Raw genomic sequence first — 72,089 nt, 5'->3', positions numbered from 1 at the left:
CCAGCCATTGGAAAAGAGTTGTTGGGGACATTTTCGTTTAGCTTTCCGAGCCGTCCCATTTGGACGGGCACGTCTGCCTTCCTTCTGCCATAAAAGCTTTCTTATCTTTATGGGGCCATGTGTTTAAACACATGGCCCCATAAAGATAAGCTCCGGAGCGATCCTCTTTCATTTGTTTCGTTTTTCGGGAGGGACGCGCTTGTTGGAAATGAGTCCGACTATAATTTCTCGACGTTCCTAGAAGCTAACATATGTAGCGCACTTCCGGGCGTAAACTTAGTGATGAGTTTTTGCTCTCCTCTCCCTTAAATAAACCTACCACATATATCAGTTGGGGTGGCAAGTATGCTGGTGGTCCCCTGTTAACTGGATCTTAGACTTTGCAAACAATTTCTCTTGAGAACCAGGATACACTTTTGTGAGTTGGGAATCCAAATTGACTTCTAACTTTACAAATTCACATTTGGGTGATGGGTATTTAGACATTGTTGGTAGAATATCGTCATCCTGGACTAAACCACTGCGATGCCTTACTGGCTAATGAATACTAAGAAAATTAGCTGAACATGAGTATCACTCTATCACATACTTTATGTTACGGAGTAACGCTGCCCATAGCAAAGAACGTGGACCAGAATTTGCAAGAATTTAACTTGAAATCTCGAGTACAGCACTGACTTTATACTCCCATATTACTCTACTTATTTTGGCTTACCGCATAAGCGACAATATACTGTTTTGGTGTCCTGAGAAAGTTTCGTTCTGCTGACCATTTTGTACAGAAAACATCCATTTGGCTGCGTGAATGAAAATTATTAAAGGGAAGTTTGTCATTTCGTCACTACTTACAAGAACTATCCATAAAAATCAGCCAAATACCAGCTGTCCGTTGTTGATCTCTGATGAACTGCATTTGTACTTCCGGAACACAAACAGCTTATCCCATGGCCAAATACAGCGTGGAAGTTACCTGGCAGTGGGAGGGATTCCAATGTGTAAAGTGGCCTTGGATTGGAGTATTGTCGGCACGCCCGCCGGCGCCAATCCTAGCGCGCTGCACACTATTTCAACTTGCTAACTAGCTGTGGTGTCTGAATTTGATTCTGGCAAAAGCTATCCCAGAGGGTTTCTACACAATTTGGAGCCTGCTGGAGTTTGCTGGTATTGGTTGTATGCGAGAGTGAGTCAGTCACAGACCAGCAAAATTAGAACCGACTGGCGAGTGATGGTCGCCGGCTTGGCAGGCTCTGCCGCTGCCTTTTACTACTCTATAAAACAAGAGGGGGGAGTAGAGGATTTGTGCTGGACTAGTTGTTGGGAGAGAGACTGACTCGGTATGTTAATCTAATGAGAGGGCAGACCGCGGGTGGATCGAATGAGTGATGGTCGGACGCAAGTGACAGATGGCAATCTGATTCTGCCCAATGACGGACGGGTCAATTCATGACTGATGGACAGTCCTGTGACGGACAGGTTAATTCATAACGGACACTGCCCGGGTTGGCCGTGCTGAATGGTGTATCCAGTGCTGCTCACTTTTCTTTCTCTCGGGCCAGATCAGGTATTGACGTTTGTGTAGTGGTCATGTTTCACTTATCAGGTCGCAGAACACTGTGCAGGCAGACACATCAAAAGACGTTTGATGGGGTGTGGGGGCAATTATGAGCCGCAAGCGTCTAACAGAGAGCTTCTTTAAGTTTACTTCCATAATCCCCTCTTCTAAATCAGGCCCTCCTGAAAGATATCAATTTGCCGTTTATTGCGCGTATCGAGTCTGATTACTGTGTTACAGTATATTTGGGTTCCAAACCTTTTATTGCTGCAGGGGTGCAATCAATAAATTAATACTTAGTGCCGAGCCAGAGATGAACCATGGTTCTGACTTGGCTCTAAGAGCATATGCACCACTCGACCTTTGACAATGTTTGGCTTGCAAATAGTCCAACAAACATATGTTAAAGTAAAAGCTGGAAAATACTCCTGGAGACCGTAAATTAAGGTTCAAGATGAGGCAGAGGGAAGAGTTTGGAATCATGAGTTAGTTACATCCGTACTTTGTTTATCTCCCGACAATACACTATTAACATATGTCTACAAGTTTGGATGATATGTGATTTTTACACCTTATAATCCATATTGTCTTATGTAACATTTCTTGTACATTGATTTACACACTTGTATGATTTATTGTGCCTTTGCGTGTAATGTAAAGTGCTCTGACACCCTACACTGGGATGAGTAGCGCTATAAATGAATTAAATAAACAAGCATTAAAAATGCAATAGGTCTCGCCTTTCATTAAGTTAAAGCCATTTGTTTTGCTATACAATACCATCAGCAAAGCAAATGGCTTTAACTTAATCAAAGGCGAGACCTATTGCATTTTCAATGCTTGTTTAATATGGTCGTTCCGTTGTACATAATGCCTTCTTGGTCATATATAAGGTAACAAAAATGCTTCTGACACTTTTTTATTCAAACTTTTCAGCATGCTGCACAGCAGCCACACTTCTCTACAGCACAGCTTAAAGACATTGGCAAAGTCAATAGCTCTGGCTAAACACTTCTAGGGCCACAAAGGCGAGACCTATTGTCTATGCCAATGCTTGTTGTGCTCAGCCATGGATTCCAGGATTTCTCCTAGCACCACACATAGAACATTACTTCAATCTTCTTTTTTTGGTAATGTGAGTTATTGGCTCCAAAAATCTTAAGCATGAGTGTATTTCGACGTTCACATATTTAGAAAGGAAGTGTATGACTCCCCCCCCCCCCCAGCAGGTTAGCTGAATACTCTGCCTGCAATACTCCAAACCCATCAACAACTCAGGAGATCCTTAACCTGGGAGGTGGAGATTTGCTGAGCCTATTCAGATGCAGGTCAGCCACTGAAGTCCCACAAACACAAAGTGAAGCAGCTTCCCTGCAGAATATTGAGCAGGGCCCTGAGTCTCTCACATTTCACAGATATTCATTGGCATTGGGCTCAAAAGGGGCCCATTGAAGGGCTGACGGGCCCCTGAAGGGTTAGGGCCCCCCTCCCATGAAGCAGGGGTTGCAGGGACCTGCCTTACGCCTCTGCACCAGGGCATGAGTCAGGGGTACACGGTGGTGGACGGCGTCCGTCTACTATTTTCACATGTTGGACGCCGTCCACCCTGGCAAGAAGTTGAGCCCCACTGAAAAATATTTGAATGCGTCCCGGTGTAATTTGCAAACGCCGGGACAAATTTACAGCACCTGGACGTTGTTGTCTGCTTTCGAACGCAACACTGTTCAGGCGGGGAGGGAGCTTTCTTAGTTCAGACTAGTGCTGGGCCCATAACAAAGGCCCAATTTGAGGGGCCATCAGACCTCCTTTTGTTCGAGTCTCCTAGCTGGGAGCAGTCAGTAGCCTCACACCTGATGCAAATGAAGTGGAGGGGAAACAAAGGCTCACACCTTGTTAGCACTTCACACATACTTAAGAGAAGCAGCTTTTCATGTTTAGGAGATATGTAAGAACTGTAAGAATGTCAGGTATGTTGGTCTTTCCCTGTATTTACACAAAATAAATGTAATTTATATCGTGCTTACTACCCCTGAGGAGGAGTTGAAATAGTTTAGGTACCACTATTTTTTCTTGTAGAGCACTATGGGTAGAGGATGTTTACACTGACAAAAGGCAAGATTATTTTATGTGTAGCTTTCAAAAGTGTGAATCTTCTGCCTAAATCAGGAGGGTATCCCTGTGTACTCAAGATCTGATGTCACTTCTTATGATGCCACTTCCTGTGATGTCACGCGCCGCAATGTCACTAACCGTGATGTCACGTGCCGTGATGCCACTTGCATTCTGATTAACTAGGTTAATCCCCCCACTTCTTTTTTAAGGGCTTGTGCCCTTCTCTGCACAGACAAGATAAAGTCAGCGTGTGGTGGCGGTGTGGGTATAGTGCTTGGAAATCTTTGTGCTATCTACCTCTCTTGGAAGGAAAAATGGCTATAATCACTGCACAAATTACCATTTCATGCCAGAGCGTTTAAATCAATGTCTGATTTAAAAGTGTGGAGTCCATTGTGAGTAATTTGAATCCTGAATTGTGCGTGGCGTTCTGGTGCTTGCAGGTTTACGTTTTAAAATAATAAACACAGGACAAGAACCAGCCTAGAGAGTGTTCACCTAGGGACAGGAATGAGTGATTAACTCTGTAAAATCTCAGATTGTAGTGTTCTGTAGGCACTGAGCATTGTATAGGGGAACAACAATCAAGTACAGGCATAGGTGAGGCACAGTCAGCCCGATTACAGTTGGCAGGTGACTGACAGGTGACCGACTACGTCTGCGTCAGCACTTCCGGCGGCTCCGGCCTTTTGCAGACACTGGCACACCGGATTTCTCCCCTTTCCCCTACAGACCTAGAGCCAGTGGGTTGAATCTTTCTTCGCCAGCTCTACCAGCCTTGTAGGAGCTCCAGTCTCTAGTAACTCTCTTTTAGGAGCAGTCATGTTGCTCTGTCTGTGTGATTCTCCGGGAACCAGCCCATGGTTAACCGCTGAAGGGAGTCGAGGGCAGTACAATAGACAGCCTTCTTCCAGCAAACAGGTATTTCAGTAAGAATTCCACGAATTTGGACAGGAAGATCTGTGTCAGCCAGACTCAGACAGCAATGACTTTATGCAGGGCTTTAAGTGGGATGAAAAACTTGGGGGTCTCACAAAGGGACGTGGCCAATGTAATTAAGGGCGTGGCTTAAAACACATAAGCTAAAAGTCTGTTCTTAGCACACAGTATGCCGCCTGACTTGTATTTTGCTGTTTCTATCATTGCATCCAGATATATGATACAAGTAACATCATACCTATAACAAGTCAGGACTATTGGCTTTGTCGATGGTTGTTGCATAAGATGAATAAGCAGCAACTACGGTTTGTATATAATGAATATATGTCGTTACTACGCATTCCGTTGCAACGCATGCCTTTACCACGCATGCGTTACAACGGAATGATTTTTCTACGCATATCCTTTAGCTCGATTATTACTTTACCACACATTTTTTTTGGGGGGTGGAGAACCCCCAAGCCCCTTTTTTTCGCCTTTTTCTCACGTCTTCGCCGACACTAAAAAAGGACTGAATCGGATGAGGAAGAAGACGTTCCGTGAAGACGTTGCTTGCGTGGTAAAGACGGTCGTGGAAGCAATACGCGTTGTAAAGACGTTTACGAGGTAAGTGTACCGTTGTAAACGTAACGCGTAGAAAAGCCTTTGTGGTAAAGGCTGTTTCCCGTATATAATATTGAAAAAGCTTCCACTTATAGCCCTGGTGACACCACGTAAATGTTGCTGCTCCTGCGTTTCAAACAGAGAAGAAAAATCCAGAGAGAAAATGACTCTCTTAAAAGGATTTCCCTTCCCCTACAACGCTCACCTGACATGATGTCATGTCGTAACTTCTCCACTAGTGAGAAGTGAGCAGTGTGAGCACACGCACATGCATGTGCCTGCTGTCACTGCAGTCCGGAAAAACGGACTGCCTGTGATAGAGACCCGTTTCGAGGCCCCCTTTAAAAAACTGCCGGTGCTCAGCACCGGTGAGACCCGGCCCACTAAAAGCCCTGACTTTATGATATGAATAGACCATGGTCTCCAAAGATGCTTAGGCCCTCGTTAAGAGGGCCCGGTAATTCCACAGAGCCCGGTGGCAGCAGTTACCGAAACCATCAGAATCACAAATGGAGATGTTCACACTGATATTTCGAGTGCTGAAAGCAGCAGAAATCTCCTCGTGGGCCACGGAATTAAAATCTACGCGCATTATTACGGGAACACTGATTTCTGCATGTTATTCCTCAAAATCGTGTAATCTCTGTTATGTTCCCACCCTCCCCACGATTACTAGGATCGCTAGTGATACCGCGCCAGGTTAACCAGAAGGTGCGTAACTGGTAAAATCAAATGTAATGGAAGTAGGAAGGAAATGTGCACGGAAATGGCCCTTGATTTAGAAAAATCATGGGGAACTGAACACTGTTTCTCAGGCCCCGTTTGTTTCAGATTGAGGGGGAAAACTTGTGATGCCCCATAACTGGGGGGAGAGACAGGGCAGAATCATTTTCTCCAGCAACACATCTCCTCTCGCATTGCCAAGCATCACAGAAAGATGGTTAAAGATGGCAGGTATGGCATCATATCTTGCAAGGCCTGAAGAAGGAGCAGGCTTTAAATGCGCAATGCGCAGCAGACACGTGGTAAAGACAACAAGCTGACACTTGATGACCAGGATGAACCCAAAACCCAGGGACTCGTTCTACGTGGGCGTGGAACAGCACCCGTGGTAACTACTCAGACCGCCTAGTGGGGTATTTACTCACTCGCCCATTCTCAGTTGCACGCACACCCATTCTACCCATTCTCAGCTATGCACCTTGGAACGCAATACTCGAAATATGCATTATTTTCTCAGCACAGATTCCATCGATGGAAAAGTGCAGCAGGACTGTAACCGCTTTAAATCATGATTCAGGTGCACAAATTTGGGCCTAATATTCTTCGAGGTGCACTTGATAAAGGATGATGCAGCGTCTGAAAAAAGTGCTCAATACTGAATAAAGTATGCCTGGAGTGACATTCTATAGGATGCAGGAGCTTTGGCTCAGGGGATGCCAGTTTTCATCATTTTCTCTGTACTGATTTTTATGGCAGACTTCAGGTCTTTCAAGATGCAGAGAATTGTTTTCCCCTGGAGCAGTGGCCTCTCTTCAAGGTAATTTGAGCGGTAGTAGTGAGACAACGATGTCTGTGAAAATGAATCAAAGGTTATTACAAACTCGTTAACAGCTCACTCAGCTTGTACGAATGGCTGGAAGGATGCTGGATGTAGCCTACCCTATGTTTGAAATGTTGCTTGAGCTCTCTGAGGTTTAAGAAGAGCTCCCAACATGGTGCAGCATGCATTGCAGTCCTTAAGTGTGTAATGTAGAGAACATGGGCCATATGTAGGTGGCCTAACATTTACCACTTCATAAATACCGAATTTTACCGATTCGGTATTTATGAAGTGGTAAATGCTATGTAGGTAATCTATCGGTAATATTTACCGATTCGGAATGGGTCGGTATTTTAGAATCGGTATTTACCGATTCGGTAATGGTAACTGGCTTCCCATTGATTCCATGAGGAGGCCCATAGGAATCAATGGGAAGCCAGTTACCATTACCGAATCGGTAAATACCGATTCGGTAATGGGGGAGCACAATCAAGGGTGGCAGGGTGTCACAGTGACACCCTGTTGCACCCCTGATTCCTGCATGTGTGCACATGTGGCACACATACATGCCCTAAGGGCATGTATGTCTGACACATTGCACACTTCTAAGTGCAAAAAAATGCTTTTTCACAGCCATTTGTCATTTACCACCAACTTTTAGTTGGTGGTAAATAACGAATCCCCACAATACCCACACACTCCCCCTACATCTCATTTCAGGATTCGGTATTTACCGAATTGGTAAAATTACCGAATCGGTAAATTACCGAATCCTGAAATGTGCCCCCTACATACCAAAAGCCTGAATACCGGTCGGTAACGGGATTTTTACCGAAAATCGGCCGTTACCGACCGGTATTGGGCTTCCTACATATGGCCCCATGTGTGATGAAAGAGGCAGCAGTCCATACCTACTTTCCAATTCTGTTTGTTTAGACCATGCTTTGAATCGTTTCAGTATAGTGCTGGAAACAGCCATGTTCTTAATGCTTTCCAGAATTGAAGAAAGTGCTGAATTCTTCCTAACTGAGCAAGTAATGAGCTCCAAAGATTGACTAACTGAATGGAGAAGGAAGTTCTACTGGTTCGCGACTTTTTAAATACAGGACAAACAGTAATGGGGCAAACTTTGAGTGCAGTGGTCTGGCTTCATGGTAAATACTGAAAAACAACTAGAAAATGACGCAGAGCGGCACTGCAAGCCACCTCCCTGCGCCAAGCTGCGTCTTTAGGAAAGTACAGGGATGCGTCGTATTTACAGCAATATGAGGCATCCCTGTGCTTTACTCTGCTCTGGCGCACAATTGGCTACCTAGAGCCAACGCAGGTACCCTTGCACCACCCTTGCACCATGCTGCAAGGGTGCCTGCATTGAAGGGATGATTGTTTTTATGCAGAAAGGGACACCTTCCTGTACAAAAACAATAATTGGTGGCGTTTTCCTCCTTTTATGTGTGCTGCAGAAAGAGAAAAAAACGAGGAGAAATAAAGGTATTTCTCCTCGCTGTGCCACTTTAAAGCCTCCCCTTGAGAGGTGTTAGAATCGGACGCATTTCCAGGTTTATGAAAAATTATACATCTAGGAATGTGTCAGAATTCATGGGTGTTGCATGGGAGCACCCACAGCAACACCTCGGAATGCCCCTTTCACGCAGAGTAATGCGTGAAAGGGGGCCATATTTACAAGGCCATGAAAAGCCACGCAGGATGGCTTTGTGTGGCCTTGTAAATATGGCTCAGCTTTGTGTGACACCAAAGCATCAAAAAAGTGAAACTCCGTTTGCGCAGGGGCCTTGTAAATATGCCCCCCAGTTTTGGCTTAAAGAAGCTGGGTCCAGTTCCTTATATTGCCCCATGGCCACTTATTGAGCTATGCATGACTCTTTAAAGATGATTCTTATGGCCACTGGGAGTCAGCATAGTATAAATGAGAGATTACTAGCTTGATGGCGGTCCTGACCTTCTGTGGAAACCTGAAGTATGGGAAAATTCAGCAAAGGCACCTCATCTTGTGGAAGCATCATTTGGCAACTCGATTTACTGGTGATTTAAGAGAGAGTCAGGAATCTATGATCACCTCAAGTTTCTAACTTGGGCTGAAGCACGGTTGTTGAGATACTAGGTTTCAGGGTGAGACACCACATGAAAGTGTCAGGAAAAGTACCACATGAAGAAGATGGAAGACTCGGAAGTGGAGGCTATAATTATGGAAGACAATAGCTTCCTGGGTTGAGTATAAAACATACTGCCCCAGCCACCTGAGGACTGGTAGTTGATTTCCAGGTCAGAGAGGGCAGATCCCTCTAAAGTGTCAGTGGGTGCGGAAGACCTTGTCCGGCAACATTGGTTGTTTGGACTCTTCTGGTTGATGCTATAGTTCACATCTATGATTCCATTCTATCATCTTAGTTGTTTTTCCCCTTTGTCAGTTCTCTCAGATTCCCTCCTCCTGTTTTGTCTTGGATTGACCTTGGTATTTGACTTGACTATTGTTTTTGTATCTTCTCCCTTTATGCCTCATGATTAGGCTTTGGTGACTAAGAACCAGTTTTTTTGAGTTTTTAGTTTGGCGTATATGATTCTACCTTCTGGTAGAGAGGTGCACAAGCCATCCTTGGTTCTCAGGCAAGTTTCCAGGTTTGCCTGGGGACTAGTTACTGTGATGCCCCCTCTCACACCAGATAAACTGCATCGAAGTTACCTGTTGTAGAACTCTTATTTTGTAATCCTATATTCACTGTCTTCTGTTTCCTCTCTTGACAGTAGGTCATTCTGTCCCTCTGCAATGCTGTGCCATCCTGTACTTCAGGGAGTCCAGTCCAGGTTTTCTAACAAACATTCTGCTGGAAACGACTGTCACATTATCTCTCTCTCTCTCTCTCTAATCCCTCACCCATTCTCCATCTTCTTCTCACAAGTTCTTCATACTCTAGTCTGATACAGGGTGTGGGACCATCTATTTGGGGGAAAGGTGGATTCACCTCGCTGTCCTTTGAGAACACTCCAAGGGTTATGTCTGAAGGTCCTCGGGCCTGATTTAAAGATTGGCAGACAGAGTTTACTCTGTTTGGATGGCAGAGAACAATACCTCCACCATCCAAAAGGACCTCCGTCTGCCAAATGTAGAGTTGTTCCCCGGCCCTGGGGACAATCCTCTAAACTGACAAGAGCCGCCATCATGGCTCTGTCGCTGAATTCATGGTTTTGTTTCAGAACCACCTCTCCTGGGCGAGTCGTTTTCAGTGAATTCATAAGTAAGTGTGTACCATGGGTGCATGGTGCTTGGATTCTTCTTTGTGGTTTCCCCTCTCTTAAAATTATTTCTACATCCTTTTATGAATGGTACTGAATCTGCGGTCATCGCCCCACATTAGGAATGCATTTCTTCAAAACACTGTATGTGTTGTTCCTCACGTGTCCACTGCCATTGTGCCGTTCAACTCTTGTGGACTCATGCTCACCCGTGCAATGTATCTTCTCTTCTTTTTAGGTATTAACTACCAATAACAGAAATATGTAGATATTCTTTCACCCTTCAACTATGTAGTATTTTCCCAATACGTCTCTTGTTCTTTAAAAAGTCAACATGAAATACTGGATGTGATAATTTAATCTTGATCATAATGGTGACCTGCTACGTTCTTTAAAAGTCTAAACCTTGTTAACACCAAAGTGGCAACACAGACTACTTGTGGAATATCACTTTGTCTGAAGAGTAGCTTTTACTAAATCAGATTTCCTCACTCACCAGTTCACTTTCTCTTTTCAATGTTAACATATATGCATGCATTTTTTGATGTACATTAGACATATGCCAGACAATTTTTGACATGTAAAGGTCTCTTTCAGTTTACATGGCCCTTTATTTTTCTCTTTATTATTCGATACGTTTTTCCGTCCAGTGTATGTTGTGGTAGATCAGTTGTATCACCCAATGCTGGCGTTACTTTCTTTCAGAATAACACCAGGCTGGATCCTGTTGTTATTACTACAGCTCCCCATGTCCACCCAAGGACTATGCATTGCTCCTGTAATTTGTTCCTATTGGCACAGGGTTTGGTTATAGCGGCAGAGATTAAAGAATGAATTATGCTTGATGGTGGGCTAAGGTAGATGGGGGGCAGCGTTTGAACCCGGGGGGAGACAAGCTGTGGGTTTCATTGGTTCAGTGGAGAAGGGAGGAGGTGAAGTGGTGCGAATCCTGTCCATACTGTAAAGTAATCCATTTCAGGCGGATCCCCTACGTTGTGAAGTCTCTTTGGGAGTGTAAGGTGATGAACCAAGTCGAAAGCCAAATATTGATCAAATAGGAGGGTGGTCCTCATTTAGGGCCTCATGTAGGTAGCATACCAGTTACCACTTCTAAAATACCGAACGATACCGAATCGGTATTTTAGAAGTGGTAACTGGTATGTAGGTAATGAGTCGGTATTTTTTACCGAATCGTTACTAGTCGGTAATTACCGAATCGGTATTTACCGATTCGGTAATGAGGCATACCTTCCCATTGATGGGAAGGTATGCCTCATTACCGAATCGGTAAATACCGATTCGGTAATGGGGGGAACACATACAAGGGTGGCAGGGTGTCACATTGACACCCTGTTGCACCCCTGATTCGGCCATGTGTGCACATGTGGCACACATACATGCCCTAAGGGCATGTATGTATGCCACATTGCACACTGCTACGCGCGTAAAAATGCATTTACACATACATTCATTATTTACCACCAACTATAAGTTGGTGGTAAATACCGACTCATAAACACACACACACACTCCCCCTACATCTCGATTTTGCTTTCGGAATTTACCGAATCGGTAAAATTACCGATTCGGAAAAGTTACCGATTCGGTAACATTACCGATTCGGTATTATTACCGAATCGGTAATTTTACCGATTCGGTAAATTCCGAAAGCAAAATATGTCCCCCTACATACCAATGGCCAAAATACCGGTCGGTAACGGTATAATTACCGAAAATCGGCCGTTACCGACCGGTATTTGGCTACCTACATGAGGCCCTTAGACTCTATAGTTATTCTGATGTCATCTCACACTGCAGTCAGTGATACCTCAATGCTACACCCAGGACAGAATGCATGTTGATAGCCCAAAAGCAGGATGCTATAGTCATTCGAATGCAGGTATTTCAATCAGTTTGCCTACATTTGAACATTGGCTATGGGTGGCTAGTTATTTGGGCCAGTGGGACCCTGTCGGCATCTTTTAATATTGGTTTGCAATGTGGCATTTTGGGCTGACGTGAGAGGGTTCCTGTTGCAAAGGAGAATTGATTATGTCCCAGACAATGATGGCTGCAGAGCTTTCAACCAGGTTATATGGGCTGTGCAGTGACCCACTTGAGCCACATTCAGCTGTGGGGTTTGTGAATTTTCAGGGGCTTGAATCAGAGTGATTTCACTCCATGATCTAGATTGCTGGCACTTGGGAGTTTTATGTGGACGAATAATTGTTTTCCTTCTGAAGGTAGAGTTTAAGGTCTTTTTTTTGGGGGGGGGGGAGGAACAGATTTGCCAGAGTTGCCTAGATAAGAAAGAATAAGAGCACAAGGCCACTGCATCACTGTTAGTTGCTGAAAAAAGACCGCCTGGCCCCACACAGGTCAAAGCAACTGCGCAACATTAGTGGTTCGAAGAGAAAACACACACTCTGCTAACAGCACGAAACTAAACAGTCTTGCAAAGAAAACAATGAAAAGTTATACTTTAAATATTTAAAATATATGAGCGTCAAAGGTTTGGGAAATACATTGAAACAGAAACCACTGGGGCTGCTCCTTGTTGCTGGCTCTCCGTTCGGGGAACCTTTCGGTCCGAGCCGCTGCCTCTGTCCCAGTTCGGGTTGGACTGTTCCCATTGGGCACAGGGTCAAGACTGATTTGCATATGGCTGGGTCCAAACTGGAATGGCATGGTGAGCAAAAAAACGATGGATTTAGGCCCAGATATCTGTACTGGGGTGAATGTATGACATTGTTCTGCATTCTGTCCATCAATAGTTCTTTTTGCATTTGTCACCCCGAGTGGGGCGGGTATGCCCAGACGTGAGTCCCGTGCTCTCCATACCACTGGAATCAAGCTATCCTGGCTTTAGAGGGGTGAAACCCCGAAACCGGTCCTAGGACGCTTGTTTCCAGTCCAGGGAGGGCCTGGCCTGGCAGTTCGGGCTGGACTGTTCCCATTGGGCACAGGGTCAAGACTGATTTGCATATGGCTGGGTCCAAACTGGAATGGCATGGTGAGCAGCCGCAGCCCGTGGAGGGAGTTCCGTGGGGCGGAAAGGCGGGGCGGGGGAGGGGCAGCGTCGGAGGTACTAAAAACCGGAATATGGATAATTGGAGTTAAGTAAACAAATAATAAAATAAATAAAACTAATTTTGTAGCGCGCGCTGCATCGCAATTTGCGATGCAGGGCGCGCTGTGGAACCTGTTTGCCTTGGTGGGGCCCTTACATCTGGAGAGGATTCATCGCGCTTTTCACGCCAAAAAACATGGCAATGTACCTGGGGATCGGCGGCAACGGTGTCGGATGGCACTGAGGCGAGCAACATCATCCAGAAGTAGCCAGACGGCAGCCGATTAGCAGAGGATCGGGACTCGGCAGACACGGCCGGTGACCCGTACAAGCCCTAAAAAGGTCAAATCCGTGATCCGGAGACCTAGCAGCCAGGCACCCACTAAAAAAAGACCCACACTCGGAGCTGTCCTCTACCAGTGGAAGGTGAGCAGCAGGATTAGCTCCACGCTCCGGTGAGTGTGACAAGCGTGATACTGGACGAGTGAGAGACGCCATTTCCCCATCGTGCGCCACCCAACGGGGTTTGATGAATAACCCCAGTGAAAGCCGTGAAACAGCTTCCCAGCGGCAGCAGTAAACTCCGCAATGCCCGGTACTTATGGGGGGGGCCTTTCCATATAATAAACCATACCCAAAATAGAGGTTGTGCCTCTGCACGCATACAGCCGACATTCTACTGCCCTCCGCCCACCCTTGGTACAGTGGCTACGTCCCCCCCACGACCCCACTAGACGGCATTCTGCTCTCTTGGTTCTTTTTGTGATTATGCCTTGTATGTATCCTGCCATTTTGAGATACCCACCATCCGCCATCTTGTTGAACTTTGTCCTTCTTCGTTCCACTGGACTCCATCCTGTCGACCTTCAAACATTTCTCTTTTGCTGGACTGCATTAACTCTAACTCCCCATCAGGTCCCCCTTTCTCCGCTCACCTATCTCAGCTTCTGACTCTGGTCCCCCCCGGCTCTCTCTACCCCTTTTGTTGTTTTAGTTCTCCGTTCCCGCCACCTACTAATAATGCTTTCTTCTGTGATAATTAAGCTTTCATCCGTTCCCTGTGTTCCTGTTCCATGGTTTCTCACCCCCCGCGCTACTCTGACACTCCCTCAGCACACCTGTGCACTATCTTGATAGCGGAGTCCGAGCATTATGTCCGACGCCCGGTGGAGCTGCTTGGTTCAGCTATTGAGGAGATCGGCCCTGGTCCATCACCTCGGCCGTCACCTACCCAGCCGGACATTGGGCACAGTTTCTCCCCGTCCCCCTGTTTCTCCCTTCCCTACCCCTCCCATGACGAATTTCCTGTAACTCTGCCCTTTTTCTTTGGTTACTAAGTTTTGATTGCTTTCGATTGCTTTTAAGAAATGTAACATGTTAGCCTGTAACTCTGATCCTCATTGCGTAACTTATGTATTAATGTGTAACTTGCAACTCGCTGTTCCTTATGTTAAGCGCTCTGTTACCTACGGGTCTAGCCAGCGCTATATAAAACTCAAGATAAAGAAAGAAAGAAGGAAAGGTAATATAAGCTTTACCATATGATAATTATCAATTCAATCCTAAATTACCTTTGATATTACAGGAAATTAACAGAACTGATGCACCACCCACTTTAGGTCTGGCGTAACACAGCTTTAACTCTCTGATGCTAGCCAACTTTTATGAATATATTTTAAAGGACTCTGAATTGTTGTTCACACTTTGGTACAAATCTCCACCAGAAACGTGTACATTGTTTACAAGGCAGCTTTAAACGTGAATACAATAGTTAGGAGTGGAGACAGAACCTGGCTTTGATAGAAAGGCCAGCATCCAGCAGCTAAGGGCCAGTTTCTGTCATTTATAATGTTTCACACATTTACAAGCAAAACATTTGATTAAAAGTGTGCTGGAGGACGGTTGTATGCTAAAGAGAAATGTACTTCCTGCCTGCTGGAACACTCTCTTTAGTCTGTAGCTCTGCCTTTTCTCAAAGTCAATCACTACTATAGCATTTGTAAACATTATTCTCATCATTATAATCATACAATGCCTCTTGGCAGGAAAAGTAACAAGATGCTTGATTGTTAGTTGCTACAGGTTGCAAACACAACATCCGTAACAATGCAGGTCTCCCCCCTAAAAAAACAACACTTTGGGCAATCAAAAGGGGACCGAGATTAAACATTCGCGCAACCTCTTCAACAGTACTGCTTAAAACACCTCTACTTCATAATCACAACCCGACGCCAACAAAACACAATGGGGCAGATTTACAAGCCCCTTGCGCCTCATTTACGCCGCCGTTGCGTCACTTTTGTGATGCAGCGGCGGCACAAATCCTGCGCCATGGTGTGGGGTACTTACAACGTGACGCATCTGGGAGATGCGTCATGTTGTAAAGCCCTGCGCCACATGTAGGCGTTCCTGCGCAGGGGGGGGTTCTGGTGCAGGAACGCCTCCTAAAAGTGGCTGAGTGAAATCTACAAGATTTCACTCAGTCACTTTTAGGCCCATGCTGCGTCAAAACCCTGCGCCATCCTGAAGCAGGCGTAAGGATTGACGCAGCATTAGCAAGATAGGGCCCCCCAGACCATTGCTGGAGCTGCGTCACGCTTGCGACACACATCCAGCAATGCGCCACTTTTATGGCACAGATGCGTCACGCATCTGTGCCGTTTTTGCCCCATGGTGCGCCGCATTGTAAATGCGGCGCATCCATGGTGGTGGAGCTGTGGCGCACAATAACTGACGCATCCCTGCTGATATGCAGGGATGCGCCAGTTATTGTAAATATGCCCTAATGTCTTACTACAAAAATAAAGCCTGGCCTATTGACTTTGTCCATGCTTGTTCTAACGTAGCCCCTATAGATAGCTGATAAGTGTAGATGTTCTGCTGTCTTTAACAGAACCATTTCCTATACGCTCACCACGAATATTGTCTTTTGTTTTTCTTGTAAGATGTAGAGTCATACATGCAATGGCTGCCAAATCGTTCGAAAAGCGGAAGTAACATCCTCATGACTATGTAACAGCAAAAATGATATATACATATGCCTTGAGTGAGAGAACAAACGCTTCACAAACTAAGGAAAGTAAATGCTTTCAGTATGTGCTCTGTGTGAACAGGTTTTTCTGCTCTAATTGCACCTTTGGTGCATTCAGAGGCTGAGGGTTGGCAGCAATGTCATGGTATGCAGCTCTTGTGTGTAAAAGATGTGAAGAGAATGGTGGGGGTGGATATTCTTAGAGCCCCATAGGACTCTATGGGGCAGATTTACAAGCCCCTTGCGCCTCTTTTACACCGCCTTTGCGTCACTTTTGTGATGCAGCGGCGGCGCAAAACCAGCGCCATGCTGCGGGGTATTTACAACGTGACGCATCTGGGAGATGCGTCACGTTGTAAAGCCCTGTGCCAGAAGTAGGTGTTCCTGTGCAGGGGGGGGCGTTCCGTCGCAGTAACGCCTCTTAAAAGTGGCTGAGTGAAATCCACAAGATTTCACTCAGTCACTTTTGAGCCCATGCTGTGTCAAAACCCTGCGCCTGCTTGATGCAGGCGTAAAGATTGACGCAGCATTGTGGAGATAGGGCACCCAAGAGCCTTGCTGGAGCTGTGTCCGGCTTGCGACGCAACTCCAGCAAAGCGCTGCCTTTACGGCACAGATGCGTCACGCATCTGTATGTATTTTGCCCCATGGTGCGCCGCATTGTAAATGCGGCGCATCCATGGTGGCGGAGCAGTGACGCACAATAACTGGCGCATCCCTGCTGATATGCAGGGATGCGTCAGTTATTGTAAATCTGCCCCTATGTGTTTTTTAATCATTTCTAGCAAAGGTCTGTTTGTATTTTTATTGGTTCATGTGCTATGTGCAGCAGTGTATTTGTAGCTATGAATGTATTTTGGTTTGATATTGAGAGACATGAAGTTGATCGTTAAGCTCACAAAAAAGTAGCATGTTTTAGTGATGTTTTGTTTAAACTTAAACTATTGTCGTTATACTGTTACAAATTAAATGAAAAAATTAACTAAAGAGCATTGCATAAACATGCCACAAAAGGGAGCCTACAGTCTTTCACTTTAATACACCGCAAAAATCAAATACAACTAGATTGGTGATTGACATTGATTTGTAAAAAATGAAGACTACGGTAGAAGTTATGCAAACTGAACACTACATGATCCCGATAGTTGGAACCAAGGCGAGATGCTCCCTCTTGACTCAAATGGTCCAGTTCCACAACCTGTTGAATCACCAAACATCAGGCCTGATTTAGAGTTTGGTGGATAAGGTATTCCACCCCAAACATACAGAGTACCCTGCCTAGCAAAAGTGACGATCCATCCACTCTCTCGAGTGTCGAGTAGCGGCCATGTGTCTAACTGCTGGCTCCATCATCGGTAATCCTACACCAGCGGGCCTACAAGTTGAGGCTGTCCGTGTAGGTACATGAGACCATTTGCCCTATTTGGAATGGGTGGTGTGATGTACTTTTTGTTTTAAAAACCCTGGTGGTCCAGGACAGAAAAAATAGACAAATGACCTTCAAACTCAGGAAGATAATTGCCAGTGTGTCAGTCATTTATTTTTATTTTTTCTACAACAAAACCAAATCTGGGAGTCTGTTTTTGGAAGACAGAAAAGTTTGGTGAGCAGCTGCCTGAAACCTGGCAGCCACTCACTAAGCTTTCAGTGCCTTCAAAGGGGCAGCTCCTTATCAACCTGCCTTTCTTCTCCCTTTCCATCACCACCACCTCTTGGCCTACTTCCTTCCACCTCTGGTACCCTCGCATTTCCCCTCCTGCACTTACTATCATTATTCAGCATCACTTCACTTTGCCTTTTCCTTTCCGCTTCCTCTCTCACATCTGCTCTCACACAATCTCATCCTTTGTCATTTATGACCGCTCTCCTGTTTTTTGTCCATTCCTCAAATCCACGTAATTATCCCATCCCTTTTACCCAATCTTCCTTCATTCTTCTTCCCATTGCTGATAAGTCCCCTCTAGATTGCTTTCAATGCTTCATTCAGCCAACCTCGTATCAAGTTTATGGGGCAGATTTACAAATATTTGTGACACAAACTGGTGCAAAATGTTTATTTGGGATTTACTTTCCAACATAAAACATTTACGGATGTGATTAATCTGTTCATGTATAGTCAATGAAACATTTGGTTTCAATAAGCTGCATTCTGATCCTACAGTGGCACAAACTCCACCCTCCGCAGCCATTTGGTTTTGCAACAAGACAGTTCCTGGGGTTCTAATTGATCATACATTCATCTTAACATCATGTCGGTGGAAATGACTATGTCTTCTAAAGCCTTAGCTGCAGTTTGAATTTCATGGACTGATACTCCTGCTCATACCTTTAGAACAGGATGAAAAAGAAACAGGCAGGTTTTGATATTTTTCTGGATAGTCATTTCCAGGGTGGGGGTTAGCAAGATTCGTGTGGCATGGTGGGTATGAGATAAGCGGGATAGAAAGACTGAGGCCAGTCTTTGGTTAGCCAGATATAGGCTTGTTTTTCACAAGCAAAAAAGTACCAGGTTGCTCTTGAGAGTGACTGCAGGGATAAAGGGCCCTTGAGGAAATGAAAAAGCTTAAGTTGGAAATCTGATCGGGCTGCAAGAAACAAATAACAATCATTGTGGACCCCACAGATGCTGCCATTTAGGGTTCTACAAGACATTCCATGGTCAGTGTCGGCAAGGTGAATAGCATGCAGCATTATGTTTTCGTTAGGAAAACAGAAGTAATTGACCCTTAAGGAGATACAAATGCCATAATTTTAATTTCATCTCCATCAAAGGGAATGGGGCCCATTGGAACATCCATGGGCAAATGGGCACAAATCCAACAAGAGGCTTTGTCGGTATTGTCTACAAATGCAAAAATATGTTCTCTTGGTACAGAGATCGTCAATCTCGAGAGTGGGCAGCACCCAGGATGCTGTTGTTCTTTGCGTTCCCGCTATTTGGACCTTCAAAAAAGAGCTACACAGTGAACCATCCAACAAGGGTCAAGGCAAAGAAGGCCTTCCAGACCCATTGAGGAATGAAGTAGCTGGAAGTCTTTTAGGTACCTTGGCTGGAAGTGGTATCAGTTGGAAGGAGAATTGGATGCATCTTGATGACAGCAAGGTTGAGGAAAGTTGGAAGCAGAAGCTCTTCACTGAGCTGATGAAAAACATGTGACCTTTGGAGCAGGAACTTGTTGCATAGGAGGGGCCTGGCTCAAAGGCACAGCAGAGTCGAAAGGTTTGGGTTTGGTGGTTCTCTGGCAGTGGCTGGCATGCACCCAGGCTGGGATCCCACGGCACTTTACAGCGGTCTTCGTGGTCAGTAGGTCTTGGAAAATGACAATATGCCGGGGCGTTGGGATTTCCACTGGTGGATTTGTATGTGGACCCAATTCCCCAGTTGTAGTTTTTGGCAGGCTTTGGTGGAACAGATGGGTTAGGCAGCTCTGCCTTGAGCAGGCGAAACTGAAGAGGCTATGAAATAAGTTGTTTGCATTACAGAAGGGCAATATCTGCATAAAGCATGGGATTCTGGGGACACATGGGGATTTGGAAAAGCATCATTGATCCTCCCATTACTATCTCATATGACTTTAGCTTGGGTTTTTTGGCTAAGGATGGTTTTGATAGACCAGAATGCCAAGCAAAGGGCATCAGGTCACATGAGACTTATCTCAGCACAAATCTTTCCAATTTTGCTTTTCAAAGTTGAGTTGAAACACTCAGCTTTCACTTAAGACTAGGGTGGTATGAACAGTAAAAGTGTTGTTTGATCGATAAAGTCTTGCACAGCCCTGTACAACAGTTGGCACAAAATGAGTACACGTGCCACTTCCTATACAAAAGCTGCATCAAACCTAAAAATGGAGTTCCTAGTAAGCCTTTTCACAATTGTGAGAGTGTCTGCATGAATACAGGAATACACTTTGATCCAGATGGAAAACAAACAATCTAAAACCAAAATGTACATGTTTAAATTACATGTAGGCACTTGGATAAAATCCTTCACTCTCCTAATGATATCCCTCTACACTCCACTGGAATCCATTTTACAGATCGGTGCCATCCAAGCCTGCTTCTCTGCCTCTGTGGCACATTGATACAATTCCGACAAATCTTTTAGTGTTGACAGAAGAGACTCGACAACTTAAGAGACATATAAAGTGACTTCAGAACTTTGTGACAAAGCAGCCTTTTTGGATGTTTGATCAGCAAACGGGCTCCCCTAGACTGTATCTTGAGATGATTGATGTACAGCATATTTTATATTTTGAAGTTTAGAAGGCATAACACTAAAACCAGACGTATTGAACATTCATTTTAATATTTTCATAGACAGGGTTCTAATGGAGACCATGTGAAAGAATCAAAACAAAACAGCTGTGCAGGTGCAGAATCTGAAATTGTATGCTAGTACACAATCGAGCATCAAGCTTATACAAAACTGTAAACTTTCAGAGATGAGTAAGCTATTCAAGAACTTCATGTCTATAATGCCAGGCACAACAACACCAATATTCCGCAGCTTTCATCCAATTCTTCTTTAAAAAATCTTTGATCTCACCATACAATATTTAGGTTTCATTATCCATTAAGAGCTACATAGCCACACTCACTCTGCAAACACTTTCCACAAGACTTTTATCATACTTTGCATTGTTATTTCTTTCACAAATTCCACTTCGAAACATCCTCTACGTACATCAGTCATAATCATAATCACTGCACAATGTCTCGATTCTGGCAGATTCCTCGGGTGCACAATTAAATGTAAAGACATCCGCACCCTAGGGCCACCTAGATCTTCTATTTGTTGCAAAAACAATAAGGTAATTGAATGGATGCTTGAATTAATCAGAGTCATTGCCAATAGCTCTGGGCCACATTCCGGACCATCTTTTTTACCCACTGTGCCATTCTAGTTAGAGATCTGCCTTATGCATATCAGTCTTGGTCCTGCTCCAGTAGGTACAGTACAGCCCTGAAATGACACAACAGGTCCCCTCAAGATGGGAACACAGGCATCACCTGACTGTTTCGACCTACTTAGATTTCATCAGGTAGGTATAGCTCGGGTCCTATGGCCAACTGAGCTAGGGATACACATCTGGGCATACGTGTCGCATTTAGGGTGTCTACTGCAAAAACAGCAAGGCAGAGGAAGGGATGCGTGAATTAATCTCGGCCACTGCAAATCAATGTGGGCCGCATTCTAGACAATCATTTTTTATCCACTGTGTCATTCTAGACAGAGGCCTGACTTGTGCAAGTCAATCGTAGCCCGAACTGCCAGACCAGGTCTGCTGCAGATGGCAACACAAGCAACCACAGGCCGGTTCTGACCTACTTAGGCTTCCTCAGTGAGGTACAGCTTGAGTCCTGTGGCACAGTGAGCACAGGACCTATGTTGATACACCCCGTGGAACTTAGGGCTTCTACTGTAAAACCAACAAGAAGTAATGCTTGAGTTAATCTCAATCAATTGCTCTGGGCATCATTCCAAACCACCATTTTTCATACACTGTGCCTTTTGAATGAGGGGTTGGAAAGCTATCCAGAGCAATTGCTAGTGGTTAGACCTATTGAAAGCTCCCCCATTACCCTCTGTGTGTAAGTAGCCAGTTGTATGCCAGACTTGTATCCCTTTCTCACTGTGACCTTGGAACCAAGCTACACCCAACTGAAGAGCCCCAGGTAGGGGGGACTTGTCTTGGGTTCCTTGTGTTTCAGTTCAGAGAGGACCGGGCTTGGTAGTTCAGGCTGGACTGTTCCTACTGGTACAGGATCGAAACTGATTTAATAGGGAGATCGTAGTAGTAGAATGATGGGTGGGATGAGTCAGAGAGTGGAGGAGGAGGATATATTTAGAGAGGTATAGGATGAGACATAGAGTAGTGCATTAGGGAGAGTTGAAGGACTTTGTATTCTACAGTGGGAGTAAAGTAATAAATAAATAGATATAAAACTACCGAGATGGGTATGTATGTGTAGATGGTGGAGATGGTGGTTGAGAGTGAGTTGGTGAGCTGTGCTGGTTTTGTTGAGTAGCCTTGTTGTGTAATAGAAAATGAGTTGTGAAGTTATGAGGAGTGGCATGGTGTTTATTTTGTTTGTGCCTGTTTAGGGTGGAAGGTGTGTGGGTTAAGGGTGGTGGTGGAGCATGTGGCTCATGTTTTAAGACTCTAAATTGTGCAATGGAGATGCAGGTTAATGAGAGCTGTTGTGGTTGGTATTTGCGGTAGGTTTTTGGTGAATATTGAACATTTGTGAGTAAAGATGGATCAGGCTCTGTATTATTTGTGTAGTCAAGAGGGTGGAAGTGGATGTTTGTTTGTATATTATTACAAAATGTATGAAATTGTGTGTGTGTGTTTATGTGATTATGTGTTGTTTTTGTGGAGTAGTGAGATGAGATGTTGATGTAGTGAATTTCTATAAAGGATTTTGATGTAAAGTATTGTTCATGAGTGGAAGTTGAGTGGTGAAGGGGGTGGGGATGTGCATTTGAGGAGAGTGTAAGTGGTGTGTGAGAGGGGATGGACAGGGGTTATGAGTGTTTGTGTTAGATTTTGTAGCAAGAAGAGGTAATATGTGTGGTGGAGTGGAGTGTAAGGATTGTTTGGTTGTGTATTTTTGGTAAAAAGAGGAAGATGGTGTTGATGGAAGATATGGAAGAGGGTTGAGCATTAGGTTTGGTGGTGATGTTAAGGGGTCTGTTAGGAGTAAGGAGAGGGTAGAGCAGCTAGTTTATATGAACAGGGATTGTGTGTTTGAAAAGAGTAAGGGTATGTATAATTTGTTGTTTTTGTTGTCTTGGTGATGTCTGTGGATTTGATAGTGGTATAGGACAGAGTGGTGTGTTGTATGAGAGTGAAAGTCTCTTTTTGCTTTCTCTACACATCTTGCAACTCTCCACCCATGGTACTACTTCGTCATACATTTACATTGGCCAGGAATTTCACTTTACTCCTCTCAAGGTCACCGTTTGCCACTAGCTGCCCTCATAAACTAGTTGAATTAGCCGCCAGAGTAAGTTTTTATGTGTTATAAACCTATGTCCTTTCATATTGATCTCCCTTTCGACTAATTTTTAATTTACCCCACACTTTGAAATACAGTATCCCTGCCACACTTACACAATCTTCTCCCTTTTCTCCATTCTTGATCAAAGTCTTGACAGCCTTAAAGATCTCATTTGCAGTCAACTTTTCCGCCTAGGCCATTGTACCTTTAAAATCTTCCCTCGCATCCTATAGACTTGCAACTATCTCTTCACACTCTACATCTCCACTGTAGTCCTCTGGTCTCGAATGTAATCAAAATAAGGAATCATTAGTCTGTGTTTCTGCCCAGTAATGTATACCACTTCAAAATGGCAGACTTGTAGTTTGCCCACTAGACTTGCACATCTTCCCAATACATTATTTGTACCCTTCAGCTGCAGCACCCAGCATGTATGACAGTGGAGCAGGCACTTTTCTCTAATTAAGGCTGTCACTTCAGTTCACAGGAAATTCTAATTTTGCATCCTTCATAACTTTGCCCCCCTACTTGCACCAAACTTGGAGAAACAAATGTATAGGAGGATATCTTACAGCCTGCCTAATTTGGGGTAGATCAATCAAATGGTTCATAGGTTTTCAAGAGTTCTAAACTGGTTATTGTACTCACCTTTAACATGTATTTAATATAAGAATTGTTTCAGTCTGCACGTGTAACAAAACAGCTGCATTGGTGGTCACCAGATTTTATGGCACGATGACACTTCAGCCATTCTGCACCTTTTCTTACTTTGGTGAAAATGTATCCAGCTGTATTGGAGGTATAAAGTAAAATGTGATTGTCCAGAGCAGATGTCCAGGTTTTTATATTTTTCAAAATGTTCCCTAAGATCCTCTGGGTATGCAGGGATATGAGCACCATAGAGCACATGCACACCCCGATGCATGTGCACACTACGCACTCAGAAGTGTTTTTCTCCCAGCGTTCACCAACATTAGAAAGAAAGCATAAGAAGAAAAGGAAAAAAGAAAGCAACATGGAGTGACAGTCAGTGCTGCAAAGATTCATAAGTGGGTGGTGAAGCCGGCCCAAATATGAATATCTCTCAGAGACATTTAAAACGGAACAACCCTCCCAGGTCTGGTAGATATCAGTATCCACCCTGCCTGTGAGTTATGGGGCACTCAGGGGCCCCTCTTCGCATTCTGCAGAGGGGGCCCATCATTTTGCGTTACACCACTGCAAAAGGTGTGCTTGGACAGTAGAAGCCTAACAACTGCATGCAGATCAACCCTTAGAGTGTGAAGAAATCCTTGCACATTAAAAATAAGTAATGTGTGATTGAGAATGTATGCAGTGGGAGGGGCCCAAAAAGGGGGGAATATTTTAAAAAATAGGTGGGCTGAGGGCAACTCATGAAGGAACACTGAGCCATGCTGCTCCATCGACACACCCACAAAAAGGTACATCAGGTTCCATTCACAAAAAGTTACACCCAAAATAGTCATGTAGTAAGTACTGCAGGCCAATCAGCTCAAACGTTTACTAACCGAACCTTAGAGTAAGTCACACATTACACCAGGCCACTTATAATATTACAATGCAATCAGAAGTAAATCAATTCAGTCAGGTAATGTCAGCACCAGAGCACAGGAAAACAATACAATAAAGCACACACATGAGGTTTAAAATTTTTAAACAAAATAGATTCCCATAATTGGAGATACACAGTCAATGGAAACATGTTACATATCTCATCAGTCACACATAAAAACATTTACCTGGCCACACGAGGACTCCCACACCTATTACATCAGAAATAAAACTTCACCCCAAAACACTTTGCAAGATCTATACATACCTTCCAACACAAGAGCAGAGACCTTAGACACCATATTCATCACATCTTTTCTAGCTGTGCCTCGTGAAAACACGAACAAATCACACATTGGTCTGCACTGTAGGAAAGCCAGCAATTGGCACAAAAGTGTTTTCACAATGTCATCATTAGTACGTGTTACACTTTTTCCTATCCTGAGGAATATCTACCTCAGAAGTGGATATACAAAAAGAGGATCACTTTCTTTGGTACGTCTGAGAACGACATGGGAAAAAGTGACACACTAGTGGCGCAAGGGGCTTGTAAATAAGCCCCATAGTGAGGAGTTACTGCTTTCCTCCTGGTGTGATGTGAGGCAAGGTTGCAGAAAAGAAATAGAACCTCTTTTCACCAATCGCATGATATCATGCCTGTCATGTCAAGGTACTGGCTGCACAACACTTCCTTTAAACTAGCTCATAGTGGAGGACCAGGCGGGTTATGACTTACAATCCCAGTAATTGATCCATATATTGAAATGCATTAGCAGGCAAGTGGAGCAGTGCATCACTGTGCTACAGTTAACTGCATGGTGGGCAATGGGTGGCAGGGCCATGCTATGGCACCACAATGCAAATGTAAGGACCCCCTGCTACTAATATCTGTTCCCAGGGCAGGGAAAATACAATTGTTCGAGATGGTAGCACACCATTATCACAATCCACACCATTGGCGATCCTTCAGTGAGCTAGCTAGCTGTCTGTAATGTCAGGGACTATTTCTTTGCCTCGTTCCCGTGTACAGTGTCTTTCCTATTACAGCACATGACTGCTTCATCTCCATCAGTCATCAACCACACAACCGTTTTTTGCTGGGGATTCTGCTAACAAGTGGTTTCGAGATGATTACATCAAATGTGCAGAGGGGCTGCATGTTCACTCGGGGCTTGGCGCCAGTGTGACCTCTAAACGCCCTTCCCTGCATCACCTCTGATGAAAGCTGTTTAAGCACGCATGAGTGAAAAGTGAAGAACTGAGAATGTAGAGTAACTCTAGTCCATGTGTCCATGGCCTCTTGCAGAGGATAGTGCAAATGAACAGTTTTACTTCATCAGACCTCTAACCCCATCACCTTACCTGAGCCATACTGGAGGTCACACTGTCAGGAGGCACCAAAGAGCACACATACATTAGCCTCGAGTCACGCTTCAAATGTCTTAATTGCACAGGGATGATTCTGTGCTACACTGGAGTAAATTGCAAGGTCATCCTTAAATGCTGCTTTTTGTTAAATATTGCTTCAGAACGGCACATTCACATACACCAACACCCAGAACCATGGCACCCCCTCCAGATCTCAGAGCACAGAGGTTACATTCTACATGTATGAAATCATCTTGCAGCTTCACGCTTCACTTAAACAGCATTTCTGGTTGTTGAATCACGTTTGTAAGACTGGGTTGATTTGATGGTGAAAGGTGAATCTTACCTCTGTCCATACTTAAAATCCTGAGACACCATTATCAATGACATCATGATGCAACAGCTATACATCGCCATGTGAACACATTTATAGTCGGTTACCGGCAGAGTATGAGTAATGTGTCATATACCTAGAGATGAGGCATTTTATGGCATAATATTTTCCCGTTTGCTGTGTGCACATTTGTACCCCGACTGTATGTATATAAACATATACTCAGTGTCAAAAAATCCAAAATAGTGAAACTTGTGAAACCTGCAGTAATTGCAGGACGTTTTGTGGCATTTAGGGACCATCTATGAATCAATGTCTGTCGTTCCCAATACCTCCTTTCTGTCACAGATGTATTGTACTTTATATATGCTCTTCAGCATGTGAAAACACAAGTTCCACTGGATTAAGCTACTAACTGTAAATGAATGAAACGAAACCTCATAATCGACTGCTGTTGATCTAGCTTGGATCATCCCAAAACTCTCTAAGAAAAGGACCAAGACAGACTCCAACTTTTTACTCAAAAGGTTCCTTCGGCTCTTTGGGGGATGTGCGTGGACGCATGGAGAGATTGCAAGAAGTTGCCAGTACGTGCACTGTGCTGGAGATTGCCACCGGAAAAGCCTGCAAAATCTGCTGAGACTCAGAGAACTGCTGCTACTGGTCCAGAATCAAGGCCCTGGGCATCCTAAAGAGGGTCTTCTACGTGCTGAGTAAAGTCCTGAGTGCAACTACAGAGGAGGGCCCTGGAGAAGGTCTGTTCAGATCTCCTTCATCACCCAGAGGCCCATGAGCAGCAATATGGGAGTGACTACATATACTTTTATTGCCATGTATAGCAACATGCAGGTATGCATTATGATGTAATGTCAAGTCTCAAAAGCTGAATAAGTTCTATGTAGTCATTTGTGGTACAGTATACGGTGAGAATGGCATACCACTCTCATTTATGTGAGATGACTAGGTTTGAGTTAGACGCTCATATTTGTGTGGAAAAATGAGAATGTGTCACTTACACATTGCTTAAGAAAGTAAAACCATTGTACTTTTCATCTTTGAATGTTGCACCTCAATCACTGATGGCCTGGTTGTCCATTAGAATTCATCACCCCTCTGATAATGGGGCTTGTGTAACATCAATGGCATAACAATAACCCCTGTATCACCCGCGGTGTGGGGGGCCCGAGCTCGAGGGGACCCCTCCAGCACTGTGCATAGGCGGGCCTGAGAGCTCCTGACTGGGTCCGGAGCGTGGGGGGCCCCCAACATGTACTTATCAGGGGGCCCCCTAAAAGTCTGCTTTGCCACTGTGTTACATCCTTTGCAAAGTTGGTTGATGAACAACTGTTAAAATGTAATGCCTGAATGTGACGTGAATGGCATTCATTGTCACTGTATCATTTGTAGAACACAATGACATTCACAAGTTAACTGATGGCCCCTTTTCCCCTCCTCCATTCACCACAGAAGATAAGGCAGACATATAAGAAGGATAGGAGAAACCAGGACGGAAGAGAAGAACCTCATCTGTAAGGTGGGCACCCAACACCACCACCAACGAGAAGAAAGATGTGTCCTTCTCTTCTGTAGGACATTAGTTTCCCATTCAGAGATGCACCTGGTTATCTTCAAAAAATCCATGTAAGGAACACATACAGAGGGAGAGGTGGTGATCTAGGAAACCACTACATCAAGTGATGTCATCAGTGATGTCATTTGAGATGTCATCAGTGATCTCACTGACCATGTCATGAGTGATGTAATATGGGAGGTCATAAGCAGTGCATTGCGGGGAGCGTGAGTTATAGTTAGCTTAGCTAACTATAACTGCTGAATTTCTCTGTTTGTGTACAAGTGAAATGTAAGCCTTACCATAATGTTCCTGTAACCTTTGTTTTTCTCAGTGAATTTCTAAGGTTTTTTCAATTCTATTTACTAACTATAACGTCCCTGTGACCTTTGGTTTTTTTCAGTGATTTTCTATGGTTTTTCAAAATTTATTTCCTAACTATAACGTCCCTGCAACCTTTGTTTTTTTCAGTTCATTTCTATTTTTTTTTTTGTATTCCATGATACCTTTTCAGAACTGATGTCGCTTTTCCCTCACACTGTCTTAGTGTACTCAAATATCTGCCAAAGACAGAAATGGAAGTGGTCAAATCAATTCTGTCCACAGATTGACAAAGCCAGGAAGCCTGTTAATAAAACTGTTTCTGCTTTCCTCAGAGACCATAACATGGGTTTTATCTACAACACCAATCTGGATTTTGCCATGCATGGAATATATAGAGGTTATGGAGTTCACTATACAGGCGAAAGGAGCAGGGTGTGTCTAGGCAACCTGAAACTTTGCATGCAGTCTTATATGTAGCTGTCTTATACACACTCTCAACACAAAGGCTCTTGTCAGAGTCACCCAAGAGCCCAAGATGTTGTTTATTTTCATGTAAAATTATAATTTTAAAATTTTGGGGGAAATTGGCTGTGAGACCGGCCTCGTGGCGTGGGCTCTCCCGACCAGCAAGTTACACTACAACCACGCCGAACCTCGTGGACACGGCCTTCCGGCTCCCGTGGACCAACATCCAGAGGGCCGACCAGATCCCCAACACGCATGCCTGGCCGAGGGAGAGCGAAACCCCCCAACCCAGACCAGACCGAGAGGCGCCGACCCTGCCACACCTCTGGTCTCTTCCCCGAGGGAGGTTTCGATCGACCACCAGGCCCCCGGTGAGCGGGCGCCTCGCCTGCTGGGCGTCTGAAGTCCGTCCCGGACACCCCTGAACAGATCATGGGGCCGAGCGACAGGAAACCCCCACACACCGCCCCCAGGCACCAGACCCCTCTCTGCGAGGACTCCGGACTTCAAAGAGGAGGGGGAGTATAACAAGGGGTGCTGAAGGGACGGGAGGCAGAGAAGACCTGGACTGACGAGAGCCTGCGGACTTGGTCGCGGCTCGATCGCTCCCCGAACAGAAGAACGCTACCCGAACTCTGAACCATCTGAGCCCTGCTGACGCTGTCGCGGCTCCCCGAACTCTGAACCATCTGAGCCCTGCTGACGCTGTCGCGGCTCCCCGAACTCTGAACCATCTGAGCCCTGCTGATGCTGTCGCGGCTCCCCGAACTCTGAACCATCTGAGCCCTGCTGACGCTGTCGCGGCTCCCCGAACTCTGAACCATCTGAGCCCTGCTGACGCCGTCGCGGCTCCCTGAACTAAGAACCTCCGGTGCCTGCTGAGTGACTCGCGGCCCGCTCCTCCAAGAGAATCGGCAGAGATCGCCGAGAGAAGCAACATCCCCTCAGCTCGAGGATTGAGAGCTGGGCGCCAGGTACCTCGCAGAGACACTGATTGAAAGACTGTCCCGCTACCCCTTTTCCCCCCATCACAAGATCATTGCCGCCTGTGGCCTTAATTCTGCACCTGCCTGCCGGATCATAAAGATCCCTGATAACCACCGATAAAAGCATATTATCTTACAACGAATTACTGTGTGGTGTCCCTCTATCCGAAGAAGAGAGTAAGCGTAGCGTGTGCGATCCTAGGTACGAGACCCTTCCAGGAAGGGCCTCCCTGCTCTTGCTCGGCCTAACTCTGGGTAAGGTGGGCCTCCGGGTGGTCAGGAACGCATTCCGCAGCCTCCCCGGGGAACGCCTTCCAACATTTGGTGGCAGGCGACGGGATCCGAGCCAACACCTAGAGATCGTACAGTAGACGGCGTATGCACTACCAAGAAGAATGGAAGGAGAAACTTCCCTAGGTGCCGCAGGCACCAACCCGAGCACGGCATTCCAAAAGGACCAGTTAGAATATTATACGCACCGAGAACTGAAACAATTTTGCAAAGACTTTGGAATCGCTACCACCGGACTAAGCACGAAAGAGGACTTCCAGGGGGCATTAAAAACATGGGTCGAGGCGGAAACTCCCCGGACACAAACAGAAGGAGAGCCTCCCAACGAACCACGAAGCAACCCGGGGAGGAACGGCGCCCCGAGAGGGGCCTATCCCCAGAGGAACTAGCGGACCGAGAAAGAGATCGCCACCACGAACTAGAACTAGCAACATTAAAAATCGAAGGAGAGCTAAAACTGGCTGAGAAAAAACTGGCGGTGGAACAGTTACGCCTACAAGGAGAACTAGAGGAAAAGAAACGACAGAGAGAGCACGACGAAAAAAAACTCCAACTAGAGCACGAACGTAGCCTAAAAGAAATCGAGCTCAAGGCTAGGAAGGAGGAGGCCCGACCCTCGGGAACACAACCCATCTCCTCCACCGTGGAACCAAAGGTCCACATCCCCAAGGATGTGGTAAAAGAGTACTATAAGAACGACGATATTCAGCAATGGTTCACGGCCTACGAAGTCGCCATGACCTCCCACCGAGTCCCGCAGAAAGACTGGGGGGCTGGGCTGTGGGGCCGCTTCCTGAGCGAGGGGAGAGATACCCTGCTGGACCTGCCCTCCACCGTGATGAACTCCTATAGTCACATGAAAGAGGCTCTAGTAGCCAGATATGGGCTCACCCCTGAAATGTACCAGCAACGGTTTAGAGACTGCAAAAAGATACCCGGTACCACCTGGGTGGAGTACGTGAACTTCTACAGCAGGGACTTGGACGGGTGGATCAAGGGCAGCAAGGTCTCCACCTTTGAGGAGCTGTTCGACCTAATCGCATGGGAACACTTGTCCGCTAATTGCTTCGTAGAGCTACGCCAGCACCTCCTGGACAGCAAACTCACAGACCCTCGAAAACTGGCCGTCGAGGCTGACCGATGGGTGAACACCCGGGCCTCCCGGGGCCCCGTGGGAGACTACGGTCGCCACAGTCAGGGGTCCCCCCGCCAGAGGGGCGGAGGGAATCAAGGCCGGCAACGGGAGCTCCCGGGGGGACCCCCGCTCAGCCCCCCCAGAGGACCATCTCCGCCCTTTCCAGCTCCACCTCCGGCCAGCACCGGGCCACCAGGGAGGCCGGGGCCCCGAGTGAGGATCACCTGTTTTCGCTGCCAACAGACCGGACACTATGCCAGCGACCCTCAGTGTCCCCTGTACCAGCGGTCCACCACAACAACCCCGCCGGCTCGACAGATGGCCTCCGTAGCCCTGGGGGAAGAGATAGAAGACTCCGGTGAATGGGAACCAGCCGCCATGGCCTTGGCCACGTCCCTGCCCGCCAATACGAAGAAGTACCGACAGCAGGTGACGGTCAACGGTCACCGCATCGAGGGCCTCCGGGACACGGGAGCGAGTGTCACGGCGATACATTGTCACCTGATCTCCGAAGATCAGATCCTGCCTGGCGCCTTTTGCCCCGTTATATCCTCAGACAATTCCGAGAGCCTCTGCCGGATGGCCCTAGTCCCCTTCGAATGGGGGGGAGTCACCGGCAAGTTAAAGGTGGCGGTCCGAACCTCCCAGCCCGTGGACTGCCTCCTGGGCAACGACCTTGAGAACTCCCCGTGGGGACAAGTGGAACGGAGAGCCCATCTTGGGATGATGGGCCTACCCGAATGGGTATGCGCCACCACGCGCTCAATGACTCTCAGGGCGCCTCCCTCCGAGGGGGAAGAGGCCCTGCCGCTAGATACCGCCACCACCCCCGAGATCCAGAATACACCACCAGAGGCCAACGACCCCCTTCTGGACGAGCCGACCGCTCCCGACAAAGGGTCAGTGCCTTCCGACCCCGAAACCCTGACCCACCTCGAGGGCTCGCCAGAACTGGCCCAGTGGCCCTGCGAAGGGAGCCCCTCCCGTGAAGAGTTCTGCCAAGAACAATCCACCTGCCCGTCCCTCATCGGACCCCGACAACAGGCCTAGGCCCAAGCAGCCGGCGACCAGACTGGCAACCACTGGATATACTGGGAGGACGGCCTCCTGTACAGCGAACAGAAGTCGGCCGAGTTGGGATCGGCCCGGGTACTGGTGGTACCCCTACGCTTCCGAAGTCTCCTCCTGGGCCTGGCCCATGATGTACCTCTGGCCAGACACTTAGGTCAAGATAAGACCTACCAACGACTCGTCGCCCACTTCTATTGGCCCAAGATGCGAGCAAATGTGGAGGCCCACTGCAAGTCCTGCCCCACGTGCCAGGCCAGCGGAAAGAGTGGGGGCAAGCGCAAGGCTCCGCTACAACCCTTCCCCGTCGTCAGTACCCCTTTTGTGCGGGTAGGAATCGACATTGTGGGACCGCTAGACCCCAAGACCGCCCAGGGCCACCGGTTCATCCTCGTCCTAGTGGATCATGCCACCCGTTACCCCGAAGCCATCCCTCTCCGCACCGTGACGGCCCCCGTGGTAGGCCGGGCCTTGATGGGGATCTTCTCCCGCATGGGGTTCCCCCGCGAAGTCGTGAGTGACCGGGGTACGAACTTTATCTCCCGATATATGAAGTCCCTCTGGCAGCAGTGCGGAGTATCGTACAAATTCACCACCCCGTACCTCCCCCAAGGAAACGGACTAGTCGAGCGCTTTAACAAAACGCTGAAAGGAATGATCATGGGCCTCGAGGAACCCCTACGCCGGAGGTGGGACGTCCTCCTCCCATGTCTCCTGTTCGCCTACCGGGAGGTTCCCCAAAAATCCCTGGGATTCAGCCCATTCGAACTACTATATGGGCACCCCGTCCGGGGACCCCTGAGCCTGGTCAAGGAGGGGTGGGAAACAACCCCCCGGGGGACCCCCCAGATGTGTTCCGATACATCTTGGCGCTCCGCAACCAGACCCGAAAATTCAGAGAACTCGCAGAAGCGAACCTCGAGGCCAGTCAGGAAGAAATGAAGCGCTGGTATGACCAGAATGCCACACTGGTCGAGTTTCAGCCGGGCCAACAAGTCTGGGTCATGGCCCCGGTGAGACCCTGCGCTCTCCAAGATAAATGGACTGGGCCCTTCAAGGTGGTCGAGCGGAAGAGCCAAGTCACATATCTCATCGATATGCAGTCCCCGCGGAACCCCCTCCGGGTTCTCCACGTGAACCGCCTCAAACCTCACTTTGTACGGACCGAATTAAGTTTACTCCTAGCCACCGACGATGGGGCCGAAGAAGACACCGAGCCCCTTCCAGACCCCCTGTGGGCGAAAGAAACCGATGGATCCATGGAGGGAGTGAGACTGTCAACCGCCCTCACAGCCCAACAGACCGACGACTGCTGCCAGCTACTATGGCAGTTTGCGGATCTCTTCTCCCTGACCCCCGGGGTCACCAACTGGTGTGTCCACGACATGAACACCGGAGACAGCCCGCCAGTGAGACATCGGGCCTACCGGGTCCCGGATCGGTTCCGAACCTGCATCCAGACCGAGGTGGCAAAGATGTTAGACCTCGGGGTGATCGAACCCTCCGACAGCCCCTGGGCCAGCCCGGTAGTCCTGGTTCCGAAAGCGACTACCCCGGGTGTTGCCCCCGAGCTGAGGTTTTGCGTGGACTACCGAGGCCTCAATGCGGTCACCCGATAGGACGCTCACCCTATCCCCCGTGCCGACGAACTCATTGACCGCCTTGGGGCCGCTCGCTACCTCAGCACCTTCGACCTGACCAGTGGGTACTGGCAGATTGCCCTCACCGAGGGAGCCAAGGAGCGCTCCGCCTTCTCCACCCCGGATGGGCACTACCGCTTTAGGGTGATGCCGTTCGGAATGAAGAATGCCCCGGCCACCTTCCAGCGGCTGATGAACAGGGTCCTGTCCGGACTAGAGGGGTTCAGCGCAGCATACCTCGACGACATAGCGGTCTTCAGCTCCCAATGGGCCGAGCACCTCCAGCACCTCCGTCAAGTCCTGCTGGCTCTGCGCCGGGCCGGCCTCACCATCAAAGCTAGCAAATGTCAAATTGGGCACGGCTCCGTAACCTATCTGGGGCACCAGGTGGAAAGTGGGCAGGTCGCCCCCCTCCAGCCGAAGATCAACGCCATCTTGTCCTGGGAACCCCCTGCAACCCAAACGGAAGTCCGAGCCTTCCTGGTCCTCACCGGCTACTACCGAAGGTTTATTAAGAACTATGGCAGCATCGCAGGCCCTCTCACAGAACTAACCTCCAAAAAACACCCCAAGAAGGTACACTGGACTCCCTCCTGCCAGAAGGCGTTCGATACCCTAAAGGCCGCAATGTGCGCGGCGCCAGTGCTCAAAGCACCCGACTACGCCCGGGAGTTTGTGGTCCAGACGGACGCCTCGGAACACGGCATCGGGGCAGTCCTCTCCCAGTTCGACGACAAAGGCATAGATCGGCCCATAGCCTTCATCAGCCGAAGGTTACTGCCCCGGGAACAGCGGTGGAGCACAATTGAACGAGAGACGTTCGCAGTAGTCTGGGCCCTCAAAAAGCTACGGCCCTACCTGTTCGGAACACACTTCCGAGTGCAAACAGATCATCGACCCCTGCGGTGGTTGATGCAGATGCGAGGGGAAAACCCCAAGCTGCTACGCTGGTCCATCTCTCTCCAGGGGATGGATTTCACTGTGGAACATCGCCCCGGGACTGACCACGCCAACGCGGACGGCCTGTCCCGATTCTTCCGCTTCAGCGAGGAGAACTCCCAAGTGGATGGGTAGTTCTCCCCGCCTTTCAGCTGGGGGGGGCACGTGTGAGACCGGCCTCGTGGCGTGGGCCCTCCCGACCAGCAAGTTACACTACAACCACGCCGAACCTCGTGGAGACGGCCTTCCGGCTCCCGTGGACCAACATCCCGAGGGCCGACCAGATCCCCAACACGCATGCCTGGCCGAGGGAGAGCGAAACCCCCCAACCCAGACCAGACCGAGAGGCGCCGACCCTGCCACACCTCTGGTCTCTTCCCCGAGGGAGGTTTCGATCGACCACCAGGCCCCCGGTGAGCGGGCGCCTCGCCTGCTGGGCGTCTGAAGTCCCTCCCGGACACCCCTGAACAGATCAAGGGGCAGAGCGACAGGAAACCCCCACACACCGCCCCCAGGCACCAGACCCCTCTCTGCGAGGACTCCGGACTTCAAAGAGGAGGGGGAGTATAACAAGGGGTGCTGAAGGGACGGGAGGCAGAGAAGACCTGGACTGACGAGAGCCTGCGGACTTGGTCGCGGCTCGATCGCTCCCCGAACAGAAGAACGCTACCCGAACTCTGAACCATCTGAGCCCTGCTGACGCTGTCGCGGCTCCCCGAACTCTGAACCATCTGAGCCCTGCTGACGCTGTCGCGGCTCCCCGAACTCTGAACCAACTGAGCCCTGCTGACACTGTCGCGGCTCCCCGAACTCTGAACCATCTGAGCCCTGCTGACGCTGTCGCGGCTCCCCGAACTCTGAACCATCTGAGCCCTGCTGACGCTGTCGCGGCTCCCCGAACTCTGAACCATCTGAGCCCTGCTGACGCCGTTGCGGATCCCTGAACTAAGAACCTCCGGTGCCTGCTGAGTGACTCCTCCAAGAGAATCGGCAGAGATCGCCGAGAGAAGCAACATCCCCTCAGCTCGAGGATTGAGAGCTGGGCGCCGGGTACCTCGCAGAGACACTGATTGAAAGACTGTCCCTCTACCCCTTTTCCCCACATCACAAGATCATTGCCGCCTGTGGCCTTAATTCTGCACCTGCCTGCCGGATCATAAAGATCCCTGATAACCACCGATAAAAGCATATGATCTTACAACGAATTACTGTGTGGTGTCCCTCTATCCGAAGAAGAGAGTAAGCGTTGCGTGTGCGATCCTAGGTACGAGACCCTTCCAGGAAGGGCCTCCCTGCTCTTGCTCGGCCTAACTCTGGGTAAGGTGGGACTCCGGGTGGTCAGGAACGCATTCCGCAGCCTCCCCGGGGAACGCCTTCCAACATTGGCAATGACATCGTGATGATTGTGATCACATCGCAAACTCACACAACAAATGCAAAAGTTCAACAATCACCACCACATTCAAAAATTAGAACTTAAAAAATGTATTCTAACTAATACAATACACACATTAATAACATAAAGAACATGTTTGTACACATATATTTGTAGTAGGTTTTTAAAAAACTGTATTTGATCCCTACTACCTGTTTTGCGATTACGGCGAGAGGCGCAATCACTTTGGTAATCGCGACGATCGTGCCCTTTATTTAGAGGTGTAAAACACATATATGCACACATTTTACAGTATTTTAGATGCTATGGATTTATTACTGCACTGTTTAAAGTCATATTTTTATGGGAAGTTTGTACAAAAACAATCTTTTAATCCAATTTTCCATGTTCACAAGTACAGTGAGGATCGCGAAGACATGTTAACCTCGATGATCATGCCTTTTTTTTATAAAGTGTAAAACACATATATGCACACATTTTACAGTATTTTAGACACTAGGGGCCTCATGTAGGTAGCCAAATACCGGTCGGTAACGGCCGAAATTCGGTAAATATCCCATTACCGACCGGTATTGAGGCACTTGAGATGTAGGTGGCTGATTTCTGGATTCGGTATTTACCGAATCGGAATTTTAAGAAATCGGTAAAATACCGATTCGGTAAATACTGAATCCAGAAATGCTATGTAGGGGGCACTCAAGTGAGTGCATTATTGGTGTCTGGATTCGTTATTTACCACCAACTACAAGTTGATGGTAAATGACGAATACCTTTCAAAAATAATTTTTGTGCTATTTGTAAAGTGCCATGTGGCAGACATACATGCCCTTAGGGCATGTATGTGCGCCACATGTGCACACATGCACGAATCAGGGGTGCAACAGGGTGTCAATGTGACACCCTGCCACCCATGATAATGCCTCCCCTATTACCGATTCGGTATTTACCGAATCGGTAATAGTAACTGGCTTCCCATTTATTCCTATGGGCCTCCAGGCCCATAGGAATAAATGGGAAGGGATGCATTATTACCGATTCGGTAAATACCAATTCATAAATACCGATATTTACCGAATCGGTAATAATTACCGATTATTTACCTACATACTATTTACCGATTCATAAATACCGAATCGGTAAAATTCAGTATTTATGAATCGGTAAATAGTATGTTACCTACATATGGCCCTAGGAGTCTAGTGATTGGTTTAAAATCATATGTTCTAGCTAGTTTGTATAACATTCATATTTAAAATTTATCTTACATTTTCGCAGTGAGGCCGGGCGTCACAAATACATCGATACCTGTGACGGTACACAGGGTGCCGCGCTGGAGGTTGAGGCATTGTTGCGAATATTACGAGCGATTAAAAAAAAAAATATTTGGACACATAACTTTTGTCACTAATACCTTCACTTGTCAAATATGGGGTCATAGTACCTCTACGCTGCCCCCTTATGTTAGTGTGGAAAATAAATTTCAGCCCCGGGAACCGTCCCCGATACAAATAGCAGCCGCAACTTTCTGTCCAGGTTGCATGCAGCCACTCACAGCATTACTGTTGGCGCTCTTTCGTGATTTACCTCGAACACGTCGGGATGTAACCACGAGCACCATGAATCTGCTGCAACTTTCTGTTAAGTTTACACCCAGCCAATCAGATTCTTCCCACTGGCACACACTTTCACAATTTACCTCGAACACCTCGCGATTTAACTACGATCACTGCAAAACTGTCACAAAATATCCGTGGCCAGAGATAACACTATACAGTTCGGATATAATTTCTCAAGAACTACCAAACGGATTTGCACAAAATGACAAAAAAGCACAATCTGCATAACAACATCTACCTTTCTGCCAAATTTGGTGTCATTCCGTCCTTATACATATATATATATATTTTTTTATATATATAATCTAAGTAATAATTATTTTAAACCATAAGTAGTATATATATTTATATAAAGATATTTGTGAAAACAAGCGTCGAATGAGGGGTTTTGGATGCACAGTGGTGTGAATTGCCAAGTTACCAAATAATATGACTGCCCATGCAGGTAGATATTGAGTGGTGGCAGGACTGGCGTGGATGGTGTTGGTCGGCGTCCAGTTGACATCGGACATTGAGGCCCTTAATTCAAATTATCATATCGTGAATGCCGACGCGTCATCACCACACTGAGGTGATTGCTGCTGTCCTACTGGCCACGGATTAGCCAATTAGAACGCTGGACGGTTTAAATTACCCTAACACTGTGCAGTGTGGACATGGTTTTATCGCACTGAGGAAGGCAATAAGCTGAAACGCATCTGCGAAAAATAAAGCCATTTTAAACAACACCCCATGAGTCACCTACGTTTTTAAAGTTGTTGTGGAACAAACGGATCCCACCTCAGCCTACAAGGATGCACCCATCGTGAGTTCGGTAGCATGGGTGGGAAGTTGATAAATATATATATACATGATGGACCATGGCAAGATGATTCTGGAAATGATTTCTAGTTGTTTAAACAATAATTATTTCTTATTCCAGAATTCATTATTTCAACAGCTAAGGGGCGTTGCGATGGGGGCTTGCTTCTCCCCAAGCTACGCGTGTTTACACATGGGCTTGTGGGAGGAGCAAGTCCTACATAACCAATTCAAACACATCATGATAGAAAACATCATTGTGTGGTATCGTTACATTGACAATTTATTTTTACTTTGGAAGGGTTCAGACACAGCAGCTTTAAGGTTCATTCAAGAAATTAACATCAATCAGGTGAACTTGCAATTCACAGCTCAAATGAGTCAAAAGAGCAACAACTTCCTAGATGTAGAAGTCTTTATTTTTGAAGGCAGACTTGAAACCAAACTGTATCGCAAAGCGACTGCAGGAAATACTGTGCTTCACGCGAACAGTCATCATCCCGAGCATCTCATTCGCAGCATTCCCTACGGGGAAATGCTGCGCATTAGGCGCATTTGCAGCATGGAGGATGACTGTTGGTTGGCACAGGAAGACAGCAAAATGAGGTTCCTAGCAAGAGGGTACACACCTTCAGTGATAGATAAAGCTATCTCCAAAACCAGATCGATACCCAGATCTGAAACGCTGAGCCTGAAGTCAGATCCTAAGCCGGTTATTAGCCAAGGCACAACTCCGGAGGGTGCACCTAGACTTATCATCACTTTCAGTCGACAACAAGGGGTCTTGCGTAGAATTTTTAAGAAAAATTGGGCACTTATACGCAATGACCCGGTGATAGGTGATTCCTTACCCAATGCCCCGGACATTACGTTACGGAAATCACGCTCTATGAGCGACATGCTGGTGAAAAGCAGCCCGGAGACTGGCACCAATAAAAGTAATTGGCTACAAACCACCAAGGGGTTCATTAAATGTTCCACCTGTAAAGCCTGCACTTTGGGTAAAAGCACTACCTCTTATACATCTCCTTTTTCTGAAACCCCTTGCAAGATCACAAAGAAGTTAACTTGCAGAACTGATTTTGCAGTATATGTGCTGGAGTGTACTTGTGGCCTGCAATACATTGGCAGCACCAAATTGAAAGCTCACAAACGTATACTCCAGCACATGAGGGCCATTACCAACTCTGACTCATCCTACCCAGTAGCTAGACACTTCAAGGAGAAACATACCAATAGTTTAGAACACCTTAGCTACTTCGTCATTGATACCATTCCACCACTCAGACGAGGAGGGGATCGAGAAGCCCTGTTAACCCCTTCGACGCGCTTGACGGAACGGTTCCGTCATGCACGTCGGTTGGGCTGTGCTTATGACGGAACCGTTCCGTCATGGCCCCGCCCGCGCACGGAATCTTCAGCGTGGCGCGGAAATCCGCGCCGTGCTGAAGGGGTTAAGGAGACTAGAGACACGGTATATTTTAGAATTAGATTCAAAAACACCGAACGGATTAAACTCCAGTGAAGATTTCTATACGTGTCTGTGAATCATGCCGTAATTACTTGTCATGATCAGCTCTGAACTGGAGACTCACTATATCAGTCAAACATTTGTTGCCAGACCTCCTCAACAGTTGTATTATATATAAAGAAAACCCCTTTTTAAATAAAAAGAATTCACTTATTTTTCAAAAGCACGAGCACTTTTTGACAGGAATAGACATAGTATTTACACATTAGGAATAAGGGATAGATACACACATCAAAGATGAGGTGGCGACAGGCGGCTCATCGGAGAGTCAGTTTTGCAATAGGAATATACATGACTTAGTCAGGGGGGATTAACCCGATACGAATATAGGTGACAACTATAGTGATTACAACATTAAGGCAGACTATTACTTCAGGCTTCCCATACTGTTTTGGAAGGAATACCTATACTGGCAAGTCTTAACATAGCTCGCATGGCGAGACACACCCACTCGGGTTTTACTAGATACCACGTAGACGACCTGCAATTTGTTAGCAATATTGTGGTCATCCCAGTATGTATTATAGTCCGGAAACTCACAATGTTGATGCATTAATTCAACCTTTTCCGTTTTATGTATGTATTGTTGTGATACACCTATGAACTTATCTCAAGATACATTACTAAGTCGGTATAAAGATCTTAATTGCCTGTATACACTTGTATGTTTATTCAGTCCAGTTTTGGTTTACAATGCATCTGGGATTATTTGTATTTCACATTTATACAGAGCATCTTTCAGTGATTCCTTTATAATATCAATGTGTTAATTTTTTCTATGTCTATCTGCGAAGTTTTGCACGTGACATTGCACTGGTACTTTAAATATTCAGGCTTCGACCCACAGCGTCATCTGATCAAGGCCTCTGGGAGGCCGAAACGCGTCATGGCGGTGGTGCGCTTATGTTGAGCTGAATAAAAGAAACTTTTTTGCACTCATCTTTGGGTCCGTGTTCGTCTCTTGCGTGAGGAACATTTGCAAGCTGTGAGACGACTCCTGTGGCATATATATATATATATGTATATATATATATATATATATATATATATATATATATAATATATATTATCTACTGGCGGTCGCCAGTAGATAGTTATAGTTAGGACCGTGTTTCCATAGGAAATCCGCAACATTTTATTTGGAATAACTTTGGCGTCAGTTGACGAATCCTCGCGAAACTAATGGGGCGCTACGCTCCGCTCCTACCCTGAAAGTTTCGGGGTGATTCGTGAAGCAGGGGCTGAGAAAAAAGGGGGGTCCCAAAACGCGTTTTCCCCATGCATTTTTCCATAGGACCTTTAGTCTGAGCTACAGCCCGAACGGCTGAACAGAATTATGTGAAATTTGGCAGAGAGGTAGTCCTCAGGTCAGGGACGTGCCTTTTGCAGGTCTTGTGTAAATCTGTTCAGTATTTCCTGAGAAAATAGCATTTAAATCAATATATATATCTGTGGGCGCGCTCCGTGTGCTTACGGTAAGCTTACCGTACGCGCACGGTGCCGTGCGCGAGCGCGATTCTGATTGGTTGTTAGATCAAAGTAAACATTCGAATCGGTCGAAATCAGGAAGTGTCTGCCGCCATTTTGTCTCTCGCAGTCTGAGGGGGTGAAAAACAAAGGTGGATAACGTGAAAAGGGGGCACCCCCAAGGGCAAAAAATTAATGTAAATTTTTTTTTAAAAAATCGCCGATTGCGCGCAGCGTACGCACACGGCGTAAACTGAGAAATTCCGTGAAATTCGCGTAATTACGCGTACCGTGCGCGCACGGCAAAAACATTTTTTCAAAAAGGAAAGCTTAAAAAAAAATAAAAAATTGTGAGGTAAGGTTGGCTCTTAAAAGAGCCGTTGGGTTCATAGAGGGATGGAGGAAAGAAAGAATGGGAATATTATGAGCGTCTACAAACGTGCTGGTCTATCTTATTGTTAATATGGGGAACACTGGTCTCCCCAAAAACAATAAGACCAGAACACGTTATACACCTCATTACAACCCTCCCAAATCGAGGGTTAACGTCCAGAGGAGCAGAAGAAGGTGATGCTCCCACCTCAGAGGAAGGGCTCAGCTGAGCTGCCGATGATGTACTCGGCTGAGCTTCTGAGGCTGGGCTCTGGTGACTTACTGAAGAGTTTTCTCCAGTATGTCGAGCAAAGGTCCTGGGATGTTTATCCCTAAGGTGTCTCATCATAGAGTGATTTCCAAAGGAATACTTTTTCCTAGGATTTCCTCTTGATAAAACACGGTCACAAAGTGTGCAAGTGACCAATGGAGCATTGACCTTTTTCTCCCCCTCTGGAAAAGTAAAATACTCCCATACAAAAGAATTCTTCTGTTTCCTCCTTCTCTGGATGATGGTGGTGCTGCTAGCCTCACTCTCAGAAGAGGTCTGCTGTTCTGCCATTGTATCCCAAAGACAATTCAGCTCCTTCTCCTAGAGAATCACAAGCAGTAATGAGGGGAATGGGTGTGGTGTGGGAAGTTTCTGGAACTGAAAGTAGTTTCAACCAATGAAAAGTGTTCTTTCAAGCAGTAACGAGGGGAATGGGTGTGGTGTGGGAAGTTTCTGGAACTGAAAGTAATTTCAACCAATGAAAAGTGTTCTTTGTGGATCACATGACCTACCGTGCGCGCTCCGTAAGCTTACGGTACGCGCTCGTAAACAAGTACGCATGCGCAAACGTGACGCTTACGGAGCGCTTACGGAGCGCGTATGTAAGATGCACTCGCGCATGCGCATTACACGCCCCTGCGTACCCGCGACGTTGCTTCCGCGTGTACGCGTTCGTCACGTACGTATCACGTAAGCGCACTGTACTTATGACGTGCGGAGCGCGTAGCGTCAGCTTACCGTACGCGTATCCTATTACGTACGCGCACCGTACTTATGACGTACGGAGCGCGTAGCGTCAGCTTACAGTACGCGCACGGAAAAAAATGCATAAAAAAAAAAAAAACTTTCCATAATGCAGGATATAGTACATATATTATTTTATACATAGGTTTACAAAAAATCTCCCCAAAAAATTTGCATTTAAAAAACCGTACAAATTCACTGAAAAAACCATAGGTTTCACACACGTTATAGTTAGGAATTAGCATTTAAAAAACCTTGCAAATTCACTGAAAAAACCATAGGTTTCACACATGTTATAGTTAGCTGTACATTTCACTCGTAAAAAACCAATGAAATTCCCCCGTTATAGTTAGTGCAGGCAACTATAACTCACGCGACCGCAATCCTCTGTTGATGCTAATACTGTATCTTTAGCTATACATATATATTACAAATATTTATTTTTCATAAAGACACATATGTCATCAGTGATGTAATATCGGACGTCATCAGCAGAGGATTGCGGTCGCGTGAGTTATAGTTGCCTGCACTAACTATAACGGGGGAATTTCATTGGTTTTTTACGAGTGAAATGTACAGCTAACTATAACATGTGTGAAACCTATGGTTTTTTCAGTGAATTTGCAAGGTTTTTTAAATGCTAATTCCTAACTATAACGTGTGTGAAACCTATGGTTTTTTCAGTGAATATATATATATATATATATATATATATATATATATATATATATTACCTACTGGCGGTCGCCAGTAGGTAGTTATAGTTAGGACCACGTTTCCATAGGAAAACCTCAACATTCTATTTTGAATAACTTTGGCGCCGGTCGACGAATCCTCGCGAATTTCTCAAAATAGGTGGGGCGCTACGCTCCGCTCCTACCCTGAAAGTCTCGGGGGGATTCGTCAAGCAGGAGCTGAGATAAAAGGGGGGTCCCAAAACGCGTTTTTCCCATGCATTTTTCCATAGGACCTTTAGAACGAGCTACAGCCCGAACGGCTGAACAGAATTACTAGAAATTTGGCAGAGAGGTAGTCCCTAGGTCAAGGAAGTGCCTTTTGTAGGTTTGGTGTAAATCTGTTCAGTAGATTCTGAGAAAATAGCCTTTAAATCAATATATATATCTGAGCCCGCTTACCGTACGCTTACCGTACGCTTACCGTACGCTTACCGTAAGCTTACGGTGGCGTGCGCGAGCGCGATTCTGATTGGCTCTTAGATCTTAGTAAACATTCGAATCGGCCGAAACCAGGAAGCGGCGTCCGCCATTTTGTCTCTCGCACTGAGTGTTGTTTATCAAACATGATGGCCAAAAACATGTTACGGGGCTGTTTTGACAACTCCCTCCCACATAGTCATGTTGAGGGAGTCCCCAAACATCCCCCAAGAGCAAAAACGGTTTTATTTTTTTTTCGCACATCGAATCGGCCGAAACCAGGAAGCGGCGTCCGCCATTTTGTCTCTCGCACTGAGTGTTGTTTATCAAACATGATGGCCAAAAACATGTTACGGGGCTGTTTTGACAACTCCCTCCCACATAGTCATGTTGAGGGAGTCCCCAAACATCCCCCAAGAGCAAAAACGGTTTTATTTTTTTTTCGGCAATTTCGCGGGGTACGCTTACCGTACGCTTACCGTACGCTTACCGTAAGCTTACCGTACGCTTACGGTAAAAAAATAAAAATAAAAAAAACACTATCCACACTTACCCCACCCCCTGTGCTTTTGGTGGCCGCAGGCCACCAAATGTGCAGGGCTTATTAATAGAGAAAAAAAACGTAATTTTGGCAACATGAAATTATAAAATCGAAATAAAAAAAACACTATCCACATTGACCTCACCCCCTGTGCTTTTGGTGGCCGAAGGCCACCAAATGTACAGGGCTTATTAAAGTTGATAAAAACCGTGCACGGAACGAACTGCGTTAAGTGGGCGCGCACGCCACAAATGGCGTAAAGTAACTTAGCATTTAAAAAACCGTACAAATTCACTGAAAAAACCATAGGTTTCACACACGTTATAGTTAGGAAATAGCATTTAAAAAACCTTGCTAATTCACTGAAAAAACCATAGGTTTCACACATGTTATAGTTAGCTGGACATTTTACTGATAAAAAACCAATGAAATTCCCCCGTTATAGTTACTGTAGGCAACTATAACTCACGCGACCGTAATCCTCTGCTGATGACATATGTGTCTTTATGAAAAAAAAATATTTGTAATATATGTATAGCTAAAATTTAATGGAAGAAGATATGGGCAAATAAGTGTCTAAATACAGTATTAGCATCAGCAGAGGATTGCGGTCGCGTGAGTTATAGTTGCCTACAGTAACTATAACGGGGGAATTTCATTGGTTTTTTATCAGTAAAATGTCCAGCTAACTATAACATGTGTGAAACCTATGGTTTTTTCAGTGAATATATATATATATATATATATATATATATATATATATATATATATATATATATATATATATATATATATATATATATATATATTATCTACTGGCAGTCGCCAGTAGATAGTTATAGTTAGGACCGTGTTTCCATAGGAAATCCGCAACATTCTATTTGGAATAACTTTGGCGCCGGTTGACGAATCCTCGCAAAATGTTCAAAATAGGTGGGGCGCTCCGCTCCGCTCCTACCCTGAAAGTCTCGGGGTGATTCGTCAACCAGGGGCCGAGAAAAAAGGGGGGTCCCAAAACGCGTTTTCCCCATGCATTTTTCCATAGGGACCTTTAGTCCAAGGTACAGCCCGAACGGCAGAACAGAATTACTTGAAATTTGGCAGAGAGGTAATCCTCAGGTCAGGGAAGTGCCTTTTGCAGGTCTGGTGTCAATCTGTTCAATAGTTCCTGAGAAAATCAACAGTAAAATCATATATATATGTGGGCAGAGCCTAACCACACATCTCATCCTGAGATCTGATTGGCTGTCAGCACTTCATCCAAGAAGTGTTGGCAGCCATCTTGGGACCAATATACATGATAGCACCTCATTAAAAAGCATTGCAGTTAATAGAAGGTTTTAAGACTTTAGTTACATTATAAATCATTTGTTGATGGTACCATACTCATTTTAGGAATTGTGGTATGTTCTAAGGTGATTTCACCATGTGAAAAAGCCTTCTGCTGGGATATCATGATTGAGAGAAAAATATTTTCTCATGCTTTTCCCACAGAGGTTTGGAAGGTGATCTATAAGCTAAACTGAGAGCATATTTTCTGTAAATTCACATTATCTTTCTCAGTCATGTGAGAATGAAGTCTGACATTCTCAGTAAAACATGTACATCCAACAAGGGCAGAGACTGTCAGTTGATTCCTTTGTGTTCTACTGCAGCTTCCCAGAGTGTTCCAAAGAACAACTAGAGCGCTAACAGTCCTACTTATGATAAACGTATGGCACACCTGAAGCCATCTTGCTTGGATTAAAGTGGTAACTCTTAAAACATTTAATTTAAAAAGGAACAAAATGAGGGGGTTCATTTTTCCATAAAAAGTATGATTAGTGCTGCAGAAAGAAAAATTAGGGCACATTTTGAGTGACTTCTCAAATCCTCTTCTATTTCATTAAAAAATTCTGACATGCAGACTGAAACATGCACTTTCAATACCAGCAGCAGTTTTCCCTGGTGAGCAGTAGCTTTACTATAGTGATCTAATGAGCAGAAAGAGTGCTAACATTCTGAATTTATGGCAAATGTGTGACACATCCGAATGCCTTCTTGATGGAATCAAAGTAAAAAACTGAAAGTATTTCCTACTGAGGAGACTGCAGTAAATGAGGAAAACCGGAAACTTCATAACAAATAAGTCTCCCAAGATGGCCACCAGAGACAAAAGAGCCCAAATGTAGCCCAAATAGCACCCAGATGTAGCCCAAGTATAGCCCAATGACAGAATGTCCCAGAGTGTTCTTAAAAACAACTAGAGGGCTTACTGTCTTCATTATGACAAAAGTATGGCACACCTTAGGCCATCTTGATTGGAATAAACTGGTAACACTTACAACATTTAATTTAAAAAGGAACACAGTGAGGGGGCTAATTTTGCCACAGAAATTATGATTAATGCTGAAGAAAGAAAATGAGGGCACATTTTGAGTGACTTCTCAAATTCTCTTCTATTTCATTAAAAAATTCTGACATGCAGACTGAAACATGCACTTTTAATACCAGGAGCAGACTTCCATGGTGAACAGTAGTTTTACTACAGTGATCTAATGAGCAACTAGAGTGCTAACATTCAGAATTTATGGCAAATGTGTGACATATCTGAATACCTTCATGATGGAATCAAAGTAAAAAACTGAAAGCATTTCCTACTGAGGAGACTGCAGTACACGAAGAAATTAGGAAACTTCATAACAAATAAATCTCCCAAAATGGCCACCGGAGACAAAAGAGCCCAAATGTAGCCCAAAATCACCCAGATGTAGCCCAAATATAGCCCAATGACAGAAGTGTGCAAAACACTTATTATTTTGTGTTTTTGCAGTGTTATATAGTGCAGACTTGTCAGGTATTGGAGTGCTTTACATGAGCATTGGTTACATCACACAAGAACAAATTCATTTTGGTTGTAGACATGGGGAGACTAAGTGATTTGACCAGAATCACAGAATGTCGAGCTGAAGCAGAAACTCCAACCTGGTCCCCAGTTGCAAAGTCTGCAGTTCTGGAAGTAACACCACATCCTCTCCCCTAAGTGCAACATTTAATCAAGTGGTCAACTGGATAAAAAAACATAAAGATAACAAATAATTTAAAAGTGCTTTGTCGCTATTTGAAAACTCAGAAAATATGTCCTTATTTTAGTCTTTTAGAGCACTAACCATAATTTTGATGCCAATAAGACCCTCTCATATATGTAATTTCTAAAGGAAATGCTCTAGGTATTACAGTTTTGATTACATCAAGATGACGTCAGGCGTTCCACACTTTTGTAATAAATATAGAATGTTAGCAATCTAGTTGTTCATTAGGATACTGTTGAGAGGCAGAGGCCAGGGGCACGGACTCTGAAAATTGAAGGCAGGTAGGAGGATGTAAAGGCAACAATTTAACCACACTGAGCAGGCAGGAAGGGCCGTGGCAGCACAACAGACTATGGAGGGCAGTGGAAAGGGGGGCAGGGGCAACAAACCAACAATACAGGACTTGCAAGAGGGGCTGTGGCAATGTAATAGACCATTGTGGGCAGAAGGAAGAGGCAATGGTAGTACAACCATACATGCCAACAGACCCGATTCAGCCAGGAAACGTCCAATGTTTTTAAGCTCAAATGGGCTTTATTTGATCTGTCTCCTGTCTACAATCTCCTCTTTTTCAATGTAACTCAAAGGGGAAAATCAATACCCCAGTTTCTTTTCAAAATCTCCCTCTTACTAAGTTCAAAATGTTCGCAAGTATGGTACATTGGATCATGGAAGGAAATGGGGTAGGGACATGGACTTGGATAACAGAGGACAGGAGGGACATGGAGAGGTGCACCAAACTGACCCTGCAGGGCAGGCATCAGGGTTTGCAGCAGCACAATACACCACACAGGGCATGCGGGACGGGAGTGCAGCACAACAATCCATAGAAAGCAAGAGGGAGGGGACAGGACCATGCACATGGACAACAGAGAACAGAGGGGCAAGAGGCAATGGTAGCTAGCTGACCATAATGGACAGACAGGAGAGAAAGCTGCAGCATAACAGACCATAAAGGGCAGGAGGGACGGCTCAGGGGCATTACAATGGAACAGACAAGCCAGGAGGGAGGGAGTAGGGGTCTGCACATGTAAACAGAGGGCTGGGGGCAAGGAGGCAGGGCAGGAGCAGCAAGATAGCCATGGAGGTCAGGCAGGATGGGCACTAGAAGCAAGACACACCATGAAGAGCAACAGTGAGACTGTGATGGCATACACACAGACCATGGAGAGAAGGTGGGAGGGGGTCAGGGGCAGCTAACTGACCACACAGGGAAGGTGGGAGGGGCCATGGCAGCACAGAAGACCATGCATGGCAAGTGGGAGGGTTAGTGGCAGCACAATGGCTATGATGGGCAAGAAGGAGGGTGCAGGGGCATGCACAAAGGACGATGGAGGATAGAAGGGAGGGTCAGGACCTGTGCACAGACAAGAAAGTTCAGGGGAAGGGGCCTCACAACAGTCCGCACGGGGCAGGCAGGAGCAGCAGTTGCAGCACAACAGACCAGGGAGGGCAGAAGGGTGTGGCAGTACAATGGACCATGTGGGCAGGAGGAAGAGGATAGGGGCATGGCATGTGGACAGGCAGGGTGGAGGTGGCAGGGACAGGTTACAGTCATCTGACAATGCTAGGCAGGTGGGAGGGGAGTGGCAGCTCAACAGAACACTCAGAGTAGATAGGAGTGGCAGGTCCATGGAACATGGTGGGCAAAAAGGATGGAGCAGGGGCATGCACAAAGACATCGGAGGGCAGGGGGAAGGAGAATAGGGGCAGCAAGCTAAGCACAGAGTTTAAGCAGGAGGTCAATGATGGGACATAGCATAGGGCAATGGAGGGCAGGAGGAGTGGACTGGTACATCATACTAAATTGAGGGCAGTGGCAGCACATCAGACCATGCATGGCAGGAGGGAGGAGGCTAGTCCATGGATTCACACAACAGAGGATAGGGAGGAGGGGGATGGGGCAGCAAGTTAACTGTTCAGAGAAGGCGGGTATTAGGAACTTTATTGTTTTTAAAACGTGTCTGTGCGAACTACTTAAAATATGAACAAGTATGCAGCATAATCTCACTTTTATTCAGGAAGAAGAGGACGTTTGTGACTGTGACTCTGGGCTCACTTGGCAGAAACACCCCCTGACCCTCCACCCCTATCCAAAATGTAATGCCCGTGAAAAGGGTAGGTGAACACAGTGGTATATAGAACATAGTCCTGAGAGCACGATTGAAAATGAAAACTACATATAGTGTATGGTATAAACTATGCACCAAAAAGTGTGATATAAGATGAACCGGGCGTGAAATATAATATGCAATACATGGTGCGCAATGACAGATTCATTGGAGAGCGCAAGATAGCACAGGCACTAGCGCGTGCTATGCGATATGTGCCTTGGAGTGTAATATGCACAGGGCAGTGTTGTGTAACCTAACTAGTCTCTAAAGTTGTAATATAAAATATGTGCTGGGGAGTGTAACATTGCATATGCACTGTGACAAAGATATGGATCCCAGATTATAATATGTATGGCATAGCACTGTGCGTTATAACATAGGCATCGAGGAAGGCACGTTAGATGGGGCAATATAACCCGTGCGAAGACAAGTGTGGCATGACATATTCACGGGGTGGTGTTACAGTGCACATGGGCTAGAGAGTGTCATAGCATATGCACTAGCTAGTGGAATACAACACAGAGGTGTGTGCCACTCAGCAGGCAATGGTGGGTGTAACACAGCATTGGGCTCTGCCAGGAGCGCGCTGTGACTCTCAAGTGATGTTCGTCCCCTTTCCAGAGAGTAAAATAAAAAGTATTACACATCCGGCAGTGGATGTGTGTTTTATTAATCGTGAGGGGGGTTTCTTGCATAGTTTTGGTCGAATTTTTGTTGAATCCCCTTTGAATGGCTTGGTGTGCATGTGTATTAAATGTGCCCGTCAATAGCTACCCATGTTTGTATAAATCAACAACAAGGGTGTCTACCGGGATTAGGCACGGTAGGGCATCAGACATGTCAGAGCTTCACTAGTGGTGTAAATACATTCCACGTGGATTCATTGTATGCATAGTCGCCTTTTAATGAATTTCACGCAAATCGTCATGGTGATAGGTACGTACGGTTTGTCCAGCATGTCCTAGGTGTGTCTATAAATATATATTTTTTAAAAATAATAAAAAACAGTGGCCGGCCCTGGGGATTGGGGTCAAAAAAATATAATTAGGAGACAGGCCCTGGGGATGGGGTCATCAGGGCCAATAAATTAGAATAAGAAGGGGAACCACACAGCCCCCCTTCTTAAAAAATTAAAATAAATAAAAGACTGGCATCGTGCCGGAGGCGACGCCCCCTCCTTGCAGCACTCTGCAAACGCGCCCCCTGGCGAGTTGTAAGTTGGGGAATTAATTCCTCTTCAATACTGAGGGTCCCTGAGGGCCAACTAGCCCAACAGGCATCTCCAATATGCGCCAGGGAGCTGCGCTGCAGACAGGTGTTCTGAGGCCAAGCCCCTTTTTACACCTCTCTGCAATGCAGCTCTGTGGCGCTACTGGAGGTACGTAGTGGTCTAGTTTGACCCTAGGGACCCTTATGATTCAAGGGGACTTAATCTCTCAACTTAGAAAAGCCACAGGGCGCATTTACACAGTGGTGAAGGGAGGGGACGGCGCCTGAGGTGACGTGTGCAAACACGCACTATGGCACGTTTTAAATTGGGGATATAATTTCCCTTCAATACTGAGGGCCCCTGGGGGCTAACTAGCCCACCAAGTGCTTCCAGTAAGCGCCACTGAGCTGCATTGCAGAGAGGTGGTCCAGGCCGTGCCACTTTTTACACCTCTCTGCAACGCAGCTCTGTGGCACTTACTGGAGGTACCTAGTGGGCTAGTTGGACCCTAGGGACCCTCAGGATTCAAATGAACTTAATCTCCCAACTAAAAACGGACACAGGGCGTGTTTACACAGTGGTGAAGGGAGGGGACGGGGCCTGAGTTAACGTGTGCAAAAACGCCCTGTGGCCTGTTTTAAAAGATAGTTTTAATCCCCCTGCCCTATTATATACTAGGGGCTTACAGAGGAGGTCATGCTAATCACAGGAGGACCCCAAAGCATAATGTTCCCTAGTGTATGTAAGTGTTTTCACTGTATTCTGAGTGTCTTTTAACATAGCACTGGCTCTAGGACTGGTTAGTCAGACTCAGTTACCACCAGTATCTGTCTGAAAATGTTGAGGGTACAGGATGATTTTGCAACAAGGCTTCTTTCTGCTCTTCTTTTTGTTCTTTCTGCACGTTATCCTTCTTCCTGCACTTTACTTCGTCTTTGAGGACTTCTGTTGCTTCTTTCTGCACTTCTTTTTTTTCTTTCTGTGCATTTTTTCTTCTTTCTTCACATGTCCTATCTCTGTAGGCATAGTTAGATATTAGCATTTAAAAAACCTTTGAAATTCACAGAAAAAACCATAGGTTTCAGGCACGTTATAGTTAGGAATTAGCATTTAAAAAAACCTCAGAAATTCACTGACAAAACCATAGGTTTCAGGGGTGTTATAGTTAGCTGGACTTTTCACTTGTACAAAACCATTGAAATTCCCCCGTTATAGTTAGTTCAGCTAACTATAACTCGCGCGCCCGCAATTCACTGCTGATGACGTCACATATTACATCACTCATGACATGGTCAGTGACATCACTCATGACATCACTGATGACATCTCAAATGACATCACTGATGACATCACTGATGACATCATCCTTGTGATAGAGTGGCAGACCTCCTCTCACCCTAATATAACCTTTGATACACACATTCAAAAATAGAGACTACAATTTTCAAAACAATGGGCATACCAATACCAGTTACAACAACCTCTTCAGTAATTCTAAGATCCACATACAAATCCACTCATTCACCAACAGTCCTATACAGTCACTCATACATGTACTCACTCATCATATGTACTCATACACCTATACATCCTGTTACACAATGCCACTCATTCATAGAGTTACTCACACACATAGTCACTCATGCTAATAAAGAATCAAACATACATTTACTTGCATATACAGTTATACACACACCACCACACTTACTTCTACGGAAACTTACACATACTTAGTCTTTTAAACAATCACTTATAGAAACACATACTTATTCATACAGGAACTCTTTCAATCTCTCACTCTCACATATACTCACTTATATACACCAATAGTCACATATACTAGTTTAAAACATATGTAGTTACTCATAAAGACACTATTGAGACAGTCATTCACTCACTAACACACCCATACACACACTCATCCACCCATACAGTCCTGCACACATGCTGTCTTCAACACATACAAACAGTGAGTCACTCATTCATGCAACTATGAACTACGTAATACCCCCCACCGAACCATGCAGACACTCAGACTGATACTCAAAAAACCAACTAATAACCTATATAGACACCCATGTAGCTACTCACCAACCCATGCAGCCACTTATACACAAAGTGAGAGACTGATACAGATATTTACATATTTAAGCATTACTCACTAAGCCATGTATTCACTATGATACACTTAATCAGTCAGTTACACAATCAATTTTTCAAAAACAAATCATCCATTTAGACACTTATATACCCATTTATTCTTCCATCGACCTTGAGATATACATATATAAAACATATTTAATTTTCAGAAAAACACACATTCACTGGATGATGTCATCAGTGATGTCATTTGAGATGTCATCAGTGATGTCATGAGTGATGTCACTGACCATGTCATGAGTGATGTAATATGTGACGTCATCAGCAGTGCATTGCGGTCGCGCGAGTTATAGTTAGCTGAACTAACTATAACGGGGGAATTTCAATGGTTTTGTACAAGTGAAAAGTCCAGCTAACTATAACACCCCTGAAACCTATGGTTTTTTCAGTGAATTTATATATATATATATTATCTACTGGCGGTCGCCAGTAGATATTTATAGTTACAACCTAGTTTCCATGGGAAATCTCAAAATTCTATTTTGAATAACTTTGGCGCCGGTTGACGAATCCTCGCGAAATTTGCAAAACTAATGGGGCGCTCCGTTCAGCTCCTACCCTGAAAGTCTCGGGGTGATTCGTCAAGCAGGGGCCGAGAAAAAAGGGGGGTCCCAAAACACGTTTCCCCATGCATTTTTCCATAGGACCTTTAGACACAGCTACAGCCCGAACGGCTGAACAGAATTACTTGAAATTTGGCAGAGAGGTAGCCATAAGGTCAAGGAAGTGCCTTTTGCAGGTCTGGTGTAAATCTGTTCAGTATTTCCTGATAAAATAGCATTTAAAAGCATATCAATATCTAAACGCGCGCACAGTGCGCGCACAGTGCGCGCACCCTGCCGTGCGCGAGCGCAATTTTGATTGGTTGTTAGATGTCGGTAAACATTCGAATCGGTCGAAACCAGGAAGTGTCGGCCGCCATTTTGTCTCTCGCAGTCTGAGGGGGTGAAAAACAAAGGTGGAGAACGTGAAAAGGGGGCAGAGTGGACAGTTACTGACCCCCTAGCCTTGGTCAGGGGGTCACAGAAGGACCCCCAAGGGAGAAAAAAACAATTTTTTTTTTTTTTTAATTCGCGAGGTGCGCGCACCCTACGCGCACTGCGAACCGTGGGCACTCGGTGCGCGAAGCGCAACGAGTGCCCACAGAGCGCACACGGTGCGCGCACGGTGTAAACCCTGAAAAAAAAAAAAAAACATAACTTAGCATTTAAAAAACCGTACAAATTCACTGAAAAAACCATAGGTTTCACACACGTTATAGTTACGAATTAGCATTTAAAAAACCTTGCAAATTCACTTAAAAAACCATAGGTTTCACACATGTTATAGTTAGCTGGACATTTCACTTGTAAAAAAACGAATGAAATTCCCCCGTTATAGTTACTGCAGGCTACTATAACTCACGCGACCGCAATACTCTGCTGATGATGTCAGATATTACATCACTGATGACATATGTGTCTTTCTGAAAAATAAATATTTGTAATATATGTATAGCTAAAGATTAATGGAAGAAGACATGGGTAAATAAGTTTCTAAATACAGTGATGTAATATCTGACGTCATCAGCAGAGGATTGCGGTCGCGTGAGTTATAGTTGCCTGCAGTAACTATAACGGGGGAATTTCATTGGTTTTTTTACGAGTGAAATGTCCAGCTAACTATAACATGTGTGAAACCTATGGTTTTTTAAGTGAATATAGATATAGATATAGATATAGAGATATATAGATGGATATAGATATATATATATGGCATCCTATTATTGTTGAAAAGTGTTCATGTCCACCTAATGTGTGGGTGCCCTGTTGTGGACGCGACTCCCTGCATCAAGATACACAATACTTTTGTAGTAGCAAGCAGTTTAAGAAAACGGGCACTCCAAGGTATTTGTAAATTAAGCACAGTTTATTCAAGCAGATTCAATCCGTTCGGATGCATTTTGACTACAAGCCCGTAGTATACATCCACCAAAGGACCACAGCTCACAGTGATTTAGGGTCTGGGTATTTGAAGTTTCATGCTGGGGTTCTGCTTCTTTTGGAGTGCACCCTTTCTTTCTCTCCCCTCCCCTTGAAAGGCCACAGCAGGAGAGACTCCAAAGCTGATAGTCCGACAACACAAGCCATGGGAGTGACTAGAGGTCACACCTGGCTGTCAATCAAAGTGATATGTGCATCAAAAGGTTGATCCTGGGTTTCAAGCCCTACTCTTTATGATTACCTAATCAGCCCAATCTCCTTCCTGAGATGTGTCCAGGCCCCTTCCTTGTCATCTCTCACTGAATCTAAGAGCAACCTTTGAAGTATACAGGGGGTTCTCACCTCCCTTCATCAGTGTGCCCCACACAGCTCACAGGAATGTAGCAATAAATGTACCAGTACACAAATCTGTCTGGGGGTATTCCTCTACTCCTAATGTCTTCAAGAGACAGGCCGGAACTTACCAAAATGGAACTCAGGGTCCTCTATGTAATGTACCATTAAAGGCACACTTGCACTTAGTGTACGAACACAGTACACACACTTTTCAGTACTGTGAACTCCATGCATTGTGCCACCACAGCCACTCATACATTTAGCACATGCATTCATTCTGTGTGCACTGCTCATTATTGTAGCCTTTTTGTGTTGTGCCATGGTGTGCTACATACAAACAAATATATTGGCAGTACACACATTTATCATGCGCGCACTGTGCAACACTTAGGGCCTTATTATGAGTTTGGCAGTGCAGGAGTGGGACCGCACTGCTCCCGCACCACCAAACCCATGTTTGAATCACCCGCCAGATTAGGAGTTTTCTCCTGTCTGGCAGAATGTTCTTTGGCGTTTCCATGGTGGTGCCCATGAAATAGGCACCGCCATGGGAACGTCAAAATCAGTACCTGCACAGCATGGACTGCTGAAGTACTGGAGTGCATGCACACAGGTGGACACAACATGTGCCCCCCTCCATGCACCCCATGGTGCAGAGGCACAAAAGGCCCCCTTTGTTTCCTCACTGCCACACTTTTCATGGTGATGGCAATGCCATGACAGGTGTGGTGGTGAGGAAACCCGTAATATGCTTGCGGGCAGCAGTAGCCCCGCCAAGCATATTGCAGCCTCAAGACCGCCGTGCTACAACCAGTGATCTCTGATCCCTGGCAGTTGCAGTGGTCCATGATCATGTTGCTTAACTCTTGGTGAAGGCAAGAGTATTCCACCGCTATGAAGATAGCACTTTGAGCACTCCCCCAGGTCCAACAAGATTGCAATTCGTGAGACAGTCCTATGTCAAAGCACATGTCTATTACAACACAAATCCGCATTAGGGATCCAAACAACAGTACAGTTGGTTACTCAGAGCAGCGGTTCTCTTAGGTGGGGATTCAGGGTCACCAGGGAAGTGGTCATGGAGCACATAGACTCCTCCGTGTTGGTGATAGCGTGACGCATGGAGTTCCGTTAGTTGAAGAAATCTTGGATTAGTATACTTCTTGTTAGCATCACCAAATCATCTTATGCTCTTAAAAAGTAGAGCAATACCTCAACTTCTCACAGCCACAGAAAACCTCCAAGAAGGGCACCATGAGTACAGGCAGCTGCAGAGCTCTAGGAGCAGTGAAACGCTGTGTAGAATAGTGATGTAAGTACAGGCAAGGTAGAACTCAGCATCAGAAAACACCACTGTGCTGCTGCAGTCACACCTTCAGGAAGGACCACGTGTGGGGACATGTCAGTGTCTCTGGCTTTGATGGCTGCACCTCACACAGCAGTTCCACAGAGTCAACTGTGGGGGGCATGTCAGTGTTTCTGGTCTCAGTCTGCACTTCACAAAACAGCACCATGGAGGACCAGTGTATGTGGGGGACTGATGTAGTATTAGGAGACTTCTTTGTCATATGGTGCTAGTGCCTCCATGCATACTCACACATCCGCTCTATCAATGAAATGACCATATCTAGGTAATGAGCACAAACTCCATATGCCAAAACTCAGTTACAATCAACCAATGGGTAGACGGCTCATGAATGTAGACTGATCAATATATGAACGATTGAAAAAAGAACAAATGATGGACGGAATGCTGAACAAATTAAGCATTTACCCCAGTCAGAGATCTGGGTTAAATCCATTGTGTTTTTGCTCACTACGCCACCCTAGTTTGGAACAAGCCGTATGCAAATACGTCTTGACCTGGCCTGTTCCCCATGGGAACAGTCTAGCTCGAACTGCCAGACATGGTGCTCCCTGGACCAGAAACAAGCATCCTGTTGTCAGTTTCGGGGTATCACCCCTCATCAGCCAGACTAGCTATAATCCAGTGGCACATTGAGCCAGGGACCCACGTCTGGGCATACCCTTCCCACTTAGGGTGACAAATGCAAAAAGAACAAATGATGGACAGAATGCTGAACAAATTAGGCATCCACCTCCAGTCACATATCTGGGTTAAATCTTTTTTTGTATTGCTCACCACACCACCCTAGTTTGGACCCAGACATATGCTAATCAGTCTTGAGTCTGCTCCCCATGGGAACAGTCCAGCCCGAACTGCCAGGCCCTCCCTAGACCGGGAAGAAGCATCCTGGGACTGGTTTCGGGTATCACCCCTCATCAGCCAGGCTGGTCTGAATCCAGTGGCAATATATGAACAACATTTACAATAACCAATGTCAGACTCTTCCCTTGAGTGCCAGATTTCCACAGGAGCAGATGACTAGCTCCCTAGTCCCAACCGCGGTTGCCAGTACAAACCAAGTAATTTGGATTAGCACCCACAGGGGGGAGGGAATGGGAATAGAAAGAGAGACTGCCTTGATGTTCAGAGTCTGTCGGACCTTCTCTTTACTGGGTATCTTCTAGTTGTATGATGTGTACGTCTTCCTTCTCTACCCCAGGAAAGTGTTCTGACAGAACCTGCAGAAGGGCGATAATAACAAAACTTATATCTCTAACACCACCCACAACCCTCACTCAATGACTCTCTTTATGAATAATCTAATCTACCTGAATCACAAAACAGGCTTGCCCCTCTCTTGAAATAGGTTGAGTGTAATAGAAAACCACTCTATGAAGGATAGTTCAAGCTCTATTAATTCCTGTAATGACAGTCAGTAATGGTTTAACTGGAAGTTCTTATTCAAGAATGAACTGACAAAATATTTCTGTCTCTGAATAGATAGATATATATAGTCAGTTCCACAAAACTCAGAATAATTAATCTGACTTCATACACGTAGCTCACGAAGATGCACCAAACTTGATTCTTGACAAGTAAAAGCTTCTCAGAATCAAGGAAAAACTATGGTAGTTCACCAGTAGGGGAACTACCCCTGATGTGCACACCCTTCTGCGATAGGTGGGGTAAAAAATCACAGAGATTCAGATGTTGACAGATCTCCTCAGAGCAGGCGTGAAGAGCCGAACGGTGCTCTCTCACCAAGGTTGACAGGGAGCGCACGCAAGAGGTTCACTATCCCTCGAGAGCTTTGCTGCAAGACTAGAGTGCTAACATTTGATTAGATGGCGGCCGCCATCTTGGATTGTCTCGTTATCAGTTTGGGCAATTAAAAGCAGCAGTCTTTGCCAGAGCAGCCACAGATGAGATCGCAGTCTCCACCACCTTGGATAACAGGTAAACTACATTATTATTGCATTACGAACTGCCTGATTCTTGCATTACAAATCGCATTATTCTTGCATTACGACCTGCTTGATTCTTGCATTAAGGACTGCCTTATCACTATATTACGAACTGCATAGCATTGCATTAGGACTGCATTAGAGATCGTGAATTGCTCATTAATACCGCAAGAACCTACAAGTGATTGCTGGCCTATTAACCGGCCAAGTGAAATATTACGAATACTCATTTGCTGGATATCTATCGTTTGGTCTCATCGTATTCCTTTTTATAAAGATACCGCTATTTTTATGAAACCAGAGTGGTGTCCATTTGTGGTGTTATCACTGTGTTACTGGGAGTGTGGTTGCAAATACTTTACACATTGCCTTGGAGATAAGCCTGGCTGCTCGTGCCAAGCTACCAGGGGGTGAGCAGGGGTTATCTAAGGGTGTGTCCCTCCTTTTTGACTAGAAGCAAGGGGACCTATTTGGACTAAGGTACCTACCTCAGCTACCTAGAGTACCCCAGTTCCAACAATCATGCAGTATAATGTATATGTCCATAGCCTGGGTGGGGCACATTATTGGAAACCCCAAATAAAATTTGTCCTGAAAAAAACAACTCCAGTTGCATGGGTCGCAAAATGACGTGTCTAATGAATATTAATTAACCAAGCTACTATCTGTGACATCCTGTGATTGGCTACAAAAACAGGTGTGATGTCCTGTATAGAACAGGAGACCTATGTTTCATAAAAGGAACCAGAGCTGCTTTAAAAAAAAAAATCCCATTGTAGAAAACTTTGTGGACCACTACATACTCTCTCCAAAGTCACCTACCCCGATCCACATAATGGAAAGGGACACGTTCCCCTTTGCAAATCACTTACCTCTCCTTTGAGGTGTTGGTAACTGATCAATTGTTTACAACCACAATTTCATTTGCAAACTATTGCTGCATGCCATACCAAATCATAATTAGGGGGGGATGCCCCTTATACCACATCCCTAACTCCAATTTTGAATGGATTACTAAACTCATTTTGCCTGTTGGAAAGAGTTTTGTGACTCAGGAAACAGGCTTAATATATACCACAAACCCTGTGATTTTGTAAATCGTAGTCATTGCCAATCACAAAATGGCTGTGTACATCCGGACATCAATTTGATACAAATCACATAAAATAAATTCTCAGACACCTGTGGCAGCCCAAAGCCAAAATTATTTTTTCTTTGGCTGAGTTTACCCTGTCTGTTTTTCTAAGAGTGCGCAACACAAGGTAATCCACTTTTCATTGGAAACTCGCTCAAGAAAAGATTAAAAACTGTCTGTGTGAGAAGTAAAGGTTTATGAAAAAATGTGTATGTCCTTTTCGTAACAAAAGATCTTCTTACACTTGAAAAAACACGAAGGTCAGAAAGAGTTGAGTACCTGCATTGTGCAGGTAAAGTTACCCGTGGATCGCATCAGGTGTTTTTCTGAGGATGGCTGAAATCTGACAGTCAGTGATAACATCACCCTGACTTCTTCTTGAGTGTTTTTTTATTGCCAGCATGGAAGACTGGTAAAAGGGCAGCCAAGTAATAAAGCAGCAGAATCACGAGCGAAACGCACAACTCGAACTCAGTCTCTGAGCAATGAAGAGCCCTGTAATCGCAAACACGTGCGAGGAGGGGGGAACGGCAGTGGCCGGGCCCTTGGCTGAGTCTGAAGAGCATCGCTGAACCAAAGTGCCATGAAACACTGCTAATTAAACCTGTCAAACAAAACAACTGTGAGAAAACAAAGGCAGAGAACATGAGTGATTCACAAAATTAACAATAATTGTGTCACTGGTTAAGAATATTATCGGGCATGCGGACAGAACGTTGCTTTCCCACACTCCCCTCTTGGCCACTGAAGTCATCTCCCTGCTGGAAATGGGCTGGACTATAGAGATATCTGGAACCTCACGCAGAAGCCGGGGACGCTGGAAGGCTGATAGGGCTGACAAGACAGGGGCTTTAGTATGGCAAGGCAATGCCAATATATCTCACATTTTGGACCTATTCATATTGACAATGCTTTTTGCCAATGCTCGGTGGTGGCAGGCACGGATCTCAGGTGGCGGGGTGGGGGGCGAGTTGGATGAGGGTGTAAAAAAAAAAGACGATTACCTCTCCGCTGTCTCTCCCCTGCATCGGCCGAACAGGAAGCAGGCATGCTACCCTGAGCCAATCATAATGCTGCAGCGCTGTGATTGGTTCCCCATAGCACCATAGTTCGGCACACAGTGGCGTAGCAAGGTCAGGTGGTACCCGGTGCAGAAAATTTCTTGTCACCCCCGGCTTGACAAAATGGCAAAAATATGTGTTTGAAACACATATTTTTGCCACTTTGTCACCCCCCCCCCCTCAGTGATGACACCCGGGGCGGCCCACACCTACCGCACCCTCCTTCCTACTCCACTGCCTGGGCATGTTCTCCACCCAGGCTGTAATGTAGCCTGGGTGGAGAACATGCTAAGTGTGTATGAATGTTTGGCCAGCCAAAGACGGCCGACCAAATCATCATGCGCACTTCAGTGTGCCCTTCACTCCTCCCCTGCCCTATGAGCAGAGCAGCCCCGCCTGCCCCCTTGCTGCCGCAGCAGGAACAGTTAAAATGATAATAACGTCAAGTTATTATCATTTTAGTTTTCCTTTCTTTCACTGCTGCAAAGCAGTGTGGCGATGCTCCTCCGCCTTAGCAGAGAAGCTGCCACTGCCAATACTGTGAAACATTGGAAAACAAAAGAAAAAGTGATGACTACTTATGCGTGCAGCTTATGCGGCATGATGCTATGTGAGACCAGCATGATGATGTGTTCACATGCATGCATCATGAGAGGGCTTCTATTTAGTTTCCCTTTTTATTTATACTTTCAAGAAGCCACTTGGACTAATAAATCAAAAAGAACACATTAAACGTGTACGAAATCGCATTTTTTAAAAAGAGCAACCTAAAACAGATTTTAATTTTTTTTTTTAAACCTCTATATTTTTTTAGAGGTCCATGATGTAAGGGGTAAGGATTCTGAGGAGCTGCGGGTGAGGGGCGTGGGTCAACATGGGGGTACAACAGAGGAGCTTGAGGCATGAGTAGCAAATAAATTGAAAAAATACTTAACAAAACAATAAAAAAGCAAAAAAGGTCAGGGTGCAGGAAGCAATGGATGTGGTGTTGATGGGGACTGGATGGAGCTGCATGTAGTGAATGTGGGGTTAGCATTTGAGGGTAGAGGCAGCGCACGAGGGAAAAAACAATAAAATGCATGCACTCTCATGTAGTGCTAAAAGAAAAGGAGAACAAGCATTGGCATAGCCAATAGGTCTCACAGTTGGGACCTTATAAGTATTAAGTTATGCAGCATAATATCCTTGGTGCACCAACATTAACTGTTGCATGGTTAAACAGTTATAAGGTCCCAAAGGCGAGACCTCTTGGCTATGCCAATGCTTGCAAAAGCTGTCACTATAGCCTCAATTAGTGTGATACGATGTGATGGAAAACTAATGCACAAGATATTGTGGTGGTAAATCAACATAGCATCTTCTGAGAATGAGATCAAACACATGTCGGCAAATCTACCACCCTTGAGAGCTGCCTTCCAAACCTGAGCCCTTACTCTGTTGTAGGAAGCTAAGTATAGTCGTGGGGATCTAGCTGCAGGGCTACGAGGGAGAGAAAAACCACACAGAGGGCCCGATTCACAGAACTAACTTAAGTCAAAATCCTAAACTTACTACCATTTTCGTATTCACAGAAGGCACTTACTCATTTTGGTATTCACAGAAGGCACTTACTCATTTCGGTATTCACAGAAGTTAGGAGTCCTAACTTTAGGACTCCTAAATGCTTTCTGTGAATACCGAAAGTCTTAAAATTAGGATTTTTCTCAGTTTAGGAGTCCTAAAGTTAGGACTCCTAACTTTACTACTACTAAACTGAGAAAAATCTTAATTTTAAGGCTTTCGGGATTCACAGAAGGCATTTAGGAGTCCTAAAGTCAGGAGTCCTAACTTTACTATTACTAAATTGAGAAACATCCTAATTTTAAGACTTTCGGTATTCACAGAAGGCATTTAGGAGTCCTAAAGTTAGGAGTCCTAACTATACTACTACTAAACTGAGAAAAAAGTGCATTTTTCAAAGTTCCATTTTACACACACACATGCATGTGTGTGTGCAAGATGTACTCATATGCAGATTTCAGGGGTGCAACAGGGTGTCCTTTTGACACCCTGGCACCCTTGAAATTGCATTCTCAATTTGCGATTCTCTAATTGAGAATCGCAAATTGAGAATGTCTTCCCATTCATGCCTATGGGCCTCTAGGCCTATAGGAATGAATGGGGAGGTATTCCTTAATTGCGACTAGCAATTTGCGAGTCGCAATTAAGGAATGTTTAGAAATCACTATTTTTTAAGCGATTTCTACATGCATAGCCTTTTGCTATTCCTTATTAGCGAATCCTTATTTTTCACTAATAAGGAATCGCAAATGGCATTGTTGATGCATGTGCCAGTCAGACTATACAAAATAACCCCCCACTAATTTCATAAACAAAAATATTCGCTGGTGCGATATTTTTAACGACAAACGAAACCAATTTTGTGGCAGATATTGGAAACAAAATGGTGCAAGATTTCCAAACAGGAAACAGCAAATATAATGTATGTTACACGAATCCCGACTCAAAAACATACCAAGGGCTAACCCCGCTGCAAACCTATCCTAGCCCCTCCCATCTAGATGAAACCGGAAAGACAGGTACAGACCGAGACAGGAGAGCTAATAACAGAGTGGGGCGATTTAAACCTGTCTCCTTTAAATCAGCAGATGTTCAAATGCAAGATTAGGGCACTATTCGGGACAGTGAACATTCCAGGCAATAAACACAAGAGGCAGCGTGCAAAGGGGCAGCCATGTTGGAAGCGTGCAGTGGTAGTTGCTGCTACTGCCGTCTGTCTTTATGAGTGAACATTATGTACAGCTTAACAGCTGCAGTCGTAAGGCCTCGGAAGGGACCTTGAAAAACGTGCTGCAGGCGCAGAGTGTTTTCTAAAGGCCTGGCGGGTGTGCTGCGAGAGATTAACGGCAAGTTTAAGTAAAGGTAAGATTAACGGTTTTTCCAAAGAGCGAAAAGGATGTAAACATCACCCTGTTCAATAGGATGCGGGAGGGGGAGTAGATTCTACACAGGGTAAAGCAGTTTAATGTTGCGAAATAGTAAAACAAAAATGCAAACAAGCAAATTTTGGTCATGTATATTCATGTCTATTCACTATGTCGGACAGTCGTCATTACGCATGGAGGAACAGTACTACGTGTGGGACTCTGCAACTTGCACAGATTTCAAGTAAAATAAAAGGATGTTTCATGAATCCATGAAAATTAATAAAAATTGCTCAAATCGTAGGTGCAAATCTATGATGTGAATCTATGATGCAAAAATTCACAATTTTATCAAGGGAAGCTTTGTAAAGCAGACACCAGGCATTTTATGGCTAACAGTGAAAGCGATTGAAAGTGAAAGCGAGCAAGAAAACGTGTGGGCGAGGATAGAGGCGCGCGCGCGTTCGCTTGGGAGAGCTGTTTGCTCTTTTTCAAAGCGCACACTCGTGCTTGTGGCGCGCCGCTGCACACTCCCGCAAGCTGTATGCCGCCACAAGCACGAGTATGTGCTTGGAAAAAGAGCTGTACGATGGCTAAAGGTCTCCTATGCAGTGCATGCACACTGCCTAGGCAAGCCCTCAAAACTGAATGTGAGCAGTGGAGGGACAAAAGCCATCCAGTCAAAAATATTGCAAGGAAGCTATGCTCAAGGGAATGGACAAACACAGGAAAAGGAATTTAAAAAAAACACCCAATAAGGAGCAAGCAAATGAGCGCAACAAGAAAGCCAACCAATGGTAAGCAGTAGGCTGGCAATAGGCCCCCTTTAAGTTAATGTATTGTCCATAACAGGTCTTTCACAAAAATATAACTAAAGGCTGTCAGTGAGACCTAAAACAGATTCATTCCAAAGAGAGGGTGCAGCAAAAGGACACTTTACCTAGGACACCAAAAATACTTGGACTTTCACCTATATATGTAATCCTCCCACCTGGGTTGACTGACATGCAACTGATTCTCCAACAGTCTACTGGTCTTTCAGTGGCAAATGCCCAAACTTCCTTCTATGCGAGTTTACCTTTGGCCCCTTCCATCAGTCAATATAGGGAATATGGTAGAGATATATGATACTATCCAATGGAAAGGGGAAAATAAATAGCTGTACACTTGAAACTGTGAAGATTTGATATTTTTTTCTGAATGTGCTTTAGAAAAAATCTCACATATTTGCTGAGAAGTTCTCGTGTCAAACGTCAGTTTACAAGTTTTTTTCAATACAAGTGGAAACAAACTGTACGACAATGTCACATATCTGAGGAAATCCGCAAAAAGTCAACGTGCTGTACTAAACATCTCACACATAAAACATCAGCACTTTTGAGAAGTTATTCCCAGAATCTCATGGTATTTCCAGAACTGATGTTCCGCAATGTTACAAACCTCTATAATATATGGTAGTGGTGACTCCGCAGCTCATAAAGACCTTGGCTCACATGGGGGGCGCTGCCTACCAAGTGTGGACACTCCTCATTACCACTTTCCTACCTTAAATAGTGTCGGTTTTGTGCACACAGGAATATGCTCCGATACATCGTATGGAGCACCACTGCACAGTACCACTGCACAGAGAGCACCACTGCACACTACCACTGCACAGAGACCACCACTGCACAGTACCACTGCACAGAGAGCACCACTGCACACTACCACTACACAGAGACCACCACTGCACAGTACCACTGCACAGAGAGCACCACTGCACACTACCTCTGCACAGAGAGCACCACTGCACACTACCACTGCACAGAGAGCACCACTGCACACTACCACTGCACAGAGAGCACCACTGCACACTACCACTGCACAGAGAGCACCAGTGCAAAACCCGCGAGCTCTTCAACTTCGTTCGTTTCCTCCCAGCATCCTTTCGACAAAATCTTAGGAGCAGAATAAGTCAACGCACAGCCTGTCATCACTGATGACTAGGCAGTTTCATTTTTATTGGATTTTTATAGGGCTTTTACCAAAACGTAGCACATAGTTACGAAAACAATACGCACAGCTGAGTAAACATACGTAAAACTGAGTGAAATAATCATGGCTTATGGAAAAGAAGAAACTAGCACATGGTTTTTAGGTCTCGCCTAGCTATTGCGATAGCAATCGATATGCGAGACTATAGTAAGGGGCTCCCAAAAGTGCTCCCAAAAGTGGATTGCATGGCGAGCACGCACACAATCACGTGCATCGTGCCGCCATGCAATCCACTTTTAGGGAAGCGCTTCAGACAACTGGCGCGTGCACTGGCGATGGGCGTGCGGTTACGCGCACAATGACGAGCAGAGGCGCCATATGGCTTTCCTCTCTCGTCATGGTGCGCGCACATCGCACACCACTCGCCAGCCAGCCTGCTTTCACTTGCATGCTTTTCACAGCCTGCGTAATTATCCTTCCGATGCCTCACTCCGCAGTCTAGTCTACGCCCAGTACTCGGGAGTCGCTCACCTCGGAGCAGCGATGCTCCATTTTCCGCCGGCCTCCAACTGCCTCTATCGGTCCTCCTGCCTTCGGTGCTGGCTCTCTCCCTGTCACGCTGTAATCTGCTGTGCGAGGGCTGACAGGCTGCTTTCCGCGTCATTTCCAGTACAGCTGTGCCTGTCGGCCCCTGATCGTGGGTGAACAGCCAGCTACCTTTTGTGTATGTACAGAGGCACATTAAAAAAAAACACGCGTTTTCCAAATGCGTATTTTACATTCACGTATCTGTTATAAAATCTTTATAATTAAGAGGACAGACTTCAGGGTTCGTGTTTTGCTCGACAGATCGCTCACTGTTTTAAGTTTCTTTGACGGCGTTTTACAACATCGCGTAGCTGCACACATCCCTAAACAAAGTTAGGCTTTTTGGGTTTTAGAAAATTACAGCCAGAGGATGTTGTACGAACACTCTTTTTTAATTACATTTCAGAGCAAAGTGTCACTGTTTAGGTGTTGCCTTTATGTGCTTTGCATTAAAATGTGTTTAGCATAATGTGGTTGCTTTTATATAATTGTCGTACACCTTTAGGGTTATTTTTAAATATACAGTTATAGTTTTACAAATTTCGGTGTAGTTTGGGGTCTACACTACCTGTGTTACTAACTAGCAGGGGATTACCTAAAATTAGGGAATATTTACGGGTGCATAAACATTACTTTTTTTTTGTCCTCAAAGCGCGATTACTGTTACTTGCTTTCCTGTAACACTGTACAACATTTGTGTAACTTTTAATAAACATAAACAAAGGGTAGGCTATTTCTAGAGACGTTTGATGCAGTCATTTGTACCTGCATTTAAAGAGGTTTACGTTACTAGGCTAACATACAACATACCCAAGAATATTCTTCGAACCTTTTAAGGGAAAACTATAGCAATGCGCTTTATATTTCAAAAGTAGAATTTCTTTATTTCAACATCAATTTATTGTAGCAATACCGCTATTGTCTGTAGCGCTGCGTTACACATTTGTTAGCTGTCCCTTTTGCGAGTCTTAACATACTAGCAGGCACATGCATCATCATAGGGTTTTGCGATTCCTTAATTGCTATTATTAAGGAATCGCAATTAAGGAATGGCAAAACCCTATGCATGTAGGAATCGCTAAAGAAATAGCGATTCCCACAAATTCCTTAATTGCGACTCGCAAATTGCGAGTCGCAATTAAGGAATGTCTTCCCAGTCATCCCTATGGGCCTCCAGGCCCATAGGAATGAATTGGAGATTGCGGGAGCAATTTGCGAGTACCAGTAGGTACTCGCAAATTGCTCCCGCAATTTCGATGCTGCAAGGGTGTAAAAATGACACCCTATTGCACCCATGTATGTTAACTCTGCACAAATGTTGCATACACACATGCTCTAAGGGCATGTGTGTGCGCAACATGTAACTTGGAAAATGCAAATAAGTGCTTTTTTCAAAGTTTTCGCAAATTACCATGAAGTCCAGCTTCATGGTAATTTGCTCCCGCTAATAGCGAAATCGCTATTTTTTAAACTGTAATGCATTGCATTTAAGGAATCTCAATTAGGGATTCCTTAAATGCAATCGCTATCTAAGGAATCGCTATTTTGAGATTCCTTAAATAGCGATTTTTGCATTTGGGATGATGCATCCCAAATGCAAAAATACCGGTCGCAAAGGGGCAGATTCTGAGAATCTGCCCGTTTGCGACCGGTTTTGTGCTTGATGCATGTGCCTGTAGGTGTCCAGCTCGTCTCCCTCTAAATTCACCGCCGAAAGCAAGGCTTCCTGGACTTTCGCCACATGCTGCGCGATTTTTACATCTTCTTTTCACCGCAGGAAAGGACCTTCTTATCATCGATTTGCCTGTTTATTTGTTCGTTCCCACACAAGTGAAACATCCCATCTAATGATTCTTTGGGGCACCCCTCACCTACCCTTTCATCCTTTCAGTGTAACGTTCGCACCTACTTGCCAGACAAGTCAACATCAGCAAAACATCTCTAGCTCACGTACATTTTGGTGGGTCTAAAGGCAAGTGCTAAACTTTTGTTATTTAAAATACACTCCCTTTTTTTTACCCCAGCTACTTTGGTACTTAAATGAAACTGAGAACAAGCATTGGCACAGCCAATAGGTCTCGCTTTTGGGACCTTATAAGTATTTAGTAATGCAGCACAATATCCTTGGTGCAACAACATCAACTGTTGCAAGGCTAAACACTTATAAGGTCCCAAAAGCGAGACCTATTGGCTATGCCAATGCTTGTTAAACATAGCATGAATAAAAGTGAAAGCAGAACCTGCAGACGAGGGGGAGCATTCAAGAGTTTAGGAACAAACAACAACTCAAGGCAACAAAAACAGAGACTCAGCACTGCGAGACAAGGGGTCGGCGAGACTGGAGGGGCCTGAGCAGCAGAGTGAAAGAAGTGTGTAGGAACAGCAGCTGTTCCCTTAGCCCTCTGGGACACTTGATTCATTCACTCCAGGCAGCTTTGCCTGTTGTGGGCAGGGTTCAATAGGCTTTGGCCGCTTTTAAAAGGACTTTGCGGCCTCTGCTCAAGGCTGTTGAGCTGAGGGAGCCAGGGGTACCATGATTTTCTCAGTCCTCGGGGACACCCGATTCATTAATTCCAAGTAGTTTTGCCTTTACTGGGCACCATTTAAATTTTATTTCAATAAGTTTCGATGGATTTCATTCCCTTCCCCAAGTCCACCTTAGTTGGTGTGAGTGCTTGGGCCCTGATGGGACCCACCTCAGATCACCAAAAGGATGGCAGATGCAACCACGCGCATAGCCTCTTGATGTGAGCAGCTGCTGGCTTGCACCCAAAACCCCAAAACACTTCCCCAATAAGCCACACTGCATTCCCATACCTCTCCATACATAAACCTAGCGCTGTATACCCTACGCATCCTATTTCACACTCCTTTCTCTTGACTACACTCCCTAGGCCTAGTGGCACAGCTTCGGTCTGCCTTTACTATTAGGAGTGCCATGTTACCTATGAGCTCTATGAAGGAGCAACATGGGATTGGATGGTGAGCATGCCTTTCCATGGAAGTGAGTCATGCTTCCTTGTGTAGTGCATCAAGCACGCTTGCCCTACCAACTGCTTGACACCCATAAGAGTGATATATAGGGCTGCATTCGACTGACCTACATTATTATGACAGCACCTCAGAAGTGTCTGCCTCTTGCCTGCAACTGAAGATCTAGGGCCATTTCAGTGTCCCGATTACCTACAAATGCCAAGTCCTGAGGGAAACCCAACTTGTCACTCCAGTCTGTTGAGAAGAGCTTAAGCTTAACTCCTATCACCCTCATACCCTTGAAATAAACCACAAACGTCTATCATTGGTGAAGGGGTCATGTAGTCAGCATGTTACTTGCTAGTAGCACCAAACTCAAGCCTGATGGGTAAAAGGCTCTGCACGTTTGTAAACTGGGTCTCGCGGAGCAGGCCCACGCACTGCCACTCACTGTCGCAATAGCTAGGTCAAGTGAGCCGTTCTCCCGACAGAAGATTCTGCATGATCTCACTCCATCTTTAACAACTAGACCAACAGAAAGCTAACTGTTACCAAGAACTATAAACCATGCCTTTTACCTTTGCAGGGGGCAGAAAGCAGGAAAATAATAATAATGTACAGGACCGACGTCGTTCGTGAGTCATGTCAATTAATGGCTTTCCATAGCCACTAATAATGGGCTAAACACAGGCATATGTGACTACTTGAAAACTGAGCTGCGATTTTCTAGTCATTATTTGTCTGTAGCCAGAATGGATTGCCTTTCAAAAGAGCCCATTAACTAGAAAGTGAAATACAGCGGATGGAATCACTGACGGTGATGTTTGCTGGCTTTAGTTGGAAGTTTAGTTATTTTTCAGGGTCCTCCAACTATCGGGAATGTTTTTTGTGCTGGTTGGTTAATTAGCATTTTGCTTTCTACTGGCATCCAAATGGGTAGGGAATGCTATCTGCTATCAAAGCATAGCCCTCCCTCTTTGACATCACAAACAGAGAACGAAAGGTACAGAAACCTAGAGAAAGTTGTTTATATCCTATTTATTAGTATACAATATATTATCAAAATTGCTCAATAAAAACTGTTTTACAAAATAAATATGAGCCTGATCCAAAGCCAAGAAAGAGAGTCTAAGACAGTGGGGAATTTGTGAAGAACATTTCCACAAAATGTTAAGGATAGTGATCATGTGAATAGTTCAGTATCACAAAAGAGTCTCTTTGTGCTGGTCATTGGAAGTGGTTGACTGAAGAGCAGAAGCTCAGAATGGGAGACTCTAGTGATTGGCCTGGAATGTGTTTAATTGCAGACACTTAGCAAAAGAGAACTCAGCAGCTTAGCCCCCAACAGATAAGTCTCTGGCCCACAAAGAAAAGACTTTGAAGCATAAGTGGTTGATCAGCAACTGAAAGTGGTCCTGTCGAGTAATAAAATATGATTTTGGATTGCAAATAACTAGGTATTGTTCCTTGCCTGCATTTAACATGAAGGACTATCAATCTAAACATATCCTAGACTCCAGCAGCAGCCAGTCGACTGCTGTTCTTGCCGCTTTAAAGATATCATCCTTGCTGGAGAGACTGGTGACCAGATGAACTCCGGCATTCTTCACCCTTTCAAGTTGTAGAACTTTTTGGCAAGTGTTTGGCAAAGCCCATATAGAAGCATTGTGTTGAAAATTCTCTTATTCAGATGTTTCCGTAGTCCAGGGTCAAGTTCACAATGGCACAAATCAGGGGGGAGACAAAGATAGAAGGTTATAATGCGTTTTAATTTTTTTAAAATAGTATTTATTGTTCATACATGACTGTCAGAGGCACTTGGCTGACCTATACTGAGATTGCCAACCAACAGTCCACATGAGCCCATCTATTGCTAGAACATTCTTTGAGGTACATTCCATCAGAGATCCTCATAGGTAGAGCATAACCATTGGACACCTTTGAATATCAAAACAGTCCAACTTATGCCTCAATCCACTTACATATGGTGACCAAACGTGTAACACATTTTTGTTGCCTGCTCTCGTATCTAAGTGTATTTATACCTTGTACCATGAGCCGGTGGCCTCTGGTCGTGACTATTAGTCAATTTACTGCAGACTTGTTGTCTGGCAATTAAGGGCAAGTAAAATAGCAACTTTCTAACTTCCTTTCATAAGCCAGTAGACTTGACTATCAACTAGTGATGTACCAAATATGACCAACGAGTTGCTTACCCTAATCTCAATATCTAGGACGCTAGAGATGATTGTCAACTCCATTCCAAATTTCGGACAGGCAGCTTCTAGAGTCTGATTAGAATTTCTCGACTGGATACTATGAAGCCTCTCTGACAAGCTGTCATTCTGATAAACTCTTTGATTCTTCACTTTAGTTGTAGTTTCTAAAGTGGCATCCTGGTGAAAATGTAAGGTGGGTAAGAACCCTTAGCAGTCTTGTCCGAGAACCAAACAGAAATAAACTTTGTCTTTCATCCACTTAGTTTGCTCCAGCTGTCGCTCACCCAGATGTGGTAATCATATCACACACCAGCATTTCTTTCAGTGTCTTTGTTAAA

Source organism: Triturus cristatus, chromosome 7 (assembly GCF_964204655.1).
Source record: "Triturus cristatus chromosome 7, aTriCri1.1, whole genome shotgun sequence".
NCBI classification, from domain to species: Eukaryota; Metazoa; Chordata; class Amphibia; order Caudata; family Salamandridae; genus Triturus; species Triturus cristatus.
Note: the sequence above shows the minus strand (reverse complement) of the source record.